The sequence below is a fragment of the Mastigoproctus giganteus genome, chromosome 12 (assembly GCF_048544385.1).
Source record: "Mastigoproctus giganteus isolate SK-2022 chromosome 12, ASM4854438v1, whole genome shotgun sequence".
NCBI classification, from domain to species: Eukaryota; Metazoa; Arthropoda; class Arachnida; order Uropygi; family Thelyphonidae; genus Mastigoproctus; species Mastigoproctus giganteus.
Genome location: NC_143586.1, coordinates 33,691,751 through 33,746,445, shown reverse-complemented (window position 1 = coordinate 33,746,445; position 54,695 = coordinate 33,691,751). Strand labels below are relative to the sequence as shown.

General features: G+C 35.1%; 1 protein-coding gene across 1 annotated transcript; it reads left to right on the top strand.

Moving 5' to 3' along the window:
• The first annotated feature begins 399 nt into the window (after positions 1-399).
• e(r) (enhancer of rudimentary) lies at positions 400-54,302 on the top strand. Its single transcript, XM_090386890.1, has 4 exons — positions 400-443; positions 32,457-32,541; positions 51,094-51,214; positions 53,172-54,302. Exons 1-4 carry the CDS (start codon positions 441-443, stop codon positions 53,272-53,274), a joined length of 312 nt encoding a protein of 103 aa, XP_090243016.1. The 5' UTR covers positions 400-440; the 3' UTR covers positions 53,275-54,302.
• The last annotated feature ends 393 nt before the right edge of the window (positions 54,303-54,695 follow it).

Genomic DNA, 54,695 nt, shown 5'->3' with positions numbered 1-54,695 from the left:
GATGCTACATAAGCTTTTACGCTTGCTTTCTTGCATCACATGCCTCCATTACTATTACTAATGAGCTATATTAATGAACAAACCAATCGAGGCATAAATAAGCTCCAAAAACAAGAATAATCTGAATAAATTTTTATTTTATTTTTTTTTTTGGCTGATGCTACGTAAGCTTGCTTTCTTGTATCACATGCCTTTACTACTACTAAATTTTCATAAATGTAAAATAAATGTAAGACATGAAGATTACAATTTATCTGATAATGTATGGAATAGCTCCTGCCACTTTGGAATAATGGTCATATGAACCAATTTGGAAAATTTTCAATGTTTTTAGGCGAACTACCTAAAAGTAAAAGATCATATATTTCACTTAGTTTTTACATGTAATATGAAATGTTCTGCTGCAAGAGGGCATTGGTGTCTTCTCGATTGTTTTGAAAATGGTATGTGTGTCTCTGTTTTATTGTTTTAAATTTGTATTTAAGATATTTAATAGCAAAGAGTACTTTGCCTCGATTTTTTAAATGTCGTATATATGTATAATACGTTTGTGTACGCAGTTTTTTAATGCAGCATTAAGGCTTTTTCCATCCATAAGTACGAAAGTTCAAAACTCGCAGAGTTGTGTATTTGCATGCCTGTAATATTTAGTTCTTTCGTCTTGTACAAATTAGTTTTAGCGTCAGTGAGTTATAATTGTTACTATTATTTTGGCTTTATATGATATTTTCACCGTCTGTTAAGATGAAGTGATTTTAATTCTTTTGGGGATTAAGTGATAATAATGAAACTGTTATTTAAATAAGTATACAGTGAAGTAATTTTTTCCAAAAACTTCGAATTTGTTTTCTAAGTTAGGCTTAGCTGTTTTCAGGTGTCAACTAGTAACAGTGTTCTTATTACTTGTGATACTTTGTGCATTGCCTTTTTTTTTTTTTTTTTTTTTATTAGGCAGGTAAATCCTGCTATTATAACGCACGCATAATGCGTGTAATATATATATATATATATATATATATATTATTTTTTAAGCCGTCAGGTATTTGCCAGTACATTTGCTTGGTGATGGGATTGAAATCCTATGATTGTTAGAAAATAGTTGGACGACAAAGTCTTAAAAATGTGTAGCCCACCTGGAACATCCCCATTCTTATCTGTCAAGATAGTTTTTTTTTTTTTTTAATTAACATGGTGTTATTCTTGTCACTTTGAACCAACTGCTCTGCAAAATTTAATTTTTTTCTAGCAATTGTTATCAGATGTCAGTATGTGTTCACATGGTTTTAGTTGAATGGTAGAATTTTTTTAAAACATCTTGGTAAATTTCTGGTTTAGCATTTCCAACCACTTCAGATAACTATACGTAATTGGCAAATTTGATAGTATATTGCTGTAAATGGCTTTTATTCTCCTACAAATAATTGGCAAATATGTGGATATTCACTCTGGAAAATTGAATTGATTTCTATTAGTGGTACCAACAGCAACTGTTATTGGTAGAAACCAACAAGATACAGTTGTCATAATGATTCAGCGATCTTTCTGTTGGATATATTAGGTGGACTTGGAGTGAGGTAGTGGGAGAGGTCCATCCCAAATACATAAATTAACTCCCTTGGCATGTAGATTCAACAAGAAAAAAAAAGTACAGTGGATGAATTAATTAGAATTTGTGTAATTTCACTGAAAGGAATAGTTGCTAAGATAGTACATTATACAGATAAACTTTAACACATTATATTTCAAGAATTAAAATTAGCATTTACTTTAATTATAGCTACTAGTTTTATGTGATGCCTTATGGGTTTTTATAGGATCACTCAAAGTATAAACAGAAAAAACTACAGGTGGGTTGGTACAGCAGTATATCCTGTTATAAGGTTCTAAATGTCTTTAAAAATATCATATAATTATACTGAAGTATAAATTATTATAAGTTCCAGTTAATGCTTTATCAGATTTACCCCCAAAAACGTTGCACACACAGTCACATCTGAGTGTGCCATCATACTATTGAAATGTGTGGAAATAATGGCAATCACAGTAATTTAACATTTCCCACTTCTTAATATATTCATTATCTTGATAGTATAGTAGATGGAAGAGATGTAAGAAGATATAGTATATATTTTTTAATTATTAATTTTAATTAATTTATTGTTTTTAAATTAACATCAAACAGGCTTAAAAATTCAAAAAGTCTGCTGAAAATTTCTAAAATATGCAATAAAAGAAGGAACATGAAGTGAGGAGCCCAGAAATGTTTTTATTTTTATTCAAAGTAATCGCTACATAATTGAATGCATTTATTATGCCATTCTTAAAGTTTCTGAAAAGAATCAGTCACTGAAGACATCCAAAGAGATGGTGTTCATTTCAGCAGTTACATTTTTATGTCCTCAACATCCTCAAATCTCTTTCCTTTGAGGGCAGTTTTCATCTTGAGATGTGGAAGAAGTCTACTGTGGTTCTAGTTCAGTAGAGTAGGGTAGATGGCTGATCTTTATAATGCCATGTTTCATCAGACATGTCTTCACGATGAGTACGGAATGGGTGTGGACATTGTCGGGCAGCAAGAATCAGCTGCTTTTCTCTTTAAATTGAAGCCCCACCTGGGAAATGTGCATCAGTAGTCTTTGAAGCACCTGCACATAGACCACTCCATTGATTAATTTCCCTTCAGGTACAGTACAAATTCCTTGTGAACCACAACCTGTTTTTCGATAAACGTGATGAGCATTATCTTGATCCCATAAACCTTTTGGCCTTTGGTGATTATTTTGAAGTCCACTGCATGCTGTGATGTTTCATCTCTGGGCAGAGCCAGAACTAGGCAATCCTACACCTGGGGCACAAGTAATATAAGTGTGCCCCCCATTATATGCAGGTAGTCAGTCTTTATAAATTTATAAAAATTACTATTGCAACGATCTATGATTTGCATATCTTTCTTAAAATAATTTAAATAATACAGTGAATATAATAAAATGTCAAAGAAAAAGAAACTAACAAATATTCATTTATATCTACATAGATTTTGTTTCTATATAAACTGCAAAGAAAATACATAGCTTCAAAATTTAAAAAACCACAGATAGCTTATGTTTATATATCTAGTATAAAATCATAGAAACAAAATATTGCAAAATATAGTACTTTTAACATTATAACATAAAATAAAAATAAGTTGTATTATTTTGTTGCAATGAAGTTGTATTATTTTAATCAAATTTTTTTCGCTTTTGCCGAAGCAAAAGCATCAATAATTTCATCATAATTTATTTTGTGTACCCTGATTTTCAGTGGATACAATTGATACGTTGGTTAGTTGTTGATCTAAGGTAATTTTTAATCGATTTAAGTTTACTGAAAGACCTTTTGCTACTGTTACAGGTAGAGTAAGAAAATTTCGTAACGCTATTTCTATATTTGGATAAGATTCTATTAGACAGTACTCATGAATGAATTGGAGAAGTTGTAAAGGGATTACAGATTCAATTCTCCAGAATTGATAAAACATGATTTTTGAAACTTTCAGTGTTTGTTGAAATATCTGATGCATTTAAGCCTTTGTTGTATTTTAATGCAAGGTTGGATGGAAGCAGCCTTCTGCAAGTCAGGTTTATTAATTAATGCAAGTGAAGTTCCAAATAGAAAATCAAAATCTGAAGAAATAGTATTCAGTTTTTCAAATCTAGTGCTCAAGTCATTCATAAGAACATCCAAAACATATTTAATTTCAATACAAAATTGTTGTTCGACAGATAAATTGAAATCGTCTGAAGATTCGTAAAGTGTCATTCTTTTTTTCTTTCTTCTTTCATCTGGAAATGTAACTGGTATATCTATTCTTCTAGCTTTCATCTGGTATATCCATTTTTTTCTGCTGTGGTATATATCCAAAAATATCTTGAAATTCACTTTCCCGTATTTCTTGTAGATTTTATATCAGTTTGCTTATTTATTGGGAAGACTTACCTATGCAAAGACTTTTAGCTTGTAATGCTTTATTTACACAGTCAGTATTATGAAGAATTTTATTCCATATAGCCAATCTGCATAAAAATGGATAGTCTATTTGTAAAAGCAGACTTTGAGCAATACTGATAGTGTTTGCATTTGCAGACATATCTTCAATATTAATTAAAACTTCATAAACGTTTGTTATTTGTAAGAATAAAGGTTTTATAGCTCATTCTTTGGATGACCATCTTGTGTCTGTATGTCTTTTAAGTGAAATCTTCAAAGTATTCATTAAAATTTCCCAGCAACTAGTGGAACCAAAAAAAAAATAAGTATTCTTTGAACATTGCCAAAAAAACTTATCATCCTATACACTATTTATTGATGCTGCATCCACACCAGCTAAATTAAGACTGTACTGAACATGGTACAAATGTTGCAAATTCAATTTTTTTTTAATTATTGCCTGTATGCCATTATATTTTCCTGCCATATTGGTCCTGTTATTGTATCTCTGCCCTTACATTTTTAATGTTAAGTCCATTCTTTTCTAATTTGGAAGAATTTCTGTATCCAGTGGCAGTCTTTTCTTTACTTTCTATAAAATCAGTGAAACTCTTCTATTGATTTTTTCTGTCTATATTATTATTATTAGCCATATGGTACAAGGAAGCCTGGGACTTATGCTGCACCAGCCAAAAAAAAAAATTCCTGAGTTACCCTGAGAGAGAGAGAGAGAGAGAGAGAGAGAGAGAGAGAGAGAGAGAGAGAGAGAGAGAGAGAGAGAGAGAGAGAGAGAGAGACAGACAAAAGTAAAGGAGTCACCAAGAAAGAGAAGAATGATGATATCCAGCTCAGGACCCTGGGTGTGCCAAGCCCATACTCACCAGATGTGAGCCCCTGGGGTTAAGTAATTTGCACATATCATTATTTGGGACATTTGTTAATGATGTGATAAATTGGATGTGCAATCAGTTAAAAAGGAGTATTTAGCTTTTTTAATTTTTGAAATAATACTGGCCCGAATTTCATTTCCGATTAAACATATAAATTCGTCTTGAATTTTATGCGATAAATAATTCACAGTTCCTTTTTGATGATTTGAAATTTGTTCTGCTAATTCTTTATTATAATGACTTATAAGTTCAGTAATATTGAAGAATATTTCAGCTTTTGGATTCCCAGTTCGTCGCATTTGAACCTCTTAATGCAAGATTATTTTTTGCACAAAATAATATTGCATCCAGAATAATTTTTTAAATTATTCTGGACGAAATCTGTCCTTCTCTAAAAAGCAATTTTAACAGAGATGCTCTATAAAAAGCAATTTTAACATAGAGCATCTCTGTTAAAATTTCTTTTTATAGAGCATCATCAATAAGTCCAGAATTTTTTACTCTTTTCCATTGATTAAATTTCGTGAACACTTTCTAAAATTTCCATTTTAGAAAGTGCTCATGGGTTCTAATGAATTTTTGTGATTTGGAATACATCAATATAAGTGTTTCCAAGAGGAAAAGTCTTTCTTTGAATTGACTAGTATTTTTGTTAAAATTTAATAAAGGGAATAAAAATTTTTTTTTAGTAAGTTAGTGTATTACATATTTTATTGCACATACAGTATCATAACATTTTAGAAAATAATTACAATTTACAGGTACAAATAAAAAAAAAGTGAGTTGTGGTCACTTTTTTTTTTTTTTTTTTTTTTTTTTGTCTGAGAAAAACCATATATGCGGCATTCGAAAACCCACTTCATTGTAGTTGATTGTTCATTCTTGAGCTGTGTGACTGCCATGTATGATTAGCAAAAGACAAACTTGATAACATTATTTTAAGTAAGAGTTTGCTCACAATCTGCATTCTGTAGTATAAAAAAGTATTTTAACAAGAAAAATTTCCTGCTCCAAAAATTAACAAGAACCCTTTACTCAAAAAAATTTAACAAGGAGAATTGCACCCTCCCAATTCGATTACTGTCTAAAATCTCATTTCGGAAATGAGACAAAAATCGAATTGTAAAACATATATTTTAAATAACTGATAATTACATATAATTTTATAACCTATAAAAATAAAATATATTGTTACAGTTAAACTAAAGGAAATTAAGTACATAAAAGAAAGTTTTGTTTATAACAATTTATTTTAACTTACTTTTTTAATGTGGAGACGCAACAACTGAACAACAGAATTTGAATTAACGCTTTAGTTTATTTTAACCTGCAACCACACTCACACTTCAGCTATTGTGGTATTCAAGTGAAATATTTGCCAACTGGCTAACACTGGAGGATTAGATAGCACTGAAGGGAAAACCAAAAAGCTGAGAAGTGTGACTCCACAAAACGGGCCATACATGATAGAAATTTGTAATTGGAGTTTCTCTGTTGTTATTTTTGAAATTTATAAAACCTATTCCTCCCTGATATTTCTTCCTGTAAGTGATTATAAATCCCGAATTTATAATTTTTTTCACTCTCAGAAAATCACAAGTTTTGGGATCAGATGTAGCCACCTACAAAGATAATGTATTTTTTTTAATAATTTTTTTATTTTTATTATAAAAAAAAAAAGAATACAGGTTGACCATAGGCTGTTATCCATGTCAGGGATACGCCTTAATCTTCTGACTGGCTGTAGAAAGCAGTCAACTAGTGCAACTTCTCAGTATGTGGGATAGGTAGCTACACACGTTTTACGGGCAGCACTTACATTGTGGAATGGTAATCCCTTTAACTCTTAATTTGCACTTTCTAATTGCCTAAAGGCCAGAGGTGGGTACAATGCTTACAAAGTTGTCTCATAATCCATTTGTTATATGGAAATTTTCTTCTTTCTGTGGAAACTATTTTAAATGTAATTACTAAAAGGAATTCAAAAAAATTCACTATAAAGAAGTTCATTAAACAGAGATCAGACTGTAATTAAATCAAAAATGAAGCGCTATTAAAATACATAACCAGTCAATTGTACCCTTAAAGTGCTGTGCCTGGGGCTGGATCCCCACCATAGTTCTGGCTCTGTCTTTGGGTCATACAGAAACACCTGACACTCATCAGCAGTGTTGTAGATGAGTGTTGGGTTACAATACAGTTGAGGAAATTAGGATTATCTTGACAGATTTGGATGAATTCTTTGCACAATGACACTCTTCATTGCTCTGCTCATCTGTGAAGCTGTATGGCATAATTTTGCAGTACTTTTTCCTAAGAAGGAATATACCTTCATCAGTATCATGGATAAATATAGAAAACAATGGGTCCAACACTGAACCCTTGGGGAACTCCACTAATAACATTAGTCCACAAAGAGCAGTGTCTATTGATTACTGCTCTGTCTTCTCCCACTCAACCATTCCTTTATCCACAGCAGCAACTTTCCCTAATGCCACACTTCCAATTTCCACAGCAGTCTCTTATGTGCAACAGTATCAAAAGCTTTTACATAATCCAAGTACAGTAAAAGTCCGAAAATCCGGACTGCTCAGGGACTGGGTCGATCCGGATTCTCAGGCAGTATTTTTAAAATTCAAATTTAAGATGGAATAAAGAAGAGATGACCAGGTAAATTTTGACAGTTTATTCATCAGTAAATAAAGCATGCTTCATTTATCGAAACGAGCAGTTTTAAAGAAAAATAAAGTCAACACCCGACAAAGATGTAATCATGAAAATTTTCACCACAAAAAAAAAGAACGTGTTTAAAGCTTGAAATCATGTTCATTGTAAAAGAAAAATACAGTGTATAAATGAAAGCAGAAGATACATATTTTATATAAATTAATTATTTGTTTTAGTTTATTAACGAAACATTTTCATATAAAATACAAAGTTCGAAAAACAAACATATTTATTCGTTCTTTTCCGCCATGTCTGTTGCACTGCTTGTGGATGGAACACTTGCAGCTTCTACTCTATCTGCTGCACTGCTTGATGTTTCTAGCCAGGTGGGAAGGAGCAGCAGTGCGTAGCACACGCTTCTTGATTAGACCGGGGTTCGAGCCTGTCACCACCAAATACGGGGGATGCAGAAAGGTCAGGGAATGACCACCGCATATTTCCGGAGCAATATGGGCTTAGTTGCTAATGCTCCTAGAAAAAAAAAAAAATAGGTTGATGTTTCTATTGCTTTCTTTAAATAATTTTGTATATCACCTTGTTTACGACTTTGTAATTTCTTTGTGATAAAATTATTATGCACCATGTGCGCATACATGGTGTCTTTTTTTTGTTAGTTGTTGGCGCATCGGCTTCTGTGGCTTATATTGCACCTCCCAAGGTTTTTGCATTTTCTACTCTGATCCAAGCCTGAGGCGGGATTTGAAACCGCGACCTTTGGGTTGCCAGGAAGGCACTTTACCCACCTGGCTAGCCCAGTCAGCACATGACGTCTTGAAGACTGAAGCTATGGTTCTGTTCCATAAATTTAATAACTGTTTCAATGGGCTTTTCTGCAGTAGCTCAAGATATCTTTTCTTGTAACGAATGGGCCTGGTGTACTGGGGTCCATGATTGTGAAGAATATACAATGATAACCCAGTTTAATGTAATACAATAAAATATACAATGGCAGAAGCTTTCAAGACTGACAAGTCTCTTTTTCAACTGATAATTTGATTTGAATACAAATAACGTGAAATGAATAACGTGAGGCACGTTATTCATTTCCTATTGTTGTTGCACAGACGTGCGCTGTTTTTTTACTCCAGCATTTATCCAGCGTTAAAATGGTTGTCTCTGGGATGGGTGGGGTGCAGAGGTGTGCCTTTGCAGCGGTTTATGGCCTTTGGATCGTTTAATATATTAAGTGACTCTAGCCATAGGCGGTGGCGAAAGTGTCGTGAGTGGTCTACTATTTCAAAGTCACGTTTGGGACAAGATCGTGGTTGGTGGCCCCAAAGTGTTCCGCGACAGTGGATTGGTCAGTTTTTTGGGCCACCAACCACGATCTTGATCCCAAACGTGACTTTGAAATATTAGACCGCTCGCGACACTTGCCACCGCCTATGGCTAGAGTCACTTTATATATTAAACGATCCAAAGGCCATAAACCGCTGCAAAGGCACACGTCTGTGCCTCACTCTCAACTCATTGCACTTATCTGTTGTATTCAAATCAAATTATCAGTTGAAAAAGAGACTTTGTCAGTCTTGAAAGCTTCTGCCATTATATATTTTATTGTATTATATTAAACTGGGTTATCATTGTATATTCTTCACATATCTTTTCTTCTTCAACTTTGTCATTTTTTTCACAAGATTCTTCTGAATAATTCTCTTCTTCTTATCAGGAGTTATAATGCTATGAATAAGTTCTTGACCAGTGAAAATCACTGCAACTTCAAGATCATCTTCAATGCATATCCACTCTTCTATGTCATCAGCATTAAGTTTGTGTATAGTTGTCTTCCGTACATAATTTAACAGTTTCCATCAGTTCTCTCACTTCAGATGCCTTCAGCTTTATGTGAAATCCTTCAAAATCTTCGTTTCGATCAGATTGTAGATCTGCAAACATCATGTTTGCCCATAACTTTCGCCATGCTGTTTCATCAGTAACAGGCTTGACTGCATTCCATGCAGTCGCAAGTGAAAATGTTGCATCTTTGATTGTAAAACTGCATTGAAATTCTGAAGGGCTGACATTCTTATTCATCATTTTCATCAAAAAATCATTTTTATAGTGACATTTAAAGTTCCTAATGACTCCTTTATCCATGGGTTGAATTAATGGTGTTACATTTGGTGGCAAGTAACATGCAAAAATATTTCCTCAATCAGACACTAATTTTGATTCATGCGGGTGGGCCCTACAGTTGTCGAGAAGTAGCAAGCACTTTGTATTTGCAGGCTTCCCCAGTTTTCTCATGTTCTGATGAAACAAAATCATGAACAAACCAATCGCGAAATATATCTTTGTCCATCCAAGCATTCTTTTGGACTTTATAGGTCACAGGTAAGTGCACAATTCCTTTAAAGGTCCATGGGCACTGAAATTTGCCAACCACCAAGAGCTTCATTTTATGTTGACCTGAAGCATTAGCACACATAAGAACAGTTACTCTTTCCTTATTAAGCTTAAACTCTGTTGCATTTTGTTCTTGGTTTCCAGCCAAAGTTTTTGTGGGCAAACTTCCAGTAAACCGCTGTTTCATCAGTGTTATAAATTTGATCAGCTGTAAGGTCATAGTTAGATACAATTTTTTCAAATGTTGCACTATATTCTGTTGCTGCTTGTGTATCAGCCGACTGTCTTTCTCCAGCAATATCTAACTGTCTAATACCATGACAAGTCTTGAAATTCCTGAGCCATCCATCACTAAATATGCACTCTAATTCGATGTTCATTTGCTCCTTAAAAGACCTTGCTTTGGCATTAAGCATCGGCCTAGAAATTGCCATACCTTCCGATCGTTTTTCTAAAGCGATCAGAAGGTATGGCACACAGCACCTTATCGAGATTCTCTAATTTTGGCCGATGTAAACTTTTTCTCTCAGCAATTTTATTGTAAGGCTCAGACAAGGCTGTGAATTCTAGAATTTTATTCTTTGCCTTTTTTATATCGTAAATTGCAGACTTTCCGATGTTGTATGTTTCCATTAAAACAGTTTTGCTCACACCACTTTCTAGTTTCTTAATTATTTCAAGTTTTTCACTCAATTTCAACATATTCTTCTTTCCCTTCACACCATGAAGTTTATCTATTTTAGGAGCCATTATTATGGGCTTGTAAATACGTATGCTATATATGGTAAATGGGAAGAGTAGGGCAAAAATTATAGCATTGCCACAGTTTGATTGCTCGTTTCAAAATGGTGACCATATCGCTTGTTGTCGCTGGGCATCTGTGGCACTCATGCATGTGCGCGCGCACACAAAAGTCCGCTAAATTTAAGGTTTGTGAATTTTCGAAAAGTCCGGATTCTCAGGTGGTCTGGATTTTTGGACTTTTACTGTATATGGTATCAAAATAATTTTTTGTTTGCATCCATTTCCTTTGTGACTATATTGTAGTATCCAGTTAAATTGGTCAGACAAAATTTGCCCTTAAAAAACACATGCTGTGGATGCAAAAGACAGTCTTGTCTAGATGATCCTGCATTACTTCTTTAACCAGTGACTCCATTATTTTCCCTGAAAGAGAATGTCTGTAATTACTTGTGTCACCCTTTGATTCCTCCTTTGTGAATTGTGGATACATTCACACATCTCCAGTCCACTGGGCCCTCCCCTGAATCCAACAATGTTCTCAAAATTACGGCTAAGGGTTTGCTTACTTCCTTCACTGTCTCCCTCAATACAAGTGAATAGATCCCATCCACCCTGTTGCCATTCTTATGTTTAACTTCAACAGTTTCTCTTCCACTTTCTTTTCAGTTATTACAAAACATTTAGCCCACTATTAGAGTTTGATAAAATTCTGGCTTCCAGTTCCTTAAACAATTCCTGATGTGGGAATGTAGATGCAAAATACTCATTCAGTTTGTCAGCAACCTGAGCAGAATCATCAACAGACGAACCATTATCAAGTGGACCAATGTCATTCATCTTTGCGTCCTTTGCCAAAGATTTCTCATAATCTGCCTTTTATTGACTAACCTTTTTTTTTTTTTTTTTTGACTTGATTATAGACTAATTTATATACCTCCCATGCATTTTCTTCTATGCCACAAGTCTTATTAGTTCTTTTACATCCGTCTAAACCTTGAAGAGTATTTCTTAGTTGGTATGAAAAGCCTCATAGCTTCTATTATTAATTCCTTTAATACTTCCCATTTAGAATTGACAAATGGTAATATCATCAGTTGGTGCTGCTGTATAGAATTTAAAAACTGTCTGGGACCACTGTAGTTACCTTTACGAAAGCAAAAACTCTTCCCTTTACTCTTAATGGTAGCTACATCTTTAAGTAAATCCCTCATCAGTACATTGTGATCACTGCCACCTGGTGGTTCTTTTATCTGCAGATTCTTAATGCACAAATAATCTGCTGATAATCAGATTGGATGTTGTCTCTCCAACATGCTTCTGTAGAAAACAACTCATCCAATAAATCTGCAAGTCTTGCTAGTGTATGAGTGAGCAATCGACAAGTTCCAGTCAATATCTGGAAAGTTAATCTCACATTATAAGAAATTCTGATTTACTGATCTACTCTATTTCTCTGTACAGTTGTTCATTGTATTCATCAGAGTCATAAGGCGTATCACACACTCCTCTGATTTTTGCTTTCCCAGTTCTTATGTCATATCAAACTGACTCAACATTGTACTGGCCACCCATGTCAACTGGATGCACTGCCTTAGAGTTTATGCGCTTCTTAACTAAGAGCATAACCTCGTCTTCTATCTTGTCTTTCCTTGTTCATATTGTATTCCTCATATTCAAATTTTGCATTCCTTATATCTGAGTGACACCACTTCTCTGATGGTCCAACAGTGTATGCATTTGATGCCTTGACCAGCACTTCAAATTCATCCAATTTATTTTACTATACTTGTAGCATTGGTGTACATTCACCTATTCTTACTCCTAGTTACCTTAACACAGCCCATGTATTTACTTTCTCCCTTACCTGCAGCTATTGTTAATCTAGTTAGTCTGTGTTTCCCTCCAAGCTAGCATTTTTCTGATTCGATTGTATTCGTATTATTTTGAGTATAATTTTACTATTGTAGATATCCATGAACAAAAAAATAGAGAATAGGACATCAACTTGTCATGAAAAAATTTCAAGAAAAGCTCAGATTGTGAATAAAAAGTTTATTATGTATAGAATGTTTTCTACAATACCCTTAGAAAAGAGCATTGGTAGGTAGGCAGAAAAAAACCTGAAAATTTTGCCAGTCAGTGTGTGATCCTTTTGAAATATTGTACAAGAAAAACTTAACATGACAGTAGTGGCAGTCACCTGACAGGTGACCTCGAAAATAATGTTCCCATGTTAACCATTAAGCAATTATAAAATATCTGAAATTTTTTCCATCATCCTAAATATAGACAAGCTTTTTCTGCAGTAATTTCTGAAGTGATTTTTTTTTTTTTTATGGTTTTTGTACAAAAATTGTCCATAAGAACCTGTGAGGGAACCCATCTCTCCATCTTTACAGCTATAATACTCTTCAAAATTCAGCACCCTTATGGGTTTTGTAGAGGTATACCTAGTTGTTGAGCATTTTTATTTAAATAAATATTAGTTTTTTATATTAATCGATGGGTGGATACCTGCCCACTCACCAATGATAGGCCAACAGCTTTGAAACGGTGACCATCTGGGTGGTGGTATCCACTGAGAATAAATAACAGTAGTCTTCTCTACTAACGAAGTGTTACTTATTTGAAGTAGTGCAATACCTGGTATCTTGTTGTGAAGGTAGCCACAATATGAGATACAATTAAAAACGATACCTTCACTCTACATAAGTAGTTTAATTTATGGGTAAACTGTGGTGTATCTACACTGATGTTATATAGATAATAAATAAATATTAAACACAAACAAATCAACTTATATAAAATTGCAAACATTTATAATGTAACCTTGTCCTTCCATCTGTTTTTGCAGGATTTAAACTGCATAGATAAATTTGTAATGAGCTGTCCTGGTATTCCACTACTTTGAACAGGTAACTATATAACAAAACTGATTTCGTATACCACGTGGTAGCTCACATTGAACAACTTTACAACTGTTTTGCCTACGTCTTGTTAGAGACCACCTGCTATCTAGTGAGAGAATAAATGTAGAGGATATTACTGTAAAGAACAAGTTAATGTACACAGTGCATTACATTTCAAGTGTATTAGATTTTTATTTTTTAATTATTTTATTTATTATTTTGTTTGTAATTATCTTGTTACCTGTTGATTAACTAAAATATATAAAAGCAATTGTTTTCACTTCAGTGTGTGAATTGCAACTAATATTTCAGGCTCTATTATTTAATAAATTAAACAATTATAAGTATATTGTCAGTGCATTTAATGCAGTTACTTATTGCTTCTTGGATTTTAATAACATTTAAAGTATGTGTTTAACATTTCTGTCATGATTAATATAATAACCGAATAGTGTAATAATGCATGATAGCAACTATTATGTTTGAATTGAACTGAGAACATTTCATTCCTCTGGTCAGTGCAGGGCAACACAATATCCAGTGCTTCAGCTACAATATACAGTATATGGATAGCCTGTGTGATATATATGGGGGGAAAATAATAATTACCAGGTTTGTATTGGTAAAATTTTAATTAAATTTTGGTTGTCTCTAACAAATCTTTACAAAATAGTCAATTATAAGATTTTGTGAAAATCCATCTGTCGGGAATTATTACTTGTGGACATGGGGAAGACAATAGGTGCTTTATATATATGTGTGTTAATGCACATCAAATAAGTATTGATTTTATTTATCTTTGACAATCTTCTCTAATATTTGGCTCTAAAGCCAAATATTTGTCTGACCATCTTGGTGAATTACTGTGATGTATTCATTAAACAGTTGAATGTAGGAACAATTCTGACATATATTGGCTTAAAAAAGCTACTGAATTTTAAGGAGTACTAAGCTCCATGGTGAGGATGATATATAATATATTCAGTTATAATTTTAAAAAAACGGCTGTGTGAGAGTGTATCAAACCATTGGGAAGGTTAATGAAAGCATCATTAGACTCTGGGAAGGTTTGTTAAACGGTCATGCCTGATGAATCTTGTAAATTACTATGATGTAGCCATTAAATAGTCGGATACAGTAGCAGTTTTGACGCAAATATATATATATATATATCTTCTTCTTAGCCATTACTGTCTCACTGCTGGGCAAGGCCTCTCCCAAAATCTCCCATCTTTTTCTGTCCTGTGTCGTGGTTGGCCAGTTTCCTTCTGCAAACTCCTTCAATTTATCGCACTATCTCCTTTTTTGTTGACCTCTGTTTCTATGTCCTCCCAGTGGTATCCATTCAGTTGCAGCTTTACTCCATCTATTATCTTCTTTTCTCATAATATGACCTGCCCATTTCCACTTTAGATGTTTACAGTTCTTTCCTTTACAGTTCTTTTATGTAATTCCTCATTTCTAACCCTATCTTTGCGTGACAAGCCCAAAATGCTTCTTTCCATTGCTCTTTGTCCTACTTGTAATTTTCTTTCTTGCACCTTATTAAGGGACTAGGTTTGTGTTTCATAGGTAAATATAGGATTTATACATGTATTTAAGAGCTTTCTTTTTAGACAAAGCAGCAATTCTCCCTTCATATAGTCCCCCAAGCATCCATTATTTTTTCCTGCCATATTTCAACCTCATGTTGCTCTCATGTGTCTGGCAATTGTGAAAAGATAGAATTTATCCCAGATATGTGAACTGATTAACAAATTTGAGGGGTGCGTCATTGAGATTTATAATGGGATACTGTTGGTAATTTGTCATGATTTTTGTCTTTTCAAGATTGATGTCTAAGCCATCAATCGCACTTTCCTTCCTTAATTCATCTAGCATTTCTTGCAATTCCTGTGCATCTTCTGAGAACAGAACAATATCATCAGCAAATCTTAGATGGCTTAGTTTCTTTCCTGAGATATTAATTCCTCTGTTTTCCCAGTTTAGGTTTCTGAAATATATACATATAGTGTAGCCGTAAATATTTTCGGTGAGAATGGGTTGCCTTGTTTAACTCCTCTTTTGAGCTGAGTTGTCCTTATAGATTTGCTGTAGTAGGGTGGTTTATTCTGTTGCTGTAGGGCCTCAAAGACTATTCTCTGGTTTCCAGAGTCAAAAGCTTTGGTGTAATCAATGAAGGCCAGGTAAAGTATCTTGTTGCATTCCTTGTACTTCTCTATTATTTGAATCCAGCTTGTTCCACGGGTCGATTCTCGTCCAGCAAGAAGGAAATACATTCTTGAATTATTTTGATAATACTGTATAATTTTGTGAAATCAGGCTGATGGGCAGTAATTGGCGATATCTGATTCATTGCCTTTCTTATGGAGAAGTATTGTATGAGGCATTAGCCACTGTGCTGGTAAGAAGCAGTATTTTATTGTAAAGGAGTTTTAAATATGGAAGTATTTCTTTATATCCAAATTTTATTATTTACACTGTAATGCCATCTGGACCCAGACTTTTATTCTTTTTTAAATTCTTTAGTGAATGCTGTATTTCCGTCTCGGTTATTGGTAGAACTTCAATTCTCTTGCTTCTTTTATCTGATAATTTTTGTGAGTATCAGCCTCAACCCCAGGGGCTCACATCTGGTGAGTATGGGCTTGGCACACCCAGGGTCCTGAGCTGGATATCATCATCATTCTCTTTCTTGGTGATTCCTTTCTTTTTCTGACTCTCTCTGTCTCTCAGGGTAACTCGGGAATTTTTTTTGGGCTTTCTTGCACCATATGGCTAATAATAATAACACTGGAGGTTTCGTCACTGAGACCTCCAGTGCTATTATTATTAGAGTCCAAGAGCTTGCAGCTTCTTCTAAAATTTCGTAGCTATTTGAATAACTGCCTTTCTTCCTGTTTGAGCAATGCCATTTTCATTTCATAGGCATTGAATCCATATTCTGCCTGGTGCAGCACTTCATATAGTCCATTTTGTAGATGCATTATTTTCAATTTCCTCTCGTATCCTTTCAGCATTTCTTCTGCGTATGAAGGTTTTTATAGTTCTTTTGGTTAATTTGTCCGTTTCAGTGTGTTCTATTTTCTGTCTCACACTCGCAGATCTGTTTGTCTTGAGGATTTCTCTTTTCTTGATCATATTTCTTATATCTTGTGATAGTTTGGTAGTATTGTTTGACTTTTTAATTTCCTTAAGCTTGCACTACTGTTTCATCTATCTTGTCATGCAGCTCTTGGACTCCAAGATCACCCAGAGAGGAAAGTGGGATGAATCTGTTATTCAGTTCAAGAAGATACCAAGTCTTCTGGGTTATCACTAAGATGGATGGTTCTTTTTTTTTTTCTGTTACTAAACCTTTTGTTTCTTAGAAGCTTTGTGTTCAATCATAATGTAGCTCAGATTACACAATGATCGGTGCTAAACTGGATTTGGTTTATGACTTTCTGATTCTCAAATATGCTCTTGTCAGTAGCTAATACATAATAAATTTCATTTTTTGCGTTTCCATCAGTTTGATAGCCATATTCAATGCCTATTTATTCTCTTCTTGTAGTAAGTGTTCATCACCAAGAAAGAGAGATTCTGTCCTAATGCAAATTGTACCATTCTCTCTCCCCTAACATTTCTTGTTCTATAGCCATATGGTCCTAGAATATCTTCTTCCCCTGCTGATCTCTGACCCAATTTTGCATTGTAGTCTCCCATTACAATAGTGCAGTTGGTTGTAGAATTCCTCTGTTTCATCATCTTCATGGCTGCTTGTTGGTGCTTAAATCTGAATCAATGTTTGTATGGCATTTTTGTTAAAACAGAGTTTTAAAACAGCTATGCGGTCTGAGACACCACTAAATTCTTCAATGTAGTTTTTCCATCTCCTATGTACTAGGAAGCCGATGCCATTTTGCCCTGGAATGTTGTTCTTGCAATGCAGTACATTTCCACTTTGTCTCTGTATGATTGATTCTGTTTTTCATTTGACTTCTGCTATTCCGATAACATCCCAACAATGTGGAGCATTTTCAAGTTCTGCTATTCTTGATTCAGTTCTTAATGTCCTTGTATTTCATGTGGCAATTTCTAATATTAGTTTACTCTTACATAAAAGTTGCAAGTTGGGTTTTGGTCCAGAAGTTTCGAGACCATGCCTCCCTTTCTGGTTTGAGTGTAGTTTGTCATTTATCCATGGCCTTTGTTCAATATTTGGTGAATATGGACTGCATTTTATACCTTTCTGCCAGGTACCAAAAGAATCAGACTAAGAAGACTCCAACCAGGGCGCCTCCATAGCCAGGTGGGAAGGAGCAGCAGTGCGTAGCACACGCTTCTTGATTAGACCGGGGTTCGAGCCCATCACCACCAAATACGGAGGATGCGGAAAGGTCAGGGAATGACCACCGCATATTCCTGGAGCAATATGGCCTTAGTTGCTAATGTTCCTAAAAACCAAATAACATAATTCCAACCAAAGTTCAGACTCTGGTTGGAGTACTTCTTAGCCTGGTCCCTACCCTTTGACCTGGGAGGCCATGCCAGTAGCTAGTGTACTGCGACATAGCTCTCGGGATCATGGGCGTACACAAGCTCCACCACCAGCGACAAGGTCCTGTACTCCCTAGGTGGAGCAGGGGATAAACATGGTTCAAGTTACAAAGACATGTTATGATTCAGTCTGACATGAAATTTTCCATGCAGTGTAATGTAAGTATGGTTTGGGAAGCACATGGTGTCCTGTCCCTGTTTTAGGACCTTTGCTGGTAAGAGAGATAATGTCATTGTTTTGTTGTATAAGACAATTTTTAGACTGTATTTTGATCTTGGAGACTGCACCTGAAAAAAGATATAAGTACTGGACAATGCTCAAGGAAGAGGGACCAGATTAGTGATAAATAAAAATTGATGCACTTATAGAGAATGGCTTAGAAGGTTTGGACTGCAACATGGGTATTAGTTGTGGTGATATATATTGATGATCTCAATAAACTACCTCCTATCATTCCCACTACACTCCATTCAATGCCTGTTGTGGTCTTCCGTCAAAAGAAATTTGAACAGTCTTGGTGCCAGAAAGTGCCAGGTCCTGATGGTATTTTTCCACTTGTTCTGAAAATCTGTCACGAGCTTACTCCTGTTCTGTGTCACCTTTTGCACTTTCCTATTCCACTGGTGAGTTTCCTTCTGCTTGAAATTTGCTCATATCCAGCTAGTTCCTAAATAGTGACAAATCCCTCCCACCTAATTATTTTCTTATTGCACTTCTATTCTTTCTAATGGAGAAATCAATCCATTAACTGCAAACTCCTCAACTATCTAGAAACCTTCCATCTGATCAATGATTGCCATTATGGATTCAGTAACTGTCAATTCACTGTTCACATACTGACTTAATATTACACATCTATCGATAACCCCAGGGGCTCACATCTGGTGAGTATGGGCTTGGCACACCCAGGGTCTTGAGCTGGATATCATCATTCCTCTCTCTCTCTCTCTTGTGATTCCTTTTTACTTCTCTCTCTCTCTCTCTCTCAAGGTAACTCAGGAATTTTTTTTGGCTGGTGCAGCATAAGCCTCAGGCTTCCTTGCACCATATGGCTAATAATAATAAATTCAGTGGAAAAGTTTAGTGAGATTCAGGTATTTGCTCTTGACATTTCAAAGGCTTTTGATCATGTTTAGTATAAAGGTCTTCTAAGTAAGATTTCATCTTATAGATTTCCAACAGTTTTTTGTAATTGGTTATCCAGTTTTCTCTCTGACCACTCACTGTGGGTTATAGTAGACTGCCCTCTGTTTTCTAACTTCTCCACTAATGCTGTTGTTCCCCGTGGTTCAATTCTTTTCCCCACTCTTTTCCTCTTGTGTATTAATGACCTTCTTCCGCTGACTGGAAATCCTGTCAATAGTTTTTCTGATGATAGCATACTACATTCTACCTTCCAGTATGAGATAACTTGTTCCACACAAACAGCCTCAACTTCTTAAAAGCCATTGCCAATTCTTATATGCCGATTTCCAAATAATTCTCCAGTGGGATAAAGAAAACTTAGTTAATTTCAATCTTTTTAAAACTCAGCCCTGTAATATATCGCGCAAAAAAGGTTTCTTCTGCTCCTATGCTTATCTTCAACAACAATCAGATTTCTAGACTAGTTTACATATCCCTTTAGGGATTACCCTGACCTCTCTCTCTCTCTCTCTCTCTCTCTCTCTCTCTGCATAAGCACATCACAAATATTTCTTCCTCTTCATCTAAAAAAAAACTTTCTCTTTTGTTCTCGGCATTACTTTTCTTCTAAATAGGGCACCTCCGTAGCCAGGTGGGCAGGAGCAGCAGTGCGTAGCACACTCTTTCTGATTAGACCCGGGTTCGAACCTGTGACCACCAAATACAGAGGATGACCACCGCATATCCCCAGAGCAATATGGCCTTGGTTGCTAATGCTCCTAAAAAAACCAAATAACAATAAATAATAAGTCTTTTAAACAGCTACTCACTCTGTACAAATCTCAAATCCATCCTACATGAAATATTGTTCCCACATCCGGGTTAGTGCCCATCATAACCTCTCTCATGCGTCTAGACTCCATTCAAAACGGTAGGTAGGTTAATTAATGACCCATCTCTTACAAAGTTTCTCCACTCTGTTTCATAGATGTGCTGTTTCTACTCCATGCCTTTTCTATAGCTACTTCCATGGGTACTGTTTTTCTGAATTGGCTTTTACAATTCCTGCTCTCTGTTCCAAACTAGTCCAAAGACATGCCATAACCAATCACCATCCTTTTACTCTAAACTTTTTCTTCCTCATTATTCTTTCAACTTCCATTTTCCCTTCTCACGTAATTCCTGAAAACTATAATCTATAGAAATTCAAGTGTAACATCAACAAATATTGTCTTTCACCTTCTCAACCTTCAACCCATGCATGGTATAGGTTCTAAAATCTTTTGTGTTTGAGATTTTCATTTAAAAAATTTTTTTAAAAAAATGTTGCTTCAAAAAGACTGAATTGGTTGCATATATGGGCTGAAAAAAAGGAAAAACCTTAATGCTGCTAAATGTAAGATTATGCTAATGGAAAAATTCTGGAGCTAGGGGGAACAGGAGATAAACATGGTTTAAGGCAACAAAGACTTAGATGTTATGATTCTGCCTAACATGCAATTTTCCATGCAGTGCAATGTAAACATGGTTTGGGAAGCAAATGGTGCCCTATCCATGTTCTAGGACCTTTGTAAGTGAGGGAGATAATGATTAAACTGTATTCAGATATTGGAGAAGCCAAAAAAGAAATGACAGTGTTCAAAGAAGAGTGGCCAGATTAGTGGTGGATGCAAATTTATGCACATACGAAGAATGGCTTAGAAGGTTTGGACTGCAAAGTTGAGTAGTAATACTAAATGGTGCAAGAAAGCAAGCTTATACACCATCAGCAAAAAAAAAAAAAAAAAAAAAAAAACATGCATTACCTGTCCATCCACTCTAATGATCTGTTTCCTTTTTTCTTGAATTTATTGAAACTGCACACGTCTACAGTACCAAGTGGAAGTCTGTTTGTTCCGATAATCAGCTACCTACTGGCTGAAGGCAAATTTCTGCATGTCGGTCCTGCAACCATCCCTCCTCAATTTGAATTTGTCTCCTTGTGTGTGTGTGTGTGTGTGTGTGTGTGTGTAGTCTGAGGAAGTGAAAAGATGCCATCAGCATCTAGTGCCTTCTCAATCAAACTTCTCAATGAGATCTCCTTGAAGGTGCCTAGTTCCAGATGCTACAGTTTGGAGAACTGATCTTTCTTGGCAAGAGTACGTTTTGGTTCTTCCTCATTAGTTTTGTTGCTCTTCTGTACACTCGTTCCAATAGTTCCACATTGTTCCTCAAATGAGGCTTCTGGACCTGTGTGGAGTACTCAAAATGTGGCCTAACGTGCCTTATATAAGAGGATAATACCTCCTTATCCCTGCTGACAAAATTCCAGTACATTGATGACAAAACTCCATGAGTGTCCTAGCAGCCTGTCTGAATTGCTCATAGAACAACTGTGACTGCATAATGCATAATTAATATCAGGTTCTCCATTACCCTGAGTATAGTTCCACCCGGTTCGTATGTTAAAGAGCACTGAAGGCTGATCAGTCTTTTGTGGAGAGGAGAATTTATAGTTGTGCAACTGTATAAACATCACTTTCCTTGTGAGTAGCAAATCTGGCCGAGTCAACAGTGAAAATTAGAGGGTTCACCTATTTAAGTGGCATACATGAAGTATAATATTTTTATGTAGCTATATAAATGTAAGTAAACAGAGTTTGTATGGGAGGTGTCTTTATATTACATCTGGTATGTCTTTATATTACATCTTCATAAACTCTAACATTTATACATCTGTGTAAAAATATAATTCTTATGCACTGTCTATATTTTGGTTGTTAAATTCCCTGTATAGGAACTTCAAACTAATAAAATTATATACATCTGAAACTTTACACACCTTGTTTGTATTGGCAAAATGGTGTAAGAAAGGAAGCTTATATAGCACCAGCCAAAAAACAAAATCTATTAGCCCTCTTTCAGTCATGTCCTAAATAGAACAGATATGCTTGTGTGCTGTCTGAGAAGCATTTTTGTTTTAATCATAAAAAATTAATTTTTGGCTTTTTTACTGAATTAAAAACAGTGTTCTACTGTTTTTAATTTTGCTAAATTCAATTAGAAAATTTGGTACAAAAATAAACAAGAGAAACCAATAATAATTAAAATGTTTTTATCGTATTTTTTAGAATTGAAGGTCATTCTTCTGTAGAATTGAAATACAGATGCTCACTTGGAGTCTGGAAGATACCATCAAAACATCTGTGTTTTTGTCATCCGTTCATGTTTAGCTGGTGAAACCAAGCTCTTCAGCTAGAATCAACAGATCACTGTCACATGTGAGACACCATGTGAGAATAGGGAGTTGAGTACAAGGAAGATAGATGCAGTCACTCGCTTGGTGTCTCTTAAGTAGCAAAAAAATAATTTATTTCTTTTAATTAATCGTACATTGAAATGAAAACAAAAAATACTATATAATCATTTAGAGAATGTTGGTGGCGAAAGATATGTGGTAGGAGTCGATATCACTTCCAAATTTAAAAAAAAAAAAAAAAGTAGCTTCTGTCTGGTTTTATATTAGCAGTAGAGAATTAAGTGATCCAGAGCAAAAATTAATTGCATAATTTAACCTTATATGCTCCTGTCGCCTTGATCACATAGTATGTTCAAATTAATATTGATCGAGATCAGTGAGCAGTACCGCGAGAATCTCTTAAATTTTAGCCTGGTGGTTGGTTAAATTCACCGGGCGGTGCACCCATTCGATAGGTCCTGGGGAGAACACTGCCTATTTTAAGTATTTCCCTGATCTCCCCTTAAATGGATAAACTTCCATAATCCACAAGAGCAGGTGTGAATTTATGGACATCTAGTCTACAATTATTCCCTTTTTAATTTAAATTTATACCACATTGTGTATGTCCGTGACTTAAGTAAAAATTACCTCAGCATTTAGTTCATCACATCTTTCGAGACCTTAAAACACTTTGATCAGAGATTATCCTACAGATCCACTTCTTTCTTGAAGTGGAGTCTCTAAGCCTGTGTACAGTACTTAAATAATAAATAAATAAATTTTCTGTTTATACTCTGGGACAACCACACAGTCAGAGGAGTTCACGAGAGAGTGAGTGAGTGAGTGAGTGAGTGAGTGAGTGAGTACAAGAAACAGCACAATATTTATGAGAGTGAGTGAGTGAGTGAGTACAAGAAACAGCAATACTATATTTAGCAGATCATGGGCTTGAACACTGGTAACTCTAGGCACGTGTGTTTATGCACCCTTGTGCCTGACCGCTCGGCTACAACGGCCAGTGGCCTGACATATAACCTGGTTATCTCTACTAACATAGTTTCTATATATCACTGAAAGAACCCCATGAGTTGTTCTAGTAGCCACTCTATACAATTTTGAGAAAATTTCATATTAAATTGTATAGTTATTCACAGGCCTTTTTTGATATCTACAATCTCGAGTGTGGTACGTTACTCTAGGATCACAGCGACACAGTGCAAGGTATTGCATTTTCCATGTTCCTCAGTGCCACATTGTTCCAATTTATACAATAGTTATTAGGACTGTATCAAAAACCATACAACACATCTGTGGAAGTGCCCCTTTAACCTCTCTCAGGCTTTTAGAGTACGTTCAAAAGAGGGTGGTTTGGTTAATTGATGACCCATCTCTTACATCTCTCCACTTCCTGCCTCATAGACATTCTCTTTCTACTGCGTGCCTTTTCTGTAGATACTTCTAAATTGGTTTCTATAATTTCCCCTCTCTCTCTCTCCTAAACCACTTCAAACTCACGGAAAACAACTTTTCTTCTTCCTTATTTATTTTTCCAACTTCCATTTTCTGCAGCAACCTCCCTGCACACGTATTTCCTGAAAATTATAATCTACAGAAATTCAAGTGTAATGTCAGTAAATATTTTCTTTCATCTTCTCAACCTTCAACCCAAACATGGTACTAAGTACTGTAGGTTCTAATACCATTCACATGTGGGACTTCCATTTTTAAAAAAAAGGTTAAAAATATATTCCTTTGCTCTAGTTCTTTACTGTTATTCTCATAGTAACTAATTGTTGTTATTGGTACATGCAGCAACCTAGAAAGCATTGTGTCTGGGACCTTGCTGGGGTCCCAAACACATGGAACAAATGAATACATGGGCCATGTTAGGGTAACTAAGAGTATGAACATGTGCATGTACACTAATGTTAAGAGCATTGTAAATAAATTTGTTGAATTTGAAATACTGATTAAGTTGTCGAATGCAGACATTATAGGAATAGCAAAGACGGTGTCACTCAGACATAAATGAGGCTGAATTTGAATATGGGGAGTACAATGTATATAGGAAGGACAGACAGGAGAGGTAAATGGGTTATGCTCTTAGTTAAGAAAAATATTAAATCTAAGGCAGTGCATCCAGTTGACATGGGTGAAGAGTGCAGTGTTGAGTCAGTTTGGTGTGATATAAGCATTGGGAAAACAAAATTGAGATAGGATGTGTTATAGGCCTGATGATTGTGATGATTACGCCAAACAGCTATATAGAGAAATAGTGGACCAGCAAATCAGAATGTCCCATGATGTGGGTTCTGAACTTTCCAGATGTTGACTGGAATTTGTGGGTTAGTCACTCACACACACAGCAAGACTTTTGTAGATTTCTTGGATGACTGTTTTCTACAGCAGAACGTTAAAGGGGCAGCAAAAGGGAGCAATACTCTTGATCTGGTTATCAGAAGTGATCCTTCATGCATTAAGAATCTGCGGGTAAAAGACCCACTGGGTGGCAGCAACCACAGTGTACTAATGTGGCATTTAATTAAAGACAGAACTGCTGTCAGAGGGAAAGGCTTTTGCTTTTGTAAGGATGTCTCAGACAGTTTTTAAATTGTGTGCATTGGAACCAACTGATGTTACCAACAGCAAATTCAAAATCAAAGAAGCTACTGGACTTTTCATACCAACAAAGAAATATTGTTCAAAGCGTAGATCTAAATGGAGATCAGATGAATTATTGAGACATGTGGCAGAGAAGAAAAGTGCACGAGATGGATATAAATTACCGGGTGATATAGAAACCTATGGTAGATATGAATTAGTCTGTAATCAAGTCACAAAGGAGGTTAGGCAAACTAAGGCATATTATGAGACGTCTCTGGCAAAGAATGCAAAGAAAAACAGCAGTCTTCTATGTTTATATTAACAGTAGAAGGAAGGGTTTGAATCATATGGGCCACTCGAAGCTCATGGGTTATCTGTTGATGACCCTTCTCAGGTTGCAGTCAAATTGAATAGTTATTTTGTATCTACATTCATACATGAGGAATTCTTTAGGGTAGAGAATGCCAAAAGTTTATCAAACTCTAATGAGGAGCTAAATGACCTTGTGAAAACTGAAAAGAAAGTGGAAGAGAAATTGTTGAGGATGGATATAAAAAAGGCATCAGGGGTGAATGGAATCAATCCAATTATATTAAGGGAGACAGCAAAGGAGATAAGCAAACCCTTAGCCATAATTATTACAGCATTTTTGGATTCAGGGGAGGTCGCTGGGTGATTCCATGTCAAGTGGCCTAATTTTGAAGATGGTCCCTGCTCGACCATCTTCAATTATGCTGAAACTTAGTGTAGGTGTTTAAACAGGTTTCCAAAGAAGCTGTGCAAAAATTCAGTTCAAAATATAGTAGTATGCTTGAGACACCAGCACCTTTTTTGTGGAGGTCACTTGTGTTATGCAGAGCAAATCACAAAAAATTTTCAACAAGTTTTAAGTGTTACTGTTGCACAACATTGAGAGGTAGTGCTCTGAAACTTGGTATACCTAGTTAACTTTTGGTGGAGAATGCAAAACTTTGGTGCCCAGGCTCAAAGACCTTCACATTTTTTACAATGTGGTCTAAAACTGGCACCAAAAATTTGTCGTGACAAATTTAAGCAAGAATTTTTAAAGTCATAACTTTGAAATAAAAACCTTTGGTACCTTCTTTGAGCATTCCATTTAACCTCTGCATAAATTCAGCCTAACTAAATATGAGCTCTTATACTTGTTTGCTGGCTGAGATATTTTCCTTAAAATTTGACCTATCTTAGGGGCAAATATCTTAATATGGGACACCTTCGATTCTCTTGTTTTTGCCACCATTGGAAAGAGCAGGTTTTAAGCAACAAGAATCAGGGTTTTTCAGTTTTGTGTCTTGCTACTTAAGGTCTAAAAAATGGCCTTAAACATTTTATATTTTCCACATAATATTTGCATACTTATTTGATGAAGTTTCACATCACAATAAGAACAGAACTATTGCATTTACAAGAGTGAAATTTTCTGCAATTATGCCCTTTGGTTTAAGGAGAAAGGATATACTGTATTGCCAGTGCACAAAAAGATCTGTATTTTTTACAATGGGGTGCAAATGGCAAGAAAAGAAATTGCATGGGTTTCTTTAGTGCAAGTTCCCAAGCCTGAAAAGTGGCCTTTATTCAGAATTCCAAGCATAAAGATGATGTTATATTGGTTTCTAAGCTTGAAAGAAGTTATAACTGCAACAAAATTTATTTAAAACACAATACAATTTGAAATAATCAAGTGAGTGTGAAGATATTGAATCGCTGCTTCGTAATGGACTGGAATTTTTCATTGATGGTTCATATTACTGCTTCAGGCAAGCTGTATTGTCATCCCATTGTTGTTATTTTTGCAGCTGGAAGATTGGCAATAATTAATTGTTCAGGAATCCAGCACACATCTTGTTTAGCAGGCCAGTGAAATGAGCGAGCTGCTCCATAAGGATGCATGAAATTCACAAATATTTCCAATCCACCAATTATTGTCATTAATACAGGCAATGTATTGGCTAGGTTGTAAATTAACAATTGGCACTTAATTAATATTGATTTCATCAGTATGATCTACATGAGCTACAAATGATTATGGTGTTTCATTTGAAATGGCCTTACTTGCTCAATTTCCTCTTTAGAAACAAAACAGAATTTTATTCCAGTCACATGCTTATCACAAAATTCAAGCATGTTTCTTGGATTTGGTTTTCAATTAGGTGTTGGAGACTTGCACGTGCTGCAAATCGTTTTATTGTTCCACCAATTCCATCACATGGTGACTTGCCATGTCTAGTGCCAAAGAAATTCCATTCAGCACTATCAGAATCCTTCTGATGACGACACAAGTTAATAGAATTCTTGTATTGAGCTGCAGAACCATCACTGAAGTAGTAAATGTGCCTGATTTCTGTCATGAAACTCTTCAAATATTCAATTAAGTTGGTTAGAAAAACATGCACTGCAATTGTCATGTCAAATTCAGTCACTGATTATGCAGAAATAAGCAATCAATAACAAAGAACACGGCAGAACAAAGTTCTGCCATGTTCTTTGTTATTGATTGCTTGTCTTTTTACTGTTTTAAATTTTAACCCCCACCCAGTGGGTCAGTGAACAGAAATGTCAACTAGTTCGTATGTACATATTACAGTACGTATTAATTATTCCGATTTTCACATATCATTTAATTTTTTTAATTGGTAAGGTAATAAAGGGTAAATTTGTGCTTAATATCTTTACTTTTATAGCCTGTAGATAATATTCCTCCTATTTTCTCTAATTAGAATTGCTGTTTAATAGAATTAAAATTCAATTCGTAAAAGTGTTCACAATGACCGGCGCTTACTACACATCGTATAGTGAACGGTACTTTACTATGGTGGGTTCGTCGTAACGTGATTTGATTGTACAGTGACCTAATTGTAAAGGGGGGGGGTACATTGTATTTTTAACTATTTACATGAAACTTTGGATAATCTGGCCAAAATGCACTAGTCCCAATGGGTCCCAAATAACCGGAATGGACTGTATTTAAATTAACTAAATTCTGCATTGAATATTATCTTCAATAAAATTAGTTAAGGTCTCTCCATTTCAATCTTAATAGCCGGCCTAGCCTAGTTGCTTGCAGTGGAACAGCTGTCTTTCCCGCTGCTAAAATTAATTCTTTATTTTTATAATTGTTCTTACAGTTAAACTTGCCAGTCCTAAATTATGGCACACATCCGCTTGTCATTGACCTTAATCGATTCTCTTCAAAACGTCTAATTTAATTTTCAAATTCAGTCCTTTTCTTACATTTATAATCTTTGTATTGCATCCAGACTTTGTTGCTTTTTCATTCTTATTCGCCATTATTAACTCTTCGAAAATGTAACTGTGTTGGTTGCATTAATTATGATACAATGTTCAAGTGAACTGTCCATTACGCACAATGTGTAATACTGTACTGAATGATGACTAGACTTCAGATAAATGCATATAACACAAATATTACAAGCAATATACTTGATCATTTTTTAAAATGTTGTCTTGGAACTATGTAACAAGTCACTGTACTGCAATTAAATTAGCATGCAAGAAAATTTCACTGAACGTGGGAAAATTTCTCAAGTCGACATGGGAAACATTTTAATGCTGTTTTGCTATTCATTTTCGAGCTATCGACTCCATAAAATGAAACGATTTCGTTAAATATATCAAAAATGCAATCTTTAAAAGAGCGTTATATATAGTGATTTGTGACAGCGTTATAGTCAGATATGGGTTATAATATAAGAACAGCGTTATAGCGAATCAGCATAAAGCAAACCGCGTTATAACGAGGGCCTGCTGTATTATCAATACAAATACTTTGTATACCTTTGAACCATAGGATGCAGGGGAATTTCAGGCAACTGTTTCCAGGAAAAAGTGCTGCGTCTAGTTCCAGTTGAAAACCAGTTGTTATCCCTGGCCTATAATATTATTGACTATTAAAAAAATATATATATTTATATATAAATATAAATACCAAAGCTATAAGTCTAATTTGGGAATGCCATATTGACTTGAACATTCTGGTATCACAATGACTAACATGACAGTAATATTCTGAAAAGCAACAGGCTGAACACATATAATATTAGTCTGAGTGAAAATGCCGGAAATTAAAAACAGTTATTCTTAGTGAAGAAAAATGAATGTCTGGCTTGGAAAGCAACAGAGAGAATTTTTGCTGATTAAAAAAAAATGGTTAGTTGGTCATTTGGCTCACCCAGTGGCACGCAATCTTATTTCACTCATGACCCCCTTTATTAAATATAAAATTGACGCGATCCCTCAATGTAAACCCTGAGGTAGTATGACCAGATTTTTGACACTCCTTTATTAAATATAAAATTAATATTAAGTAAACCCCTAGGTAGGACACCCAGATTTTTAGAGAACAAAAATGGCATTTTATAAATTTTTCTACTATATAGTAGAAAATTTTATTCGAGTACTGAGAAAAGAATAAAAAAAAACTTTCCTTTTTAAGTTACACATTAAGATAATTGTTTAATATTTTAATTGAATACAACAAAAACAACAAATCAAAAATTAATGAGAAGGACAAGCCTGGATAACCAATAATATTTGGCACAATGTTTGAAATTACTAATCTCGTCATCTTCTGGGTGAAGTTTGGAATGCTTTTTTGTTTTTATAGCTGTTAATTTTGAGAAACCAACCTCACGTAAATGTGTAGACCTGAAAGGTAGCAATGCTTGTATCACCATTTTTGATAATTCTGGATACTCGTCTCGAAGAGAAAGCCAAAATTTTTCACAAGTAGTCTTGGGAAGAGCACGTAATGCTTCATCAGACGACAGGTTGATAAGATCTTCCTTTTGCTCAATGGTAATTTTGGGACATGAAGAAATATCAAAGCAAAGGGATCACAAATCCAATGCAACTTTTTTTCTGGAGATACATTAAATCATTTGGAAAAATTCTTAATTAGCATTGTTAGGTGGGTGGCAATGATATCCCTAAATTATAAAATGTCAATATTATAACAAAATCAGAAAAGCATGGGAACATTCCAAAGATTAAGCTTCCCTTTGAAATTTTCTATTTTATCACTGAGTATTAATATATTTGTTCCCTGTCCTTGAAGGCTTAAATTTAAATCATTTAAGTTTTTCAAATATATCCAGTGAGTGCAGTTGGATAAGGCCTCATAGAGTTAATTCCATGTTTAATTCAGCAACTCTCCTTTTCGTTGCCTTTGTGACATGCTCACAAAATGGTCACAATAAAAGAGCTAGCCATTTTTGATTTGTAAACAACTGAGCAAGGTTCTGATTTTTATCTGATAAAAAAAAAAGCTTCATATTTGAGGTCAAAAATATGTCGCAACACTTTACCACTGGACAAACACTTTCATATATAAAAGAAGCATTTCGTTACAAAGCATTGTGAAAAGTCTGCTATTTAAGCTTCTACTTTTTAATAGTTTATCTGACTTATCACATCTTTCAAAACTTCGTGAAAATTGGTTTGCATTTCCTTTACTACTAAAGCTTCCATATGTACTGTATAATGCAACGATTCAAAACTATATTTGGAGCAATTTTCTTTACTTTGCCTTTTAAACCTTTATTTTATCCTGTTAATGCAGCTGCACCATCTGTAAAATTGCAAAGCAGTTCTTCCACATTAGATTATTTGTTTGAAAGAAAATATTTATAACATCAAAAATCTTCTCACTTGTTCTTCCTTCCAAAGCTTTGCAAAATAGAAAATTCTCCAAAATATCTCTCTTGTAGCAGTATCTCACATATACAATAAGTTGAGCAAGGTTTAAATTGTTCTGTGAATTCATTTAACTGTATTGGACTTTCTCTCAATTGATTTAATAAACTGAATTTTAAGTTGTCTGCAATAACTCTAATACGCTGCGAGACTGTGTCTGAGGATAGAGTAATGGTGTTTAAATCGTTGCTGTACTTTTCTCCATTCACAATTGAAATAATTTTTATAGCAGCAGGAGAATAAGAGATTCTGCAATAGTTTGTGATTTCAAATTATTTTTATTAAATATGAAACTTCCGACAACACTCTTAAAGCTTTACAAGGAACTGTCATATGTTTGTTCATGAAAGATTTCAGACCTTGTACGGCGTTGGCATGTCTTTTGAAAAGGATTCAGTATTTTTCATTATCTCTGGATGTTTCGTATGTAAGTGTCTTTTCCATTTAATGTTTCATGCTTTCGTTAGCCAGTCATAAATTCTTCTTGATATTTTCTATTCTTTTTTCATTTGGAATATGATGGCTCTCTGCCAGAAATTGGTGGTTGCACTACACTTGAAATAACATTAGTGTCCAAATTTTCACGATACATTTCTTACCCTTTCAGCTTCTGATGTATCTGTAGCAACATTGTCATCACTCTTTGGTTGTTTTGTTCTGATTACCCAATTGTCCATGGTAAAATATATAAATTTTTTTTCTTCTTAAAAACAATTATAAAAAGTAGCAGAAGAATGATAAACACATTCAAGTTGACGTGAAAGCACCAAATTATGAAGCAGAATAAAGCATGCATGCAACAGACCTGCTATTTAGTGCCACTGCATATTCGCACCTCTGGCTTTAGGCAATTTCAGAAATTATTGCTGTAGGAAGCATGAATTAAGAGCTAAAGGAATTACAGTTCAGCAATTGAGTAGTACTGAGAAGTCACACTAGTGAGCTGCTTTCTGTGTTTCCATAGCTAGTAAGCAAATTAAGGCGTATTACCCACAAGGACAATAAGTAAGAAAGCCACTTGCATCACACGTGAAACCACCCTTAAAAATAAAGTGGCAGTAGGGTTCATTCATATCTCTGACTTTGAGTAGTAAGGTATCTACACCTACAGTATTGAAAAAGTTATTTTAACCCAGTTCTGGTCTGCCTGGTTTCATCTGGTCCAACTGGTTTTTTTATCTTTTATGTACACAATAAATAATTTTATTTAAAAATTGCCGTGACCCCTTTAATTTATCAGACGACCCCTCTGGGGTCGTGTCCCATAGTTTACACACCACTGGGCTAACCTAGTAATTAATATTTATAGCTGTGTAAATTGGGAACAAAATCTGCCAATTAAATATTTTCCTTCCCCCCCCATTTTAAAAGGTTAAAAGAGAAGTACATGTAAGATTCTTTAATTAATCATTATTGAATAAGAGTATTACACGTTACTTCATTGAAGAATTTCTGTAATTAATATAAACATGGATAAAAGAAACGAGAAAATTGCACTGCTGAAATTTTTCATATTATTACACTTATTCTTTGTATTATGTATTGAACATAAAATTGAATTAGAAGTGATGATTGAATTGATTTATTTTTAAGATATCTGTCACTATTATTTTAGATTTATAACTGCTTATTTCTTTTAAATTTAGTCTCACACAATTTTATTAGTCCAGCCGGGTAAACCGGATACACGAACTTATTCTGATTATGAATCAGTTAATGAATGTATGGAAGGTAAGAAATTTATTCCCCTTTTTTTTTTCCATAATTGATTTATTATTATTATTATCTGATTATTTTTCTTTTGAGACACCCTTTAACAGCTTTTGGCTGGAGGGTGTGGTTGCATTATTTCAAAATCTAGAGTTATTTACAAAAGATGAAAAATTAAGATTCAGAACATGAGATTATTATAAAATTATTAAATTATTATTCTTATTATAAGCTAATAGTATAAACATTAAATTAAATTTATAATAGATTTCTTATTTAGAAGAAAGTTGATTGGTTCTTTTCTTGTTTCACAGTCATGTCTGAACGTACCAATACACATTGCCAAAGATTTTTCTTATATTTTATTTGTACATAGTTTCTCCAGGTCGGTTTTCAAATTATTAAAAAACATCAAAAATTGATCGTAATTAAGTGTACATTAGTTTTGATGTATTGACGGAGCTTGTAGTATTGAATAACTGTTAAAATATAATACTGATAAATTGTTAAAATTTTTATGTATAGTTAACTGAAGTGATCACCTTATTTCAAGATAATTGCAACCTTTTTCCTTTATTCAAGGATTTTTTTCTAAAATAAAATATTTAAATTTACTTTTAACTTGGTGTTAGACATATGGGGTTGATGATCGATCACTGATGCTATAAAAATATATCCTTCTCCTCTCGGGGGGGGGGGGGGGGATAATAAAACCCTTATTCTTTTCTGACCTTTAGTGAGCATGGATGAGCAAAATAATGCCCAAAGCCTGGGTAGGGCTTACAAAACAGTTTTCTGGTCCTTCAACTCTAAGCTGATTCTTGTATAACTAGGGATCTGTTGATTATTGAAAATGTAGACAGACTGTTTTTCGTATCTTAATTGGTTTACTGGAGTTGTTTTTTGTTGAAATTTTAAAAAGAATAAAAAGAATATCCCTTCAGATTTTTTTATTGGACCAAATAGGTAATTAATAATGAGAAGTAATGAGTCATGGTACTTTCCAAACTATGGTCATTTCAAAATATCCCCATCCAACCTTGATGTATGAGAAAATTGCTAACCTGGCTGTATAAGAATCTGAGATTTTTATCAATTCCTTTGCCTTTAATTTTAACCCTAACCCAAAGTTGTTATGTATTAAGGTTGACTTCTTGGACTAGGTTTTTTATAATTATCTTTCAAGACTGAAATAGTAATTTTAAAAATAATTTTGTGATGGAGATTTTCTTTTCATAATTTCATCTTCCTATATGTAAAAGGTCTTCTCCAAAAATAACATTGTAACTTAGTCATTTAATGTTCTTAGAAACAAAAATTTTTAGTTAATGCATGTGACTCAGCCACATTGCATTTTTATTCCTTAAATTAATTGAATTTTTCTTTTCTGTGATTAATAGAAGTGAAAGTAACTAATTGCCTTGATACTAATTAATTCCTAATTGATTAACTAATAATATATGAAAGTAATTGTTTTCATATCACTGCACATACCTCCCAATGTAATATTTGCCCCATGTTTTGTTAATACCTTATAGTTGACAGTGAGTGAGATGCAGTGTATATCAGGCTTTGTGATTTAATCATCATAGTATGCTGTCAGTGCTTTCATAATGCAGCTTACTTGTTTCTGCTCTTAATAATATAATGAGCAAATGGTAATAAGTCATGATTTATGTATTTAGTATGATTGATTTTATAAACTGATTTAAAAAATGAGCAAAAAAAAAAAAAAAAAAAAAAAAAGACTGTTTTGTACAAATGAGAACATTGTTCCAGCCTCTCCATCATATTGCCCATTTCTCTGATCAACACATGGCAACAAACATATCCAGTACTTTAGTTATGATATACTGTATAATGAGTAATCTGTTTATTAGCTTTGTCAATTGCTGTTTTGTTTATGCTTCAAGAAAGCTTTTAGACTAAGCAGATATCTGTTTGGCATGAAGGTAGATTATAGTACTCATTTTATATTAGTTTACACATGTATTTAATTATATGACCGTCTTACACTGCATATTCCATGACACTAGATTGAGAACAGAAGTTATGGTTTTAGAGACACAGAAAGCAGTAAAGTTTTCAAATTAAGGAAAGTAGCCTTAAATTAATTTGCATGACTATTTCCATAAAGTTGAAATATACCAGGTGGTTTAAAACATTTCCCTATTCAAGGAGACCCTAGTGTCAAAATGGTTAGAGTTAGCACTGTGAAAATCAGTGGATAGTCATTTAGGGTATGGGGAAGCAATTTGTAGAAGGGGAAAAAAATAGTTAAAATTTCTGCCACCATGGGGAAAACAGCACTGCACATATGTAAAAGTCATCATTTACTTCAAGACACGCTGATTATGCAGATGATATCCTGTTAAGGCCAAGCCACTGTCAATAACCATTATGGCTCTTACAAAAAAGGAACGTGCTCTTTTAGTAAAACTACTCTACCAGAATAATAGTAACGCTAATGCAGCACTACGTGAATAGCGGAAACTTAAGGGTTTGCATAAAGGACCTTTGACTTCGGTGGGGCTTCAAAAACTAATAAAGAAATTTGAAGTGACCGGGGAGTTAGGTGTAATTCCAGGCTGGGGATGACCACGTATTGGAACGGAGGTAGTGGATGAAGTGGCGGTTGCAATGGTCAGAATGCAAAACATTATCAGTCAGTAGTGCCAGAGGTGTGTCAAGAGACTTGAACCTTCCTTGGTCTACTGTACGTAAAGTGCTTCGAATAATTTTATGCTGGTTCCCATACAAGATTTACGTAGTGCAAGAACTAGTCTTGTGATCAGCAACAACAAATAGACTTTGCTCTACAATTTCTGGCTCATGGGGAACTTGACGATACATGTGCTCGAATGATCTTGTGACCTGATGAGGCACATTTCACTCTTCATGGGGCTGTAAATGCACAAAACTGCCGAATATGGGGAACTGCTCATCCATCTGCTGTGCGTGAAAGACCAGTACAAAGTCCATACATTACAGTATGGTGTAGATTCACAGCAGAGTTTATAATCAGACCATTTTCCTTTGAAGAGTCTACACCTCACTGCCCCGTAAGATGTACAGTAACTACTGCATGGTACTGCACTCTTCTAAGAGATCACATTATTCCTGCTCTGCAAGATGGTGCCTCTCCCCATGTTGGTTGACAAGTGAAGGGCTGCTCCGTTCAACATTTGGAAATGATTGCAATATTTCTAGAGGCCAGCCCAATCACAGATCTCAATCCCTGTGATTTCTGGCTACAGGGATACCTGAAAGACAGGGTTTATCGTGCCGGCATACAGACACTTGTCAGTTTGAAAGCAAGCATTAAACAGCATATAGCCATCATCCCCATTGAGATGCTATGTGAAGCTGTGTCGCATGCAGTCCTCCGTTTTCAGAATGTCATCTCAAGTGAAGGAACGCACATAGAACAATATCTGTAGATGTCTAAGTTCTGATATTAAAATCTAATCTTCCATTTCATGTTTACAGTGCCAATTTCTTCCCCAGTGACGGAAATTTAAACAAATATTTTTTTATTCTACAAATCGCTTCCCCATACCCTAAATGACATACCCACCGATTTTCACAGCACTATCTCTAACAATTTTGACACTAGGGTTTCCTGAATAGGGAAATTTATTTATATAACCATCCAGTACATCATACACAGCATTGTTCATTAGATGGAACAAATACAATAGTAATGCCAAGGATAGTGGCATATTTTGTTGAGACTAGAATATGTGTTGGTATACTTCAAAAAGGATTACAATAATTTCTCAGAGTAAGGCTATTCAATTCACTGCTGATTCTCAGGTGTAAATGCAAGATACATTGCTTTAATTTTGCAAGTTAACTACACAAGAAGTTTGGAGATGGAACAGTTGTCCAAACTGCTTATTCAAGTTGAAAGGCGATGATTGTAAACTCATTGATTTTATTTTCATAACTCCTACAGTTATGTAGTGTCTTTCTAGTCTAATGATTCCCATTGTTGCTTTATTGATATTTACAGCATAATAGTGAAGAAGAATAGTAGAAGTGAGCATAATAGTGGAGAATTTAGGGAACTGAAACTTCTGTTTAGAGGGAACCCTAATGTACTTTTTTGTGTATGTGATCGTTTTTGTTTTCTTTAGTTTGTTCCTTTATTGTCTCTTGAACTAAGACTCAAGGGTATATTAATATGGCACAGGTTATGCCAGATTTCCTCCTTTTATATTCATCTGTCAGTCATTTATTCATTTACCTTTCTTGTAAAAATTTCCCTGTATTTGTTTCTAAGATGGTATTTCACAATCAGATAGGTAATTGAACTGAAATGCAGTTTTGTCTGTTGACATTAGAATACTGGGTATAACACCTGCAGCAAGTACTAAAATAAGGCAACCAGTATACTGAAGGGGACCACCGAGGTCTGAACCAGCATAAACAGTGGTATCCACACCACACAGAGGAATGCTGCCCCTCTGCCTCTGTATTACCAGGCGATACTAGCTGGCAGATGACTCTCACCAACTGGTGCAATACCACCACATTGCTTATTGGAGGCTTGAAGTGGTGAAACCCAAGTTTAGTCTCCAGAGCAGCAAAGCTCTGGCAATCCCCCTTCCTCCACATCTCTTCAATCATGCAGCATGAGTGATAGGCATTGTGGTGAGATCCAGTCTTCCCTTACATTTCGAGGGTACAGCTCTGAAACAGTGTTTGGAGACTGGCCACTAGATAGTCACTGGACTTAACCTATTAGTAACTCTCTAAGAGGCATCCAGATCAACTAGTGTATACAGGAATACCTCGCATACCGCAGTTAATTCTTACCAAAAAAATACCTCGCTGATTGAGGTATCATCATTATCATCAGCCATTTTCAATCCACTGCAGGATGAAGGCCTCTCCAGCAACTTTCCAGTTCCTTCTGTTTTGAGCACTGGCCATCCATTTACTACCCAAAAACATATCACAATTAAAAATTATCACAAAACATTCTACAATATAAAAACAAACTTCTAGAAAAGGTACACAAAAATCAGATTTACATGAAAAAAATTATTATGCAAATATTCAAGAAAATTTTATTCTAAAAATTTAGAATTTTTAGAATAAATTATAGAATTACTTCTTTATTATAGAATTATAATATATTTTATCTTATGTATATTAGTCCATATAATAATGTATGATGTCTAATACTGATTAATAAAGATATACACTTGGTTCCAATCAGTGGTGAGCTCTGAATATTTTAACAACGGGCTCGCAGTTTTGCCGACTTTTTGAAGTGAAACATCCTTGGGGATTCTATATATATATAATATATAGAATTACTTCTTTATTAATGTTTGTTATTGATCTGCTTTGCTCAATAGCTGAGTGATGATTACAGAGGAATGATTTGATGTAACGATCTGGATCAAATTGAAGCAATGGTTTTCCATTTAGATGTATGGTCATCATAATCTGCAGCGTGTTTAATCGTAGCAATATTCATTACGCTGAAAGCTCGCTCAACTTCAGCACTGCTAATCGCAGTGGTTTCGAAGATATTTATGGCTTTTATAATTGAAGAGGGAATTTCACTCAATTTTAAAGATAAACTGTCTTCGACAAAATCTCTAAAATCATTAATTTTTATTTCATATTTTATCAGAAAACTTGAATTTCTTATTCGTTTTTCACCTTCTTGCCACGGAGACAAAAGTTCTTTCGTATTCCACAATTCCAGTTTAAAATTTCTTTCAATTCCTCATTGTCAATAGTATCATTATTTTCTCTATTTAATTTAAAATTACTCTGTTGCATTAATAACTTGTCACGTGGTAATTTTTTAAATGTGTTCTTACTTTCGATTTTGATTCCTTCAAATTCTTTCAATGTCAACATGCTCTCGATTTTAGCTTCACAATTTCTTTCAGAATTTTTCAAATTAGCAATAGCATTGATAGTTAGAATATTTAATTTATCTGCTTTTACTATAGTGATGCTGCAACTTTTTAAAGCTTCTGAAAGGTAAGAGAGCTCCTGCAGGATATTGATCATTAGTGCTAAATCGTTAAGAAATTCTAGATTGAAAAGTCAGTTTAATAATCAAGAACATTTAACTGTCTGATTCAAACATTTTGAATAATAAAGTTAAATCAGAAACAGTTTGAATCAGAAACTATCTTCTTGCATTTGCTAAAGTTCCGATAGCTGGAATTCTGTGGGTTTTCACGTTATTATGGTGAAATGTGTTTCCTCTTCCATGAAATATTCAGTCATATAAAAAACAAATTTTCAGAAACTCATTACTCCATATCTCACTTGTGCGTGCCGTGTTCTTTTTTATTTATTAAAGTGGAAAAATCTAGATTTCACAAGTTTTATTACTATTGAATAACACACCAGGTCATCCAAAAGGTTTAAGTCATCTAAACGTTGAAGTAATGTTCCTACCACCTAATACAACTTCTTTAATTCAGCCATTAGATCAAAGAATTATATCTACCTTTAAAACTCATTACATCAAAATATCGTTACAATGGATTTTGGAAAAAAATTCATTCCAAATCTGTTGAAGTGATAGAGGCATGGGAACAATTTTTAATTGCGGACTGTATCGGAATATATCGAGTGATATTGTTTTATCACTCAAAGAAGTAAAACTGTAAACATTAAATGCATGTTGGAAAAACATATGGCAAGAGTCAGTTCATTCAGGAAATATGGTCAAACCAGTGCTATAGTAGAACTTGCTAAATCAGTAGGAGGTGGTTTTGATGATATGACTACTGAAGATGTTCAAGAATTACTGTTAGAAAAAGAGCTTGGCGAAGTGGATTTGGTGGAAATGGCATCAGAAGTAAATCAAAGCAGAGGATGATAGTGCAGATAAAAATTCTGAAGTTCCAAATTTTACACTAAGAAGCATACAGGAAGGCATAAACTTAGCCAATCAATTAGATTATTATTTTTTGGATGCAGATACATCGACTGAAAGGAGCACAAAGTTCAAAAGGGAGCTTCAAAAATGTTTAGCTCCATACCAAGAAATTTACAAAGATCTATCAAGCAAAAGCAAACAAACCAAGATTACTGATTGTTTAAAGAGAGCAAAAGATACACAAAATCTAGATGCTGCAGAACAAAGTTATATTTTGCAACAGACAAAACGTTCTATTTTGATTGTGCTTAGCAGCAATTAAGAGGAAGAAAATTAAAATTAAAGTACGTTATCTGACATATGTGGCACAGTTTGTAAGGTAATATTACTATTTAAGTTATTACTATTTAAGTTACTACTATTATAAAAATAAAGTTTCTGATAGTTATAAAAAAAAATGGTGTATTTTTGTTAGCTTTTGGAACATAACCCCCCTTTTTGTACTGGTTCTTAGTCCCGTATAACATGGTTTCGCATTATGTGAGATTTTGTAGGAACCAAACTACCGTGTTATATGAGGGTTACCTGTACTTAGATTTCAGAAAAGCTTTTGCTACTGTTGCTCATGAAAGACTGCTGTACAAATTGGAGCATTATGGCATCAAGGGTAAGTTGCTACAATGGATAAAAGGGTGGTTGAATGGGGAAAGACAATTGGTAATCAATGGACGCTGCTCTTCGTGGACTAATGTTATTAGTGGAGCCCTCCAGTATTCAGTGTTGGACCCACTGCTGTTTTGTATATTTATCAATGATATCGATGAAGGTATATCAGGCTTAATGTCCAAGTTTGCAGATAATACAAAGGTTAGCAGGGTTGTTAATGACAGTAATGGCAGTGTGCTACTGCAACAGGATCTAGAAAATTTGTGCAGATGGGTTGAGAAGTGGCAACTGAAGTTTAATGTTGACAAATGCAAAGTACAGTCAGTCCTCGTATAACACGTGTTTACACTACACGAATTCGATCATACACGATTTATAAATAGGGGAACGATTCGCCTGTTGTTTACAAGAAATGGCAGTCGAACGCGAAATCACCCCAACTGAACGCAACACGATAGGAATGAAGAGAAGATTCTGAAAATGTATTTATGTTTTTTATATCAGTGAAGGGGAAACGCTTTTCGCCATAATAATGTAAAAACCCACACGATTCCAGCTATCGATATTATCACAAATGCAATTAGATCGAGTTTATTACCAGTTTATAACAGATTCCACTAGCAGAAACACAGCTGGGAATTGTTTTTATTGTTTTATGGTAGTAACCCCCAGGAATGTGCTTTAGTAAAACGTGAGCTAGTGAGGTGTTAGTGTGTCTCTGCCTTTATGGTGTTTATTCAGTTGCTACACGTGCGCAGCTTTGTTTATGTGTATCAAGCGTGCCTCCTCATTTTGTAATTGTGCTTTATTCCCTAAAAATGAGTAAAATACTTAAAAGGTGTGAAAAGGAAGCATCATGGTGAAGACACTACAGATTCAGAGAGAAAAAGAAAAGCAATATCAATAAACAGAGGTGGACTGGGTCAAAAATTCCTATCCAGGAAAATTTATAGTGGCCTCATGCTAGCGTTTATGGCCAAAATCACACCGGCCTCCGGCCCACCAGCATTTCCCCAGTAAGGCTTATGGCCAGTCCGCCTCGGTCGATAGAAAAAAAATATGAAATTGTGAAACGCTTTGAGCAAAATGAAAGACTATGTGATATTGCACGTGCTACTGGCCTAAATGAGGCAATGCCAAGAATTAGAAAGAATGCAGAGAAAATAAAAACAACTTTCATAGCAGGAACAACTCAAAGTGTAATTAAAATCAATTGGATCAAGACACAAATAATTGGAAGAGATGGAACGGCTGTCATCTGTTTGGATAGAAAATCAAACAAAAAAACAAGTTTGCTTGCTATAGAAGCAAATGCATTAGCAATATTTTACGTAATAGTCGTAATAAAATACTTACGTATTTTATTACGATTATTTATTGTGTTTGGTAATGTTTTGGTTACAAGTGTATGTTCAATCTTGGGTGGTCGGCCCTAACCCTATTTTTCCCATAGGGCCTGTTATTTATATTGCACGATTTTGCATTGCACAAGGATTTCTAGGAACACAACTATTGTGCTATACGAGTACTGACTGTACTGCATATGGGTAGAAGTAACCCCAGAGAAACATACCAACTGTGTGGTATTACACTTAGGGTGGTAGAAAATGAAAAATATCTGGGCGTAATTGTGCAGTCAGATATAAAGTTTTCTGAGCCATGCAGACAGGTTGCCAGACCAGCCCATGGTGTCTTGTCAATGATATACAGGAATTTTACTAGAAGGGATAAGAAAGTGATCATGTCTTTGAATGAGGCAATGTTCAGGCCACACCTTTTGTACTGCATGCAGGTCTGGAGACCACCTTTTTGGGAAGGATGTAAAGCTGCTGGAATAAGTTTGGTGAGCAGGTGGGAACAAAGGGGGTGCTCTTACAAAGAAAGGCTTAAGTTCTGCAAAAAATTGCAGCATCTGAGACTACGCACCTGCAAGGTGATCTGATTGAGCTGTATGAGGAATCATGGGCAAAATAAGTAGGGTTGCTATAATTTTTGATGAACAAACCAGGACAACAATTTATTTTGATATTAATATGATGCATAATTATATATATTCATATAAAATTTGTATCTAATCATTTTTATTAAAATAAAATGAATTATCAATATACAGGATCGTCTGAAAGAAATGCTCTTTTTTATTTCTATTTATTTTACAAATTCTTGATAGTTTTTCTTACAAATTTTTAATGATTTCCGTTATTAAAAAAACTCAAATGCTGTCATCTTTTTTTTTTTTTTTTTTTATGAAAACCCCAAACACGAAAGGTATCAAAACCTATAGTACTTAGTACCGTGCATGGGTTGAAGGAGAAGTATTGAGTGGGGGATGCCGGAAACTTTGCTCTAGAGACTAAACCTAATGTTTAATATGTTTCTTTATGTTGTTGTTGTTTTGTTTGTTATTTGGTTTTTAGGAGCATTAGCAACTAAGGCCATATTGCTCCGGGATATGCGGTGGTCATTTCGTGACCTTTCCACATCCTCCGTATTTGGTGGTGACGGGCTCGAACCCCGGTCTAATCAAGAAGCGTGTGCTACGCACTGCTGCTCCTTCCCACCTGGCTACGGAGGCGGCGTTTCTTTATGTAGCAGAATGTTAATATCTACAAAAAATGTTCAAAATGATCCCTCCCCTGTTTTTCAGTACAAGCTTCAGCCCATGCTATTACTCCTACAAGCCCTCATACACATTGCAATGTCACCTTCGGCAGATTTTTCCCAAATTGTTTGTTTTAATTCAGAAATCATCCATGGTTTCGTCTTGTGGACAAGATCTTTCATTACACTCCACAGATCAAGCGGTGATAGATCTCATAATCGTGGTGGCAACTCAATGTAACCACATCATCCTAGCCATCTGTCTGTAAAATTGAGATTTAATCATTCCCCAACCCTAACCCCATAATGGGGTGGAACACGTCCTCCTGTTGGAAAAAAATATTATTTTGATCATGAACTCTTAAGCCAAAATTCAGTTTGTAACATTTGCAAATAATTATCCTGATTAACAGTCTCATCAAAGAATATTGGACCTATTTTTCCCATGGATGGGATGGCTGCCCAGACTGTGATCCCCGGTAAGTTAAGATCGTTTTCCAAAGTAACATGGGGGTTTACATCAGACCAATACACATAGTTATGATGATTGGTGTGCCCGTTCAGTTTGAAGGTTGCTTCATCTGACCATATCTTATCAGAAAAGTCCTCATCTTCACAAACTTTGATCACCATTATGCAAACTTTGTAGTACCCGAGGAATTTAAGGCTTCATCTCGTTCTGTTTTAAGAGTCAAAGAAAACTGCTTTTACTAATATCCAACTCTGCAGATAGACATCGGCTGGATTTTTGAGGAGTTCGCACCAATGATTGTCTTAATTCATCTGACTTTTCTGTCATCGTTGCTGAAACTGGCCTTCCTGGTATTTTTTTTTTTTTTTTTGCATCATTTATGCTTCCGGTTTCTTCAAATTTTCTGACCAGTCTTATGATATTACGACTTTGAATTTGCTGGATATTAAATTCTTTTGCTAACAAATGAGCAACTTCATCTCCATTATTGTTATTTTGATAGTAATGTTTAACTGCTGCCACTCTTTGTTCCTTTGTTAAATGATAATCCATGTTCATTTAGGGTAATCTTGAATAAAATTATATTTCAAATCCGAAACAGAAAATTAGAAAACAAAAAAATTGATAAGAACAGAAAAAAGTTGAATATTAAGAAGTTATTTGAAATAAACATTTCAAATATAAAAATAAAAAGTTTTACTTTCGGATCACCCTGTATATTTTCTTTCAAACAAAGAAAAGTAATAAAAGTATACAGTTTATTTTTGATTATTTAACAAATAACTAAAAATAAACAAAAAACACATCTGTTCACACACTATTGGAAGCAGCATCCTTAATTTATCTTGCCTTTGTAAGTAATCCAAAATTTCACATGAGTTATCAAAATTTACAACACTTTTTGACAGTGTCTGAAAAGGCACTTTCTTTCATTGTATTTCCATCGTTCCTGGGATTAGCAAATAGATTTTTGATTACATTTGGCATGAAGGTCTTCTAAACAAGTTACCATTTTATGGCCTGCCAACTGTAACTGGGTATTCAGTTTTTTTCTCTGAATGCACATTGCTAGTGATGGTATACAGCACTCTGTCTTCTAACTTCTCCACTTGTGCTGGTGTTAGTTCAGCTGTTTCTCTTGCTCTTTTTCCTGTGTATATTAATGACTTTCTTCCATTGACTGGAAATCCTGTCAATAGGTTTACTGAGAAAAGCACACTATAATCTACCTTCCAGTTTGAGATACCTTGTCTTGCACAAACAGCCTCAACTTCTTGAAAGCCACTGCCAATTAAATGCTCATCTCCGGATAATTCTCCAGTGAGGTAAAGAAATTTTAGCTAACTTCAATCCTTCTAAAATTCAGTCCTTTGTTATTTCTCACAAAAAAGAGGCTATTATTCCTATACTCATCTTTGGTGACACTCAGGTTTTTAGACGAGGTCATGTCACTATTAGGGATTACCTTGATTTCTAATCTCTCTTGGAATGAGCACATTATAAATATTTCTTCCTCTGCACCAAAAAAAAAAAAATAATAATAATAATAATAAATAAGGGGTTTTCTTTGTTAATCTTGGTGTTATTTTCTTCCAAACAATTCAGTTTCTATATGTATCAACTTCATCCTACTGTTGCACATAATAGCCATTGCTGTAGATGAGTGGTCAAATGTGAGGGTACATTTGAGCTGACTGTGGTTCAAGCTCACACAACTTCTAAATATGGTGATATTCTTGTATTCTATATCTGTCTTGTGAACTTCTCTGACTTTGTGTGGTCATCCCCTAAGTATAAACTGATTATTTAATTTGGGCTGTGGTGCTGAGGTATGTACATATTTTAAACTGTAGATGGCTCTGGGCTTTGGGAGAAACCCACCATGTGTAAGTGTGAAGTACTGTTCATGTTAAAACCAGTCAGTATTGTAGTGTTCGACTGGGTAACATGCAAATACAAATTTGTGAGATCTAGCCATTACGATTCCACAATAAGTGCCCACTGATAGCTGATTTTTGTTGCAACTGATTTGTGCTGGCAAATTGTAACAAAACAGCTACAATAAAGTCAAACTCTTCTGGCCTTTATTTGTTTATTTTGAATTTTTCAATTTATAATAAAAAAATAAAAAAATAAAAAAAACACTGAAGAAGGAATGTATAATATTTTCTTTTTCCAAAAAACAATTTGTTGTAAGGAGCATGCACTGTTTTATATATATATTTTTTTTTTTTGTGCACAAAGAAACGTATTTCATACTGGTAGTTTCAGTGGTTGAAGAGCAGAATGAAATTGCTAAAATTCACTGTAGTAGAAATCTTTATTGTGATAATAATAATACATTGCATACATTGTAATAAGCCCTTCACGGCCACAAGGCCAGGGGTTAACAGTAATATTACAATATGTTAGAAAAAGAAATTAATAAATTAAATATAAAATACATATGTGAACGAATGAAAAGTAAATACAGCTCAACACTCAAAGTATAATACAATTAAAAACATCACAATGTACAAAGAATATACAAAGGGTACTAGGAAAGTTTTGCAATATGACGCAACAATGAATCACAGGAAGCTGCTTGTTGCTGCATGGTGAGACATGTTCATACATGCATAGTAGCCGCCGTGCCAAGTCGATGGGCTCAGTTATTCATTAGTAGTGAGAGTGTAAAGTGCTTGCGATGGCATCGTGGTCACGAAATGAGATAAGGACAGTTTTGCGGTATAATTTCGTGCGTGGTTTAACCATAGACCAGTGCTTAGAAAAAATGACTCTTGCACTAGATGATGATTGTCCACATCGTACAACGATATTCAGGTGGTATAGAGAATTCCAAAGGGGAAATTTCACTCTGGAGGATTCTGAGAGGCCGGGAAGGCCACGAACGTCAGTTACGGAGGAAAACGTTACTGCTGTGAGGAAAATGCTTGACGAAAACAGGCGAGTGACCTACCAACAGATAGAGGATACTTTGGGCCTAAATGCACCAGCAATTCGTTCGATTCTGCAAGATCATTTGCACGTGAAGAAACTTTGTTCTCTCTGGGTGCCGCATCAACTGACTGAAGAGCAGATGACACGACGTGTGACTTGGTGCCGGGAGATGTTAAAAAAGTTTGATAAGGGACAATCTCGGTATGTGAACAACATCGTGACAGGTGACGAGACTTTGCTGTACTATTACGATCTGCCGACCAGGGCTCAAAACAAAGTTTGGGTCTTTGATGATGACGACACACCCGTAATTGTCAGAAAATCCCGATCTGTAAAGAAGAAAATGATAGCTGTATTTTTCAAATCGAGTGGAATTGTGGAACGTGTCGTTTTGGACACGCAGAAGACAGTCACAGCTAAGTGGTATACTGAACAATGCCTGCCTAAAGTCATTGGATCTATGAAGAACCTGCAGCCAAAGTCAAGAATGGACACCTGGTACCTCCATGACGATAATGCTCCAGCTCACCGCGCCAAAGCCTGCACCGAATATTTGACAACGACAGGACTGAAACTTCTCGAGCACCCTCCCTACAGTCCAGACCTTGCTCCCTGCGACTTTGCACTGTTCCCGCATGTGAAAATGAAGCTAAAAGGGAGGCGGTTTTCCAGTGATGAGGACCTTCTACGGGCTTGGGACAACGAGTGTGCTTTACTCCCTAGTGAAACTTGGCAGAACTGGTTTAAAGATTGGTTTCGGAGGATGGAGAGGTGTATTGAATGTAGAGGAAATTACTTTGAAAAAATTAAATAAACAAAGCTGTATTGCAAAACTTTCCTAGTACCCTTTGTATAGGTGGAAAACTGCAAGGTTGGTTGGTAAGCCATCTTCATGTCGCATTGCTGGATTGCAGTGTTAAGGTGAGCTTCAAGGAGAAGAATCAGGGACAGGGAAGTACAATTTAAGGTTTTTAAGTCTGAAGGTTCCATATAATTCTTAATTGCTTGAGATTTCAGCCTGTTGAATGTTGCACGGGCTCTAGAGTAGGCTATCCTGTCTTGAACACTTTGCGACTGCTTCCACATTTTGTGGCGTTGCTGTTTTAATTTGAAGCTCATATTAAGATGGGGAGTCCACCATGCTCTGGACCGAGGCATAATAGAAATTCTCTTTGATGCTGCAAATGTCGCAATCGTCTTAAGCCAATTAGTAAGCAGATTTACTGCAATTTCAAGATCACAGTTTTCTAGGACTGACCACAGGCTAGAACCCTCCACACCTAGCTCAGGGTTAAAGGGATACATACCATTATTCACCTGTATTTACCTTGGACCATTTTCTCAGTTCATAATGGCCATGCAGCTTAAACTGTTATATAGCCCTTTACCTCTAATAACTCCCCCCCCCCTTCTCTTCATCATCCAATTTAGAATTCCATGATCACACCCCACTAAGGTTTCCTGTACTCTCATAATTCCTGTTTGTTTCCTGGCATACTTTTCCCTCCACATGCTCCAGCCAGTAAAGGACAAAGTGAAAGTATTCATAATAAGGTATTCACACTTGCTCATACATTCCATTTGCATTAGAAGCTCTTAATATACTATTCACAATCTTCTGTTCAGTAGCATACTGCCACTCTAATTTTCTCTTTCCCTTCCAACCACCCCACTGTTTTTGTTGTGTGCTCAAGGTTCTTTTGATAAGAAGTATGATCCCTGCTGAATATATTATACATAACTTTGAGACTTATCCCCCTATTTCTGAGCAGTGTCAGGTTGCTGTTAGCCTTTTTATTTGTCATTGTTCAATTGCCCAAAATAGAAATTCAGACTCGCTCATTTTATTGAGAACACTCCTGACAATACTATAGGCACACTTCAGACTAAGTCGAGGGTTTAGTGTCAAACAACGTTAACTACAAAATCATTTTGTAGTCAACGTTTTTGTAATTAACCAAGAAAAAGTCATTTGACATTTTCTTAGTTTACTGGAAATGTACTTACAGCCCAAGCTAACTTGTAAAGTACTAGAGAGATACAGTTCTATGACATGATATGCATTATTTGTATAAAGTAAAACTAAAGTTATCTAAAAAAAAAATGCAATTTTGTAGTTAACATTGCATGACACTAAACCCTCAATGTTCTTGTACTATTTACTACCTGACACACCCTTTAAAATTATTTAAGCTTTTTGCTTTGGTATTAGCTTCCTATTCATTTGAACATGGCTGTCCATTATGTTGGTACATTTTTCCATTATCAGTGTTCAGGAGTTCTTTGACTTTTGCTGCCTCATAAGATGTCTTGAGATATGTGTAAGCATGACTTTGACCCATATTATTAGAGATGCTTGTCAGTATTACTCCATTCCTCCTAATTATCACTTTTCCTGTCACTGAGACGCCAGTGATAAAGACCCTTGCCCTACCTTTGTTCAACAGTTGTGTTCCATTTCTACAAAATAGATGCCTACTGCTGTTAACCCCTGATCAGCATTGTATATTCTGCTTTACTGGTATTACAAAAATTTATGTGGTAGTCTATGATTTAAAAAAATCCCCAATTGCAGCAAGAGTCCCTCACTCTTAACCCATCTCTTATCATAATTAACCCATGAAGCTTTCCACATAGATTCTCTCCTGTTGTGCCTGAACAGTTTGCAGACACAAATATCCTGATACAATTCACAATATTTTTAAGCACGTTCTCCTATATTTATCCAAGAAATAGCCAGTTCGTGTGCAATTAATGTTGTTAGTTCCCACTTGAGTAATGCTCTCTTGAGATCCATATACAATTTTCTCTCTTGGCAGACACCCTGAGGAATTTCCACCAAGAGCCAAATTATCTTGAACTAAAAAGGTCTGCATTTGAGTTTATTACCTGTCATCACTAAATATTTGCGTCCCTAATGAGTTCCCACTTGTATTTGTCTCTAGGATATCAACACAGTGATTCAGTTTCATCTAACAATGAGCCAAGTTTTAGATTGGTACACTTACATAGGGACCCAGAGACAATTGTCAATTGAACAAGGATTAGCTACTAGACAATCTTAGTAAAAACTGATGGCAACCACATTCTGACTGTGTTTGGCTGGGAAATCTGAACCATCCTCCTTATGGTTCAGGGTTAGCTCCCAGTGAGTATCACTTGTTTGGGCCAGTGAAGGAGTACTTTGAAGGGAAGAAATTCAAAAGAGATGAATTCAGATGCAGTGTCCTAAATTTGTTTTGCACAGTTGGGTTACTTTTTATGCTGCTGGCATTAATACTTTGACAATGATGGAAATGTGTCTTTATAGATGGACATTGTTATAAAAAGCTTAAGTTCTAGTACGTATACAGGGTGTCTCAAAAATATTGGTACAAACGTTTAGGGGAGGTAGGTAACATCTAAAGGAATGTGAATCGTATAGGAACCCATAACCGGAAACGTCACCGTAAGTCGGTACACTGCGCTATTCATCAGTTCGCGAGAGGAAAATTTCTGGTTTACTCATTCAAACAGTAGTCACTGCAGGAAGAGCATGCATCGATATATGAACTGTGAGCTGGCAGACATGCACCTAGTGTATGGATTAGCAGAGTGCAATGGACGAGCCGCTCAACGAATTTATGGAGAATGCTTCCCAGGCAGACATGTACCGGACCACCATTTGTTTGCGCGTGTGCATCAAAATTTGTGCGATTATGGGTCATTTAGAGGTAACAGGAGTAGTGCGGGCAGACCATGTTCGACGCAATCTCCTGCCATGGAAGAAAGTGTGTTGAATGCCGTCCAGAATAATCCTACTACCAGCACATGTGCCGTTGCCTCTGCCTTAGGAGTCTCTCGTTGCAGTGTACAGCGTGTCTGGCACGATGATTCCTTACACCCCTTTCATCTCCGAAGAGTTCAGTTACTCCTCCCCCAAGATCATCCTGCACGTGTGGCTTTTGCGCAGTGGTTTCTCCAAGAAAGTGTTCAAGACTTGAATTTTCCAGCCTATGTTTTGTTCACGGATGAGGCTTATTTCACTCGGGAATGCTTATTCAATCAGCACAATGCTCGTGTGTGGGCTCACGACAACCCACACGGGGTGTGCCCCCATGCAGCACAACATCGCTTCGCAATAAATGTGTGGGCAGGAATGGTCGGTGACTGCTTAGTCAGCCCATACCTGTTACCATCCCTCATGAACTCCGCTAAATATCGGATTTTTCTTGAACAAGTTCTACCAGGGTTACTTGACGATGTTCCAGCAAATGTGAGATGCAACATTTGGTTTCAACATGACGGGGCGCCTGCCCATTATGGAAGGTGTGTTTGTGACCATTTGAACAGGTGTTTTGGGTGTCGATGGATTGGCCGTGGTGGACCCGTTGCCTGGCCCCCACACTCACCTGATTTATCGAGCCTTGATTTCTTTCTGTGGGGGCCCTCAAAACTATCATGTATGAATCGCCTGTGGAGACGGAAATGGATCTCGTGGCGAGACTCGTCTGCGCTGCTGCCACTGTCAAAGAAACTCCAGTTGTGTTCGACCGTGTCTGCCAATCCATGCTGCATCGGTGTCACACATGTATCGCGTCTCATGGTGGAACCTTCGAGCATCCGTTATAACATCATGAAATGTATCCATCTCGTACTCCATTGTTAATATTATGTCAAATAAATGTTTGCCACTAATTACTGTCTTGTGTCATTTCTGCTTATTGTTCTTCTTCTGCTACTACTTTCCCGTGACGTTTCCGGTTATGGGTTCCTATGCAATTCACATTCCATTAGATGTTACCTACCTCCCCTAAATGTTTGCCAATATTTTTGAGACACCCTGTATATATTTTATAAAATATAAACAAAAGACTGGGTCAACTTTGAACCATGATGTATTTCTCTTGATGATAATCCTTAATGAATTTTAAAAATTAAATGAAAATGTATTTTAAAAAAAAAAAAGAGTATGTATATATGAGTTTTTTTTTTTTTTTATTTATACAAGTTAGCTTTAATTTATTATTATTTTTTTTTAATTTTGTTCTAGGAGTGTGTCATATTTATGAAGAGCATCTAAAGAGGCAGAATCCAAATACTCCTTCCATCACTTATGATATAAGTCAGCTGTTTGATTTCATTGACCAGCTAGCTGATCTTAGTTGCCTTGTGTAAGTATTAGTTTAAAGACATGAAATTGTTGTAATATAAATTAACATTGTCACTATAGGACCTATTAAGACTTGTCTTAGTCAGGCAAGCTCTCACTTGATTCTAATCTATCTTATGAAAAGCACATCTAAGTGCAGCTTTAATATTTAGACATAGGGTGCAAGAAAGCCCCAGGCTTTTGCTGCACTGGCCAAAAAAAAAAACAGAATTAAAAATAATAATAAAATAAAATGAATTACCTATTTAGCTCCCTCTTCTCCTAGGTGTCTATCCAGCTGACCTTTGAATTTTCCCAAGCTGTCAGCCTGGATCACCCATTGAGGTAACTCATTCCGGTAATCAACAACTCACCAGCTAAAAAAAACTTCATGCCTCCTAGTTCTGGTATCATTTATAAAAGTGAAAATTCGACCCTCATTCATTTTACTTTTACCTCTCAGAGCCCCCAGTTCCCTGCTTCCCAAAGGATGGCACTGATTTGTTAGAATTTACTGTTGTGTAAACAGAACGAGTTTATGGTAGCTACAATGTAAGTGTACTCTGAAGGATGAGCTATTAAATTAACAAAAGAATTAAAAACAGTTTTTCTAAGTTATTTACATATACTCCTTCGTGCCATTTTATCTGAGCTGATATCCTTTTTGGAACTTGTCTTTAAATTAATTTAAAATATTGTTTATATTAAATCTCATCTAGCAGTGTTATGGCGACAAAATGTAAATGGATGGAATTAAGCATGAAAATTATACAAGAGTCTGATAAGATGGAAAGAGGCAAAACAGACATTGAAATGGAATATAACATCCCTTTACCTACAATACTAAATATCCCTTTATCGACAATACTGAAAAACCGAAAAAAACTAAGAAGTTTATAACGCTGGAGCAGTGATAAAGAAACACAAAACAAATTTGTGGTACAAATCATGAGGAGCTTGAAACAAAACTTTTCGAGTGGTACTAACAAATGCATGCATCTAATTGCCAATATCAGGTCCAATTTTGCAAGAAAGGGCAAATTATCTAGTTCAGCAACATGGTATTCAAATGCGACTTCAAATGCAGCATTGGCTGGCTCTAAAGATATAAAGAAATGAATAACATTTTCACGAAATGTTTGTGTTAAGTCTGGATTAGTCAACAAAGAAAAGGCTACAGACTGGTTGTGTTCTGTACTGTCCATTCTTGAAAAACATGAGGCAAAGAATATTTTTAACCTTCACAAGACAGATTTATTTTATAATTTGCTGTTCGAGGAGAATCTTGTCATGATAGAAAATTAAACAAACAGACTCACTGTTCTGTTATGCTGCAATTCAAATGGCAGTATAAAACTATGCAATTCAGATAACAGTACAAAACTACGCCCACTTGTGGTGTAAGTTTTCCAAGCATGTGGATTTTGTTGCGAATTTGAATAGTTTGTGAAGGTGGACAATGATGTTGCTGCCTAATTAGCATCTGTGCTATCTAAATTTTTGCACATGTTTGGGCAATACCTTATTCAAGAGTAGTTTCCAATCACTGCACACTGTTTATGAATTTATACAGTTTTTTTTTTTTTTTTTTTGCTAATAATAAAATAGCAAATGCTTTTTTTTTTTTGCTAATAATAAAATAGTAAATGCTTTTTTTTTTTCCCTTAAATGAAATTGAGTATCACTATGCTATTTTTTGACATGGTTGTTAAAACCTAAAGTTTTGTGTTTAAATTTCAGTGAATGTGTGCAGGAAAAAATTAGAAATTTTTATCAAAAATTCATAGCTTTTGTCTTTTTATATCAGAAGATATGCACTAAAAATCATCTAAGATATCTTGTGCTCAAAATACTTTAGCTCGCTCGGAAGTTTTAGATAATTTGTACTGTTTTTTATTTTTTCACTATTCTCAACTAATATATATATAAAATTTAACTCACTAATATAATATATATATATTTTTTTTTTTTTTTCTCAGATATCAGAAATCAACCAATACATATGCACCTTATAATAAGGATTGGATCAAGGAAAAGATCTACATCTTGCTACGCAGACAAGCTGCCAAAAATCAGTCATGAAAAATGTTGTCATTTTCCCGTTCTCCCTTCAAAGTCATCTCGTTTATGTGCATATAGACCAATGGTGCCACTTTTGTGTATCCTGAAATTGCAAAAATTTCATTTTATCTTCGGGATTTTTAAAATTATCCGTGTAAGGAGAAACAGTATTTTGTAAAATCTTGTTTTCTTGTCAGTGGAAATTGAAGTTTTTGATAGCTCATGTGTAGATATTAAATGTAAAAACATTTTTTTGTAACTATTGGTGTAACTTATTCTCTGAAAAACATGTTTTTCCAGTGGTCTCATTCATGATGAAAAAGACCATGTTCGTAACTTAAGCTTTATAAGTGAATATGGGATATCTGTCTGTTTGGCTTCAGTCAGAACCATACTCAAATTGAGAATAACAAAGTGTCATTTGTCATAGACTTCACCACGTTCATTGAAATTAACACTGGAAACTAAACAGCTAATTCAGTACACGTACAATTGGCAGTTTTAGCCAGAGAAATTAATTTCTTTCTGTATTATACTTATGTTGTGGTTAGCTTGCATTGTATTAATAATTCCTATGTGCATTTGTATCTAAGTTAAAAAAAATATTTGTAGTTTTGAGATCTAAAATATTGGTCCATGTTTAATTTTTTTTTTTTTTTTTCATTCACCCCTTTTCATTTCTTAATAATACTAATCATGTATTTTGAAAGATCTACCTGATTTCAGCTTCCAGCTTAAAATATAGGTGAAAGGTGAAAAGAAGGGGAAAAAAATCATTGTACTTTGTTATTGGGGGTGAAGAAATCAGCCCAAAAGTTCTGATCCCATTATAGAAACTAAAATTTAACTGCAAGTAAACTTAACTAACAATCTCTGGAATTGCCGAAATCTTTTGTGCTTGAATTTGAATTTAAAAATATGGTTAGGTATCCACAAAGTTAAAGTAGGCATGGTACAAGAATTATTAGGTTTTCCTGAAACTGTTACCAGTTAACAAACTCAATTCCTATGTAAACACAAACTGAAATAAAATGGAATTGTGGTTTTTAGTGACATTGATTTATTTTAAAACCTTTTAAACACTTCAACTCTATAGTTAATTTAAGCTACTGTTGCGTTTGGATGCTTGGTAAGCATTGCATCATATTTTTTCTGTATTCTCTATTATGTAGCACAGAGCAGAATGGAAAGTAAAATAAAATGACGAGTTGTAGTTAAACTAGGTTTAATGTTAAGTGCATACAATAAACAGTAAAAACAGAATATGTTAGATACATACAGTAACCAATAATGAAAAATGCTTTCGGGCTTTGTTGCCCTTCATCAGTTAACCGTTGAATTGAAAGTTTTGGGAACGCAGAACTTAAGAGCGTGCGATGGCAGTCATGCACAATGAACTGCGTGATGCAACAACTAACTGCTAAAAGTTGAAGTCTGGGGCT